Source organism: Oculina patagonica, chromosome 13 (genome assembly GCF_052425735.1).
Source record: "Oculina patagonica isolate OP01 chromosome 13, crgOcupat, whole genome shotgun sequence".
Taxonomy (NCBI): Eukaryota; Metazoa; Cnidaria; class Anthozoa; order Scleractinia; family Oculinidae; genus Oculina; species Oculina patagonica.
The window spans coordinates 6887001-6959089 of record NC_135770.1 but is presented as its reverse complement, the minus strand read 5'-3'; the positions used below and the strand labels follow the sequence as shown (position 1 = coordinate 6959089).

General features: G+C 39.4%; 4 protein-coding genes across 4 annotated transcripts; 3 read left to right on the top strand and 1 right to left on the bottom strand.

Moving 5' to 3' along the window:
* Window positions 1-5003: 5003 nt before the first annotated feature.
* LOC144635023 (uncharacterized) lies at window positions 5004-7052 on the bottom strand. Its single transcript, XM_078494092.1, has 2 exons — window positions 6538-7052; window positions 5004-6167 (listed from the first exon to the last, which is right to left on the bottom strand). Exons 1-2 carry the CDS (start codon window positions 6841-6843, stop codon window positions 5400-5402), a joined length of 1074 nt encoding a protein of 357 aa, XP_078350218.1. The 5' UTR covers window positions 6844-7052; the 3' UTR covers window positions 5004-5399.
* A 29494-nt stretch (window positions 7053-36546) lies between these two features.
* LOC144635081 (contactin-associated protein 1-like) lies at window positions 36547-37361 on the top strand. Its single transcript, XM_078494160.1, has one exon. The coding sequence runs from the start codon at window positions 36547-36549 to the stop codon at window positions 37105-37107; it is 561 nt and encodes a 186-aa protein (XP_078350286.1). The 3' UTR covers window positions 37108-37361.
* Window positions 37362-42829: 5468 nt separating this feature from the next.
* LOC144634933 (uncharacterized) lies at window positions 42830-50880 on the top strand. The gene is made up of 3 exons (XM_078493987.1): window positions 42830-43091; window positions 44213-44803; window positions 49725-50880. The coding sequence occupies exons 1-3, from the start codon at window positions 42863-42865 to the stop codon at window positions 50873-50875; spliced, it is 1971 nt and encodes a 656-aa protein (XP_078350113.1). The 5' UTR covers window positions 42830-42862; the 3' UTR covers window positions 50876-50880.
* A 2879-nt stretch (window positions 50881-53759) lies between these two features.
* On the top strand, window positions 53760-63153 carry LOC144634947 (uncharacterized). The gene is made up of 3 exons (XM_078493997.1): window positions 53760-53988; window positions 61087-61677; window positions 62006-63153. The coding sequence occupies exons 1-3, from the start codon at window positions 53760-53762 to the stop codon at window positions 63151-63153; spliced, it is 1968 nt and encodes a 655-aa protein (XP_078350123.1).
* Window positions 63154-72089: the final 8936 nt, after the last annotated feature.

The window sequence follows — 72089 nt, the reverse complement described above, 5'->3', positions numbered from 1 at the left end:
GTATTTTATAAACAACATTTAACTCGTTTTCCTGTCAAAGAAAACTTTAATTTTAGTGTATATATAAACAGCACATGTTGATAATCCTGACAAATAACCATAAACAAGACACAAAGCAAAGTTTGCAAGTCGTTAATGAATAATTTAATAAAACGTTCAGTATTCAATGTAACAGCAGAATATTCCACGTGAACCAAATTAAAAATAAGATTCTTTGGCTTTATCCCGGATTACACAGAGCCATGAAAAACCCCCAATAATGAATTCAATGTGAATGGAAGAACAATACTTAAATCAAATCACCCGTGAGAATATTCACTGATTCACAACTTCGTAGCTGGTAATAATAAGCGTTGATTGAAGTTTTTCTTTTTTTAGTTTTGAAAATAAAATGGGAATATTTGTGAAGCTAACTTTTTGTTTTGACCATAGCCATGAGTAAGGTTTACATACAAGCACGGCTAATTATGTCAGCTGTTTGTAAACTTGATCGGCAAGAGAAAGCTAAGAGAACGAATAGAGTACTGCACGACATTGTTTTAGTCCTTTGTCTTTAAGGGAACAGGTTATGTATTACAGTACGCGTAGAAAAAACTGAAAACAGCGTCCGCAAAAAGACTGACGCGATGAAGAGAATCTACCGGCAAAATAACTTTGGTAATGAAAAAACTGAAAAAAGAAAAAAAAAATGGCCCGTATTTTTTAATCTAGAAAAGCTACTGGATATAACAGGAAACCACTTCTTTGAATATGAACTTTGCCGGCTTGAGCACAGCTTCATTTATTTGCGACTTAATCCATTTTATGGATGTTAACATTAGTTAACGACTTTTCAGAGCAAAGAACATACGTGATAAGCAAAACAGTAAAACTGAATATGTAATCATAGCAGTTTTTTTAAAGAACATGGGGAACTGTGGTTGTAGCTGCTTGTATACTTTACAGTTTAAAGCAGCAATCAGTTTAAGTCTGCTAGTATAATCAGCAGTGTTCAACGTCGTTAATTAATCGCACGAAAGGCTATACTCTGGGTACAAAATATTAAGACTGATGTAAAAACCGCTATGGAATTAAATGAAATACTTTATAGTACAACTGAGGCGAAGAAGCACACTTGTTTAGACCGTGGTATCTCTGTTCTTTTCTTCCTTTACTGTACTTTAACCAGAAAGAAGGACACAAGAAGTTCCGTTTACTTCGTACGAACTCCTAAAGATTCCAAATTAATGTACCCGCTTGACTTGCAAGCTGAGCGAAAACAACAACTCAAATATTAAAACTTTACGATTATCACATATGCAAGTTGAGAAATTTTGCGACGAAATTTTTTTTAATTGGGTTCATTATTTGCTATGTCCCAATGTTTAACTAAACAATCGTGAAGTTCGTAATGAAGCCCCAAGATGCCATAAACTGGGCAACAAGATGAACAGCGAGGAAATTGTCTTCACTGTGTTGATTGTGAAATTTTCATCAAATGCATTTTAAATTTCTACATTTTGCCGACAAAAATAAAAAAACGAGAGAATATAGTTTGGGAAGAAACATATATGAGACAGTTCGCACGATTGAAGACCCGTTGAAATGGCCAGAACGGAATTAAGTGTTGCACGAATTACTTCTGGAAACAATTCAATGATTTCTTTTATTTGATCATCATGCAATTTTAGCACTTACGCACTCTTTACACGAAGGATTGTACTGACCGCAATTTAAATGGTCGAAATTAATTTTGTAATTACGTTTATCTTGGGACACTTTTTACTTGTAATTGCTAGTACATCGAAATTCAGGGAAATTCAAGGTCTCTTTCACCTCAACTCTTTAACTCCCCGCATTTGTTTTTTGCTTTAAAATTGGGGGAATAAAGATGCCTTTAACAAAAATCGAACTTCAAAGGTTTTCCTTACACAATTAAACGAATTTTAGCAGCAAATTTTTAAAATTCGTCGAATTAAAGCTATACAAAACAGTATTACGAGAATCAAAACTGCTCCTCAAACGAAGAGTGAAATAAATATTAGATTCAAGACAGTATTCAAGTTTATCTAGTACCTTAGACTTTTTTCTTTCCTTGAAAACATTAAAACCATTAAATGCATCATCTTTTACACCCATAACAGCTGTTTACCACGAGATAATTTATTTACCTGGTTAAAGCTCACAATTGTCACTAAAACTTAAAAAATGCGGGCACAAACAAGTTTTGCCTTAATTTACAAACGCCTTCTAAGCCAGCTGTGAAGAAAATTCTAGGGAAACTGCCAAATAGCTACCCCACAGTGACCTCAGCCGTGCTCGAAAACTACATAGTTTGAATAGTCAATCAGGACTTATTACACCCTATTTTAATTCTAGTTTTTTCATTTCAGCATCGCGCGTAGCGGATAGTTTGTTCGTTGCGTCATCCCTCGCTGTTGGCGGGCACCCACGTTAAGACTTCACTCGGCAGGTGCCTCCAAAGCATTTTATTTTTTATTTTTTCAATTTGAGTTAGTAAGTGTAATTCTCTAAAGCTCTTCAGGAGAAATTCGTAATAATTTAGTGCTAAAATATGTATTTTGTGGCAGAAATATATATTAAAAATAAATCATTTTGACCGGAAATTGGAGCCATGTCACTCGAACAACGTGCGATAACAAGGGTAACACGCAGCGCTGGTATGCCAGCACTATTGTTGTGTTTTCAAAACGCACGATGAGCAAGCTTGCTGTATATATAGCTTCTTCCCTGCCGCGATAACGTACTAACAGTGCAAACACGAACATTGTTAAAATCCGAATGTTTGAAGGAAACAGAAACGAAAATATTGAAAAGTGTTTAGAGCTGGTGGACAATTCTATTGATAACGCTTTACACCACTGAAGTGGCCGTGTAATCGTCGAAAAAAACGTTCCGTGATCTTTCAGATCGAAGCGTTTCAGCGGGACTCCAAGCTTTTGTATCATGTGCACAGTTTAAAAAACAATTGCGCTACGTTTGGCCAATTTATTTTCTAACGAATGCGGGAATGGGTGGGAACGTTCGCGCGGAGTGGAACGGTTTAATTAAGGCAAGGCAAGCCCATATATCACTTGGTTAAACAGTAATAGAGAAGTCAACATTGTTTGCCTCAGGGACGTGTCTAAATTGCGGTTAGCCGAGCTATGGTCGTTATCCGTGTACGATAATAATTACACAGAAATTACTGCCTTTAATAGAAACAAGTGTACTGTAGGAAAATGATATGGCGAGGGCGTGTGAGGCACCAACTCTTCTACCTGCTCGGTGACAAAAAGCTAGCGGCAGTGCAGGGAGCGATACGTATATTGCTTATGTATATCTAATAGGTGGTTTGAAAGGAAGAAAGAAAATATGATGTAAGAATTAAACATCAAACACTTTCTTTGATCGCCTAGTGTACTGTCAAACCAAACGTTTTTGTTGATCGGGGAGTGCTTTGGGTAACAATTTTTGAACTTCAGCTTTCAAAACAAGCATCATTTTATTGGCAGAAAAGATAACGGAACTTGGCACTTATCGGTCGATATGTTAACTTGTTGCTCAGTTAAATTTACGCCTGATAATGCAAACGTTATACGATTCATCAATTTCTTTTACTACCACTTTCCAAAGATGTTCAGCCCAATTGGCCCTTTTGTTTAGTTTTGGATTATTGACTCCTAATTGCTGCCATATGCTTGATTGATCGAGTGTTGACCAGAAAATAACTTTAAAGCAGTAATGCTTAGACGTTCGCAAAAGTTATTGACCTATGCGCTTTATCGCGCGGGTATTGAAATCATTGTTGATGGTCAGTAAGGCGAAAATTAACAACCTTCGTCAGTTCAAGATTGACCTGTTTAAGTGCGAGTTGTTTACCTCGATGTGAGTTTGCCATTTATACAAAAACCGATAACACAAAACATTACGGCAGGCATTATAGATGGGGGACGTCTTAATTAAGAAAATTACTCTGTAGTTGGGCTCATACATGTTGTAAATAGGCCTCCCCAATGTTACACAACACACGACGAAGAGCTCGGTAAACAAAGGACAGCCCACAGTGCCCAAACAATGGAAGACTAACTAAATAATGAACTCTGCGAACTAAAAGACACTACAGGACTCCAACCATTATCTTATTTGTTTTAGCCATTGAAGTGTGTGCAAAAACGCTCTTACGGTAAATTAGCATATGAATGCGCCTAAATCGCAGCTCATATGTTTTCCACGCTGGGCTATTGTCAAGTTCCCAAACAAATAACTCCACGGGGTTATCCAGAAAAAAAGTGAAGTCGTTTACACTTGACCTCTTGAAACTTATAGCAAAGTTATTTAAAAAGACGGTTTGATATCAACAAGAGTTTGCAGTGGTAGAAAGATACTGTGATTTAATGCAGGCGGACTTCGCCTAGTAATCATTAAAATAAAGAGTTGATAAGATGCAACTGAAGGTGCTAATTACGCGAAGCAAAGCTTTACAGACTACTTTTTCTGCTAATTGCTTAAAGCAATTAACAGAGTCTTGTAGAATAGAGGCAGAGAAAAATACATTGAGCCCCACTGAATGAAAAACCAACAAAACGATTTTTCGACTAATTCAACATGTTTTCCAACCACCAGTTTCCTTCATTAAAGAGGTTATTTTATCACTTATAAAAAAAGTTTGGTTTTATAAGGAGAGAAAATTCATTGCTGAGGGTAGCACCCCGAAAAGTATTGTACCACGAAATGTATAATTGCTTCTTGGAGTAGGAGGGTTTAGTGAGACAGACTGGTAGACAAAATTCAATAATTATTTTAAAGCTCCCATTTTTGGTAAAGTTTACGACGTGTGATTGCTTCAATTTAACCGACTAATTTTACCAGAAGAGTCTTGAATGATGATCCAAAGCGCACCGTCTTAGAGCAGTGACTTTAGCAAACTCGTCGGCAAACAGTTTAATCTCGGTCTACAAACAAATAAAATATCGCTAAATTTTAATGCGGTTATTGAATTAGGAGACAGACACATTGCCACCATAAATATTTATTTGTTATTTGCTTGCATTCACGGAATGAGGTGTCAACAGACAGACAAAATTACTGAAAATCTGCACGGTCTGCTGTTTAAGTTTTCTCTTTACATTAATGTGTAAAATACTTTCCTCTAACGGGTGTTTAGCTCGTGTTCGTCAACGTGGTATTAATGATAACGTAAAGTTGCACTCAATTAGCGAAAACTGAGTGAACAAAGTGGACTAATAATAAAATCAATTGACATCAAGTCAGTTAATTAAAATTAATTTTGACTGTTGCTAGCAATTCCAGCATCAAATATATATTTACACAAGATGATTTATTTCTTCTCTCGTTTGATTCCTATACTTCTCTCTATATTTAAATATACATTTGTATTTCAGTGAAATTTCCAACGTTCATTTGCAGTCTGAAAGAAAAGGCATTCGCGAAGCCTGAGAAGAGTTCTCTTTTAAGAAAGGGAAGTTAGATCTTAATGTGGGAGAACTGAACGGTAACTTAGGTACCGTACTGAACGCTGACTGAAACATCGAGTCATTGTTCACCATAAATCTGTCTGGTAGGAAAGAAGACGATGAAATCGAAGCCGGCCATTGAGTTTCCATAGGGGACCGTGGATGACTAAGAGGGAAGAGGCCTGTTTGCGGATAGGAGGGCTGCAGAGATCCAAAGCCGTGGCAATGGCTTGGGAGTGTCATTTCTGGTGATGAAGGGACGAGGCATCTGGCACTTGAAGAAGGGTGTGGGAGAACTGGAGTCGGATGTGGGAGTGACGAATTGCAGTTCATCGTGCAAGGCATTCCCATTAAGTTGTGTCTTCGCATCTGAGGTGACAAAGGCGCTGGGAAAATCGACGATGGATGAGGCCAGAAACCTGAGCAGAACCCGACTTGTGAGGGATCAAGCGAATAGCCCGGGATTGGAGAGATTCTCTGCTGGCGTTTGAGCGCCACGCGACTTCTAGAAGAAGGAGGATTTCGCCGTTTTAGTTTCCCTGTCGTTCCACCGATAACCACATCGTCTGCGCTTGGATCTAACATCCAGTAGTTTCCTTTGCCAGGGTCATCATAATGGCGAGGAATCTTGACGAAGCATTTATTCAGGGACAGGTTGTGCCTGATAGAGTTCTGCCAGCCTTGCTTGTTGTTTCGGTAATAGGGAAAATTCTGTATAAAAAGACAAAAGTAAAATTTTAGTATTAATATTTTAAGCTGTCTATTTAATTATAAGGTGCAAATTCAGCGTCTTGAAATGTGGCCACTGAGAAATAAACACAATGAAACGCGTTTAAAAATCTAATAAAGTTAAAATAAACTACAGTTTCCACTGTGCTAAAGTCACTTCACTAAAGTGGTGCGCTTAAGACCATCTGCAGCAAATTACTTGGCTTTTTGGTCATTTCGTGCCAGAGTTTTACCCAATTAGTGGTTAACCATGAATAAGTTTAACACATAAAAGTTGCTATTAACAACTGCGTGGAGAAAAATTGTCGTTCATGTAACATGTAGGTGCTAAAGGCTCATCAAGTATACCAACCTTCATAATAAAGTCATAGATGCCACTCAGGGTTAGCCTCTTCTCGGGCGACCCACGAATCGCCATCATTATAAGGGCATTATACGAAAATGGTGGCTTCTCGTATTTCTTCTCTTCACCATCTTTGCCCTCGTTCTTTGCCGATTTGTCGTCTTCCTTCAAGTACTCTTCTTTGTCTTCTTCGATGTCCTTCGCAGGACTACCAGCGGCATTGACATCTTGGTAGCTAAATACCTTTTCCTCCGAGGCGCTCAGCGCTTCTTTAGAGCTGGGTTCTTGATAATCTTGTTCACTGTTATCCTTCATTTTAATTCGATGTGAGTCGTACTTGTACCAATGGAAGCTCGCTGTACAAATTCTTACAGTCAATGGTCGACTATGGTTTTTACACTACTGATGCTACAGCACACCGTGCCACTGAATGACTGACGTCCACACTAGCGGCGCTCTTAATTTGTTGTCAGTATTCATGGTCTACTGTTAACCAAGCACGGTAATTGATACGGTGTTGTACCATTTTTTCCTCGCCAGCCAATCAGAACGTCCGCTTGCAAACAAAGTGCTGCGAAATGAAAGAGCCGTCAGGGTTGGCCGTGCGGTTACTTATTGTGTTTCGTGTTTCTGTTAATAATCTATGTTTTATTGTTGGCTTCAAAGAGGTGCTAAATTCGCAACCAATAACTTGGTCCAAAAGCCCATTGTGGCTCCGCCTTTTAAGCGGTCGTACACGCGGGGGACACAATCGAACAATGTCCTCAATGCACAAGTAACCCATACTGTCTTCAAAAGAACTATAATTCATGATTAGTAAGGAGTTAGCTTTTTGTTCTTGCTAGTCCACTTTTGAATTTCTTATGTTAACGTTCCTAGATATATTTCCTGCTTCGCTGTTGGTGGCGCCTGAATTAAAAAATCCTGTCATGGTCGATATTTCATCAAAGCATGTCTGATTTATTTTTTTATGGCGAAAAATAATCGACAGATCGGTGTTAATATTCAGTTCCCTTTCAAATGCATTTGCTTCAATAGAAGAAGCGGATTTGTGTAATACATAATGGACCGTTAATGGTGCTTGCAAACAAACAAACATTAGTCAGTTGAACTGTGTGGTTTATAGGTAATGAATGGCTGACCTCTAATAATTCGCCATACAGTTCTAGAACTTTACAGAAAAATAGAGAACAACATCATGCCCTTTTACTTCTGTGATAATTAAGTTATGTATCGACTTCAGAGAGTCCACTTAATTTTATGAGGTAATTATGATTTAAACTAACAAACAGAACAGTTATAACTAAGAAGTTAACGTGATGTGTTTCACGGAAAAACCGTTCCGTGTGGGTACGATTAGCTCAAACAGCCGAGCTCGCAAAATGATCACTGCTTTGCTTTGAGTTTAATCAAAATAAGGATAAAAATAAAGATAAGATACGGAGCTTTGTATTCAAAACCCTAAGATACATGCTACGAATGGCGTGATACATCGGAGCATTTCTTTTGTTTAGCGGTTCATTGTTCGGGTAAATAAACTGACTCCATGTGTTTTGCGAGTTGGCCACTTCTTTTGGGTTGTAAAGATTTCCTACTGGGAACTGCTGATCGCGACTACAAGGAAGCCTGATGGGAACCAAGGAATTAAAGGAGTATTGAGCGTGGGAAAAGCATAAAATCACGACATCGAACTCACAGCGTATAAAGTAATTAAAAAGAAGGTCTCAGTTTGATATTGAAGAAAACGAAACTTAGAGATGTATAGAGGCAAGTTTTATGTCTCGAATCGGGACTATAATCCATATTAAAAACTCAAACGAAGAAAACTTTTTACAATGAAAGTTTGAACATGAAACGTATTAACAGGAAAAACGTGCAAGTAGCCTTGTTCAATTCATGAACGGCGTTTGCATGTTAACTTTATAATTAGTCTTTTATTTGATAACAAGGTTAAAAATTCACCTACAAGTGTTACATTCTAGTAAACGACCATAAATTTCTAACTTTTAAAAAGAAAATACGCTCACGGGTTAATTGAATTTCGGAGGTTTTTTGTAAAATTATAATTTCTAGTTACAGAAACTTCAAAACAAGTTGGGCAATTCTTTTATGTTACTGATTAATTTTTATTCAGTTCTTAACAAACTAAGAACGGGTGACAAGAATTTACACAAAGAAAGAAACCAGACAAATCATTTTTTGTTCTTTACTAGTACTACTTTTAATGAAATTATTACGGAACGAACACATGTATAACCAACAAACTGTAAACATTTAAGATAAATTTACGATTTAAGACACATCGGATTAAAAGACTAGTTTACCACTAATGCTGAAGAGCCCTATGGGGTTTTAGAACAAAAATACAGCTTTGTAGAGCAGTGGATATTTTCCTATACAACGTGCAAAGAGAAAGCTAAAAAAGATATACAGTTTAAGACAGTATTGCTTTTAAACTGTTAGTTTTTTTCTCTAGCTGAATCAGCTGTGATGCACAGATCTACTCGACCAACGCCTACATTGACTGCTATTTTGAGTCGCGTCGCTTATAAACATATCTCCTCTTGTTGTCAAAACACCGGACCCGGCGTTAAGAAACCAAACGGAACTTCTACTTAAAGAAGTGAAAAATAAAGAGGGACTACACTGAGATCACAAAGGAAGAGACCCCCACAATACACAGCTTGGCTTAAGAACGAAAGCAAAAGATGACTGGGAACTTAACACTGCCCGTCACAGTGGGAGCTGATCAAAGGAGAGCACGGTGCTGAGATTGACAGCTGTTCATGCTCCTACATGATACTCCAACTTCGATAAACTTTTTAGCGCAGTCACGAACAATTTATTAGGTTGTTAGAAAACGCTCAGAACACCAGTTGTCGATAGAAACTGTTTAAATGAGTTCGATTTGGTAGATGTGCTTAAGAATAATTTATTAGTAAGCGGAAACGGTCGGAAATTGATATCCACTCTCTGAGCCTTGTCGATGAGAAAAAGTTGATCCTTACTGACAGCGTGAATGTAAACACATGAATACCGATTGAATGGAACATTTTATTATGTTTTATTTGTAAAACACGTACACTCGTCCTCCATTGCTTAATTTCTAATTGAAAAGGGAATTAAATAGACTAGTGCTTAACGTTAACTTTGCAACAACGGAAATTTATTATTAATTGTACGTCTAGCCAGAAAAAAAAGAAAAGATTGTTTACCTCTGTCAGTACTGATTTAAAAGTTTATTTACTGACAGAATACAAAACAAAAGAAAAAGTTAAATAAACAGCCTGGTTTTTCTTTGGAACAAGCTACAATCCGAAAATATCGGTGACCTTATTGGTAAGAATTTGGTCTATTTCCCATATGCGCATGCGTTGAAACACACATTAAAGCAGGTGGCACGAGGGTTTCACTTAGCTAACATAGGTACGCAATGGGTGCATAAAGTGATCTGTAATTTGGTCGCAACTGTTACATTACGAATAAGCACTAGTTTAGAGGGATGGTTAGTGTGCAAAATTTCGCGCTTTATAAAAATGGAGACTCAAAAAACAGATGTAAGATAAAGGTCAAAATACTAGTACTGGCCCACAAACTTTGCCGTAATTATTTTTTACTTCATAAGCCGCCTTTAAATGCAGTGAGGAACACAAGAAAACTCACACTTCCATAATTGTCACGAAGCAGATACCTTATTATAGGAATAACGCGTCAGCGCGACCCGATGCGCGTGTCGCCCCCGTTGGGCGTCCCCTCCTGCCCCTTTCTCGTCGTCCGCGTTCCCCTTTCGTGGTCTCCCCTCCCTCGTCGGGCCTCAGTGCGTGCGCCCGTGTGCTGTTCCAGTGTGTCGTCCTTCCTTCTGCCCTCCGCGTTTGGGGTATTCCTTCTCGCGTTGTCGCTTTCCATCCTTACACAAGCGTTATTCCTATAATAAGGTATTTAATCCCAACCCCAACTCAATAGCAAGAAGAAGAGCGCACCACTGCTCACGCGAAGATACATAATACGGCGCTCTTGTTACCTAATAAATTTGTTAACAGAAACGTGAAACTGAAAAGATTATAAACATAACATCACGCACAAACATCGCAACCAAAAACTGATACCGAATACCATCGAATTCGTGACGAACAAAACACGCGCGTAATGTCCCGACGGATTAAAGGATAATATCAGTTCAGTTTCCGACAATGCAAAGCGAGGTTCTTTCCTTGCTTTGGTAGCGTCGGGGAACGGTTTTGTCTTTAAAATGATTGAACAGGTGAGTGCTGTGCTGCTTCCGAATATATCGACCTTAGGCCACATTTATTAACCATTATGTATTGCAAAACAGTTCCTGTCTGAATTTCATAGCAAAGCACGTGACCTAAAAACGAAGATCTAAAAAAATTACGCCAAAAAACGCACGAGCATTACCCACACCTCGTTCCCAGCAAACGGGGTTAGCATTTCCCGCGATGCTAAACTTGGCAATTTGCGCATTGGGCATATAAATCTTATTTCATTTTTTTTTTTTTTTTTTCATTTTATTTATTTATTCTATTTCATAATTACAAAGATAGATATAAACCAAAACAAGTAAAAGAAGGGATATGGAAAAGGGCAAAATATAGCTAGCTAATTAGATGTCCTTAAAGAGGCCCTTAAATCTTAAGGGAACAATAGACTGTGTTTCATTCTAGTCTTTATATTAGGTATGTTTTTGGCAGCCATAAAAAAGCAATCATTAATTTGATCAAAGAATAAAATCTACAGCCGTGCTCTACATTGCATTCCATACTAAAAAAATACTTTAAACAGAAACCCCGAGGCGTAGACGTTCCGGCAGATTCTCTAAAGTTGAAGTCAGTACAGTGGAAATCAGATAAAACGGGCATGTTTATAACGAAGTACACGGTTTAGCGGGCGATATTGACGGTTATCTCCTCACCTTTGCTGGGACAGTTTCATTTAGAGAAGCTGCATGAATTTGTTATTAAAATAACGGCCACCTCGGTGGCCAAGATGGCAGAATGTGTCAATCATCTCTCCCCAGCCCGAGCTCAACAAGCAATGAGCACGCGCGGAATGGACTATTTTCGCCGGGTAACGCATGAGGCAGCATTTATATTCTTCAGCCAATTCAAAGTTACATACAGCAAAAATGAACTAGAACAGAACTTCCGCTTTATAACAAGCACTTTATACAACAAACATACTTTTCTAGTCCTTTCGGCGATCTTACTGTACTATATCGAAGAGGCCGTTTTTTCATCTGTATCCCCACCCCACACCCCCGGAACATGTACATGGCACAGTGACAGGAGAAAAGACAGAGCTCTAGACTGAAGGTTTGAAACTGATCCAATGCATGAAGCTGAAACCGAAAAAAAGGTCAAAGAAAGGCTAGAACTCAGTGCCAACAAACAGAACAAACATTGTGTTATTGTCTGTCTTTGAACACACAGGCACAAATTTCGCTCTACATCGAAGACTTTTGTCAAAACCTGATAGTTCTCGTAGCCTCTCCAGACGGTATTATGGAGATATCAAAAGCACGCCCTGTTTCCAACACGGTGATGTTTTCATCGATATTTCTCTCCCTTATTTGCTTCGCAGGATTGATTCACGTCGAGATCGAACTTCAAGTTCATCGACAAATGCTTCAAGTCTTGAATCAACAAAGAGAAGAAAAGCTCGAGCTACGAAACACAGCAAACGACGAAAATGAGTCTGTGGTGAAAATGCTACACAGTGATTCAAACAAAGGTGAGTAATACAGTTATCGAGAAAATAGTTATGGACGAGGAATTTTTATTTATCTAAAGAAGCTGCAGCTGAAACTAAGGAAGTTGAAACATGACTCCTGTGAATCGCCATGCCATGTTCTTATTTTGGGGAAATGATTCCGAGCATTCTAGCACCCTTATATTCTAGTACTAAATAACTATTGAACAACAAATTTGAAGTTTATAACTGAGTAAAAAAATTTGCGATTTACATCTAAACTAGGAATCATCAGAGATTAGGGGAGTGCGTTCGACCAAAGATAGGTACCGAGGCAACACAGCAAATTTTGGAAAGATGTTTCTAAAAAGTTATCCTTATTCAGCATTAATGAATATTACCTACGATTTCCTTAAAGATAAAACCGAGTGAGAAAATTCGATGTCGCTATGACTGAAGGCCTACCCAAGGAAGCCAACTCAGTACTACTTAAGTAAGGCAACAACATTAAGAATAGCATTCAGTGACATTTTTGCGTGACACTTAAAAATGAGAAAAGAGGCAGGCATTTAATGAGTGATTGTTATTCGTTTTTTCAACCTCTGTGGACTTGTTTTTAGAGAAACTAAAACACATGGTGCAATTCAAGCATTTTAGTGAAGAATAAAAAGCAAGAGCCTAGTTTAGAAGTATGTTTACTAGCCAGAAGTCTATTTTATATACACTCATTTTTATTTTATAATTAAAAATCTAGTTTATAAGAATATTGAGGCTGAAATTTGCGAATTGTTAAGACTATTTTAAGAATAAACCCGAGGCTAAGATTTTGGAAAGAATATAGTTTTTATTTGAAACAAAATCAGGTACATGTAGGACTTGTACTACTCGCACTTTTGTTCAGTACAAGCAATAAGTTGAATTTGATTAATTATATATTAATTATATTCTCTGCCAATTTCGAGTTCCGATCTCGATTTAACGATAAGATCTTATTAACCTTTTTTATGTTGTAAGTCACTTTTCACCTCTTTAACTCATAGAATCCTTTTCTGCACTGCGTTCGTAACCGTTTACAACGGTTTACAGAGGCAATAAAATATGATCATCAGAGTTTTTTTCAATAGATGTAAACCGTGTAAACCGTGTGTAAACCGTTTGTAAACCGTTAAAATAAGCTCAAATCCTCTTGTAAACCGTTCAAAATCACAGTATTTACAATTATTTAACGTTATAGCAAGTAACTTGGCAGCACGGATTCCATTTGGAACAAAAAACTTCGATTTAGTATAGGAAAACTGTCGTTTGCAATAGTTTTATATTAACCACCAGTCCGTCACGAGTCATTTGATTTGACACGCTTGGGACGAAATCGCGTGACGTTATTGTATACTTTAATCCACAAAAATCATTGTTTTTTTCTTTACAATCTGAATTTGCGTCATCTCATTTTATCACGCTTGAGACGTAATCGCGCGAGAGAACTTTCGTTCCATTCCTTTCAAATGCTAAATTTGTTCAATTTCTTTTCGTTCTCTGCACTGAACGCTTCTCGGTTTTATTACGAAATTCGGGTTCAATTTAATATACTCATTCTATACTCTATTCTTTTGTAAATCAAAAACGCTATTGGAGAAAGTGGTACAAATTGGTCTAATTACAACAAGTTACATGCATGAAAATCTCATTTTTTTGTTCATCTGAAGTTTTAGAGGCAGATTCTTCACTTAAAACTCGTTCAAATCAATATAGCATCAGTATGCCTTTATAAACACACCTATTCTACCTGCAAAAGCATCTAGGGCAGCCTTGAAATGCTACATGTCTGCAACAGTCACTTTTAAGATATTCTTAGAATAATTCATTTTTACAGCCCCCCTCCCCCATTTCAATGTTGTAAAATGAAGGATTATTTGCGCAGTATGTTGGGGAGCTCAACATTGAAAAGGGGAGTGGGGAGAAAAGGAATGAGTTTGGATATCGTGGCAACACGTTCGACGAGGGCTGTATAAGGCACTGCAAATACGATATACCCAAGTAGGAGCTCCTGACTCAAGCAATGACCGATAAAACAATGTATTCTACGCCGCCCCCCCACCCCCCCCCCCCAAAAAAAAATACTAGAATATCTGAATAATAAACCTTTTCATGATTCACCAGCGTTTGAAAAGTGATGATGTCCGAAAAAGGAAAAGTTGAGAACAGTAATATAGGAAAAAATAAATTAAAAAAATTTTAATAGAAAAAAAAAAAAACAGAGCAATTCCTGGAGCCGTAGGGTCGAATCTTCACGCGGGGAGGAATTTACACAGCCCCCAAGCCGTTTAGTGTAAACCCTATACTGGAAGATTCGAACCCGCGACTTTGAGGTGATGAAGCTACATCAGCCGCCGGCAGCGATGCCACTTCGCCACCTCCGAAATCCCTTGAGTTGCAAGCAAAAGTTTTGCCTCTGTATAGTTGGTTATAATTATTTAGCTTCCGCCGGAAGTCGGCTGAAATCGAGTGCACACCAAGTTATAGAAAATGGGCTAAGATTATTTCGCGGCAGTGAAACTTATTTCAAGCCTGGCGAAACATTTTTGGACCAGGCGGTCTGATGTCGGTCATTATCCTGCGCATTTCGATGGCGTAGTTTATGACCTTTTTCCGAATTCGGTTAAGCAACAACAAACATCACATCATTTCCAACAAGCTGTTGTCTTTACTTATAGTTTTGTTCAGTTGAGTTTCACATATTAAGAACGAAAGTGCCAAGCGAAAAAAATGAGTGTTTACGTTTCGTCTACAAGAAGCCAAATGTACTGCGAAGTTTCATCCAAATTTGAATACAAGCTAGTACACAGACTAATGAATAAGTGCCAAACCATTTGTTAAACGTATTGTTATATGTGTATTTCACAGTTTGATCTATTGTTCATTTTCAGCACTTGAACACTTCCATTTTATAGCCGACATTGACTTGAGAACGACATTAAGCCAACGTCGAAAAGTACGTTGTCGGTTAAACATTTTGTTTTACTGTAATTATAACTTTATGGCGATAACTGGTGACATAGATTATACACACACTCTTCGAGGAGAAACAGTTTTAAAAATTCAAAAGCCGGTGAAAAACGCTTGAAGCGCTGGTGCTGTGCTCAAAGCCCTCAAAAGTGTTTTCTTTCTCTCAACTGTTTTGAAATAATTTTAAGCGGAGCACAGTTGTTCAAAAGATGGATAACGCTTTCCACCGAATAAATCGCTATCCAGTGGATAAATGTTAACAAAACATACTGCGCCACTAACGGGATAGTGATTTATTGGCAAGAGCGAACAAATCTCTTTGGACAATTTTCTAATTTTCACTAATTTTTGCTGTGGGAGATAACATTGCAATTTGAGAAGTTTGCGGAAAATCTGTGAAATGCGTTTGTCTCAACAGGTTTCGTCCAAGATTGTAGTTGATTTTGAATTTAATTTTTAGCTCTTTTTTAACGTTGTAAAGCACAATTGACAATTTTTACTTGCAATATAAATAAATAAATAAATCATTATTTATTATTATTGTTTGTGTAGCGCGCGGATATTTTAAAGCAAGCGCGCGCTTTCTTTTCAAAGGAATTAAACAACACGATTGTTGCGTCACTTGCAACAACGGACAAAGACTAGAAAGCTTTCCGAGAGCAACGTAGCTCTTTCTTGCAATAGAAAACCTTGATTCGGTAGTGAAACTAGAGAAAACTGGATTGGACTGCTACTGAAAGGATTTGTTAGAATAAGATGATGAAAGGTCTATTGCATTGGAAGATTACAAAGAGCGCTCCGAGAACTTGAGAAAAGAGTTGACAAGTATTTTGAAGACTTTGGTGATATTCGGAAAAAATGTGCAAGCAAGCACATGCGGATGTAAAGAGGTTCCAGCTGAAAGCTAAAGCGGAGAAGAAGATAGTGAAGAGAGATGCTGAGATACAAGCTGCTATGTGGATGGATGTTGTGTTTCAAGGCGGCTAAATATGCTCTTGTAGGGAGAATATATATAAGCGTGTTTGATAATGGATGCTGATGCTATATTGATTTTAAAGTAATTTTACCGAAGAATCTACTCGAAAAGAAAAGTTAAAAAGTAAGTGTGCAATAATTGATCACCTAAGAGAGCTTAAAAGAGGCAGACTGCATGTGTCGATATCCCGCGTTACCCGCGGGAAGTGAACACTGAAGATCCCGAAATTTCAGAATATTCTCGACTCGTTTTTAAATCGAAAAGAGATGAATGAATCTTAGTAACAGTCGGTTTACAGTCGGTTTACTTTGTATGTTGAACACAACCGAAGCGAAAAGTAACGGTTTACAACGGTTTACAACGGTTTACAGAGGCAATAAAATATGATCATCAGAGTTTTTTTCAATAGATGTAAACCGTGTAAACCGTGTGTAAACCGTTTGTAAACCGTTAAAATAAGCTCAAATCCTCTTGTAAACCGTTCAAAATCAGAGTATTTACAATTATTTAACGTTATAGCAAGTAACTTGGCAGCACGGATTCCATTTGGAACAAAAAACTTCGATTTAGTATAGGAAAACTGTCGCTTGCAATAGTTTTATATTAACCACCAGTCCGTCACGAGTCATTTGATTTGACACGCTTGGGACGAAATCGCGTGACGTTATTGTACACTTTAATCCACAAAAATCATTGTTTTTTCTTTACAATCTGAATTTGCGTCATCTCATTTTATCACGCTTGAGACGTAATCGCGCGAGAGAACTTTCGTTCCATTCCTTTCAAATGCTAAATTTGTTCAATTTCTTTTCGTTCTCTGCACTGAACGCTTCTCGGTTTTATTACGAAATTCGGGTTCAATTTAATATACTCATTCTATACTCTATTCTTTTGTAAATCAAAAACGCTATTGGAGAAAGTGGTACAAATTGGTCTAATTACAACAAGTTACATGCATGAAAATCTCATTTTTTTGTTCATCTGAAGTTTTAGAGGCAGATTCTTCACTTAAAACTCGTTCAAATCAATATAGCATCAGTATGCCTTTATAAACACACCTATTCTACCTGCAAAAGCATCTAGGGCAGCCTTGAAATGCTACATGTCTGCAACAGTCACTTTTAAGATATTCTTAGAATAATTCATTTTTACAGCCCCCCTCCCCCATTTCAATGTTGTAAAATGAAGGATTATTTGCGCGGTATGTTGGGGAGGAGCTCAACATTGAAAAGGGGAGTGGGGAGAAAAGGAATGAGTTTGGATATCGTGGCAACACGTTCGACGAGGGCTGTATAAGGCACTGCAAATACGATATACCCAAGTAGGAGCTCCTGACTCAAGCAATGACCGATAAAACAATGTATTCTACGCCGCCCCCCCACCCCCCCCAAAAAAAAAAAATACTAGAATATCTGAATAATAAACCTTTTCATGATTCACCAGCGTTTGAAAAGTGATGATGTCCGAAAAAGGAAAAGTTGAGAACAGTAATATAGGAAAAAATAAATTAAAAAAATTTTAATAGAAAAAAAAAAAAACAGAGCAATTCCTGGAGCCGTAGGGTCGAATCTTCACGCGGGGAGGAATTTACACAGCCCCCAAGCCGTTTAGTGTAAACCCTATACTGGAAGATTCGAACCCGCGACTTTGAGGTGATGAAGCTACATCAGCCGCCGGCAGCGATGCCACTTCGCCACCTCCGAAATCCCTTGAGTTGCAAGCAAAAGTTTTGCCTCTGTATAGTTGGTTATAATTATTTAGCTTCCGCCGGAAGTCGGCTGAAATCGAGTGCACACCAAGTTATAGAAAATGGGCTAAGATTATTTCGCGGCAGTGAAACTTATTTCAAGCCTGGCGAAACATTTTTGGACCAGGCGGTCTGATGTCGGTCATTATCCTGCGCATTTCGATGGCGTAGTTTATGACCTTTTTCCGAATTCGGTTAAGCAACAACAAACATCACATCATTTCCAACAAGCTGTTGTCTTTACTTATAGTTTTGTTCAGTTGAGTTTCACATATTAAGAACGAAAGTGCCAAGCGAAAAAAATGAGTGTTTACGTTTCGTCTACAAGAAGCCAAATGTACTGCGAAGTTTCATCCAAATTTGAATACAAGCTAGTACACAGACTAATGAATAAGTGCCAAACCATTTGTTAAACGTATTGTTATATGTGTATTTCACAGTTTGATCTATTGTTCATTTTCAGCACTTGAACACTTCCATTTTATAGCCGACATTGACTTGAGAACGACATTAAGCCAACGTCGAAAAGTACGTTGTCGGTTAAACATTTTGTTTTACTGTAATTATAACTTTATGGCGATAACTGGTGACATAGATTATACACACACTCTTCGAGGAGAAACAGTTTTAAAAATTCAAAAGCCGGTGAAAAACGCTTGAAGCGCTGGTGCTGTGCTCAAAGCCCTCAAAAGTGTTTTCTTTCTCTCAACTGTTTTGAAATAATTTTAAGCGGAGCACAGTTGTTCAAAAGATGGATAACGCTTTCCACCGAATAAATCGCTATCCAGTGGATAAATGTTAACAAAACATACTGCGCCACTAACGGGATAGTGATTTATTGGCAAGAGCGAACAAATCTCTTTGGACAATTTTCTAATTTTCACTAATTTTTGCTGTGGGAGATAACATTGCAATTTGAGAAGTTTGCGGAAAATCTGTGAAATGCGTTTGTCTCAACAGGTTTCGTCCAAGATTGTAGTTGATTTTGAATTTAATTTTTAGCTCTTTTTTAACGTTGTAAAGCACAATTGACAATTTTTACCTGCAATATAAATAAATAAATAAATCATTATTTATTATTATTGTTTGTGTAGCGCGCGGATATTTTAAAGCAAGCGCGCGCTTTCTTTTCAAAGGAAACAACACGATTGTTGCGTCACTTGCAACAACGGACAAAGACTAGAAAGCTTTCCGAGAGCAACGTAGCTCTTTCTTGCAATAGAAAACCTTGATTCGGTAGTGAAACTAGAGAAAACTGGATTGGACTGCTACTGAAAGGATTTGTTAGAATAAGATGATGAAAGGTCTATTGCATTGGAAGATTACAAAGAGCGCTCCGAGAACTTGAGAAAAGAGTTGACAAGTATTTTGAAGACTTTGGTGATATTCGGAAAAAATGTGCAAGCAAGCACATGCGGATGTAAAGAGGTTCCAGCTGAAAGCTAAAGCGGAGAAGAAGATAGTGAAGAGAGATGCTGAGATACAAGCTGCTATGTGGATGGATGTTGTGTTTCAAGGCGGCTAAATATGCTCTTGTAGGGAGAATATATATAAGCGTGTTTGATAATGGATGCTGATGCTATATTGATTTTAAAGTAATTTTACCGAAGAATCTACTCGAAAAGAAAAGTTAAAAAGTAAGTGTGCAATAATTGATCACCTAAGAGAGCTTAAAAGAGGCAGACTGCATGTGTCGATATCCCGCGTTACCCGCGGGAAGTGAACACTGAAGATCCCGAAATTTCAGAATATTCTCGACTCCTTTTTAAATGGAAAAGAGATGAATGAATCTTAGTAACAGTCGGTTTACAGTCGGTTTACTTTGTATGTTGAACACAACCGAAGCGAAAAGTAACGGTTTACAACGGTTTACAACGGTTTACAGAGGCAATAAAATATGATCATCAGAGTTTTTTTCAATAGATGTAAACCGTGTAAACCGTGTGTAAACCGTTTGTAAACCGTTAAAATAAGCTCAAATCCTCTTGTAAACCGTTCAAAATCACAGTATTTACAATTATTTAACGTTATAGCAAGTAACTTGGCAGCACGGATTCCATTTGGAACAAAAAACTTCGATTTAGTATAGGAAAACTGTCGTTTGCAATAGTTTTATATTAACCACCAGTCCGTCACGAGTCATTTGATTTGACACGCTTGGGACGAAATCGCGTGACGTTATTGTACACTTTAATCCACAAAAATCATTGTTTTTTCTTTACAATCTGAATTTGCGTCATCTCATTTTATCACGCTTGAGACGTAATCGCGCGAGAGAACTTTCGTTCCATTCCTTTCAAATGCTAAATTTGTTCAATTTCTTTTCGTTCTCTGCACTGAACGCTTCTCGGTTTTATTACGAAATTCGGGTTCAATTTAATATACTCATTCTATACTCTATTCTTTTGTAAATCAAAAACGCTATTGGAGAAAGTGGTACAAATTGGTCTTATTACAACAAGTTACATGCATGAAAATCTCATTTTTTTGTTCATCTGAAGTTTTAGAGGCAGATTCTTCACTTAAAACTCGTTCAAATCAATATAGCATCAGTATGCCTTTATAAACACACCTATTCTACCTGCAAAAGCATCTAGGGCAGCCTTGAAATGCTACATGTCTGCAACAGTCACTTTTAAGATATTCTTAGAATAATTCATTTTTACAGCCCCCCTCCCCCATTTCAATGTTGTAAAATGAAGGATTATTTGCGCGGTATGTTGGGGAGCTCAACATTGAAAAGGGGAGTGGGGAGAAAAGGAATGAGTTTGGATATCGTGGCAACACGTTCGACGAGGGCTGTATAAGGCACTGCAAATACGATATACCCAAGTAGGAGCTCCTGACTCAAGCAATGACCGATAAAACAATGTATTCTACGCACCTCCCCCCCCCCCCAAAAAAAAAAAAAAAAAAAAAATACTAGAATATCTGAATAATAAACCTTTTCATGATTCACCAGCGTTTGAAAAGTGATGATTTCCGAAAAAGGAAAAGTTGAGAACAGTAATATAGGAAAAAATAAATTAAAAAATAATAATAGAAAAAAAAAAACAGAGCAATTCCTGGAGCCGTAGGGTCGAATCTTCACGCGGGGAGGAATTTACACAGCCCCCAAGCCGTTTAGTGTAAACCCTATACTGGAAGATTCGAACCCGCGACTTTGAGGTGATGAAGCTACATCAGCCGCCGGCAGCGATGCCACTTCGCCACCTCCGAAATCCCTTGAGTTGCAAGCAAAAGTTTTGCCTCTGTATAGTTGGTTATAATTAATTAGCTTCCGCCGGAAGTCGGCTGAAATCGAGTGCACACCAAGTTATAGAAAATGGGCTAAGATTATTTCGCGGCAGTGAAACTTATTTCAAGCCTGGCGAAACATTTTTGGACCAGGCGGTCTGATGTCGGTCATTATCCTGCGCATTTCGATGGCATAGTTTATGACCTTTTTCTTAATTCGGTTAAGCAACAACAAACATCACATCATTTCCAACAAGCTGTTGTCTTTACTTATAGTTTTGTTCAGTTGAGTTTCACATATTAAGAACGAAAGTGCCAAGCGAAAAAAATGAGTGTTTACGTTTCGTCTACAAGAAGCCAAATGTACTGCGAAGTTTCATCCAAATTTGAATACAAGCTAGTACACAGACTAATGAATAAGTGCCAAACCATTTGTTAAACGTATTGTTATATGTGTATTTCACAGTTTGATCTATTGTTCATTTTCAGCACTTGAACACTTCCATTTTATAGCCGACATTGACTTGAGAACGACATTAAGCCAACGTCGAAAAGTACGTTGTCGGTTAAACATTTTGTTTTACTGTAATTATAACTTTATGGCGATAACTGGTGACATAGATTATACACACACTCTTCGAGGAGAAACAGTTTTAAAAATTCAAAAGCCGGTGAAAAACGCTTGAAGCGCTGGTACTGTGCTCAAAGCCCTCAAAAGTGTTTTCTTTTTCTCAACTGTTTTGAAATAATTTTAGGCGGAGCACAGTTGTTCAAAAGATGGATAACGCTTTCCACCGAATAAATCGCTATCCAGTGGATAAATGTTAACAAAACATACTGCGCTACTAACGGGATAGTGATTTATCGGCAATTTGAGAAGTTTGCGGAAAATCTGTGAAATGCGTTTGTCTCAACAGGTTTCGTCCAAGATTGTAGTTGATTTTGAATTTAATTTTTAGCTCTTTTTTAACGTTGTAAAGCACAATTGACAATTTTTACCTGCAATATAAATAAATAAATAAATCATTATTTATTATTATTGTTTGTGTAGCGCGCGGATATTTTAAAGCAAGCGCGCGCTTTCTTTTCAAAGGAAACAACACGATTGTTGCGTCACTTGCAACAACGGACAAAGACTAGAAAGCTTTCCGAGAGCAACGTAGCTCTTTCTTGCAATAGAAAACCTTGATTCGGTAGTGAAACTAGAGAAAACTGGATTGGACTGCTACTGAAAGGATTTGTTAGAATAAGATGATGAAAGGTCTATTGCATTGGAAGATTACAAAGAGCGCTCCGAGAACTTGAGAAAAGAGTTGACAAGTATTTTGAAGACTTTGGTGATATTCGGAAAAAATGTGCAAGCAAGCACATGCAAATGTAAAGAGGTTCCAGCTGAAAGCTAAAGTGGAGAAGAAGATAGTGAAGAGAGATGCTGAGATACAAGCTGCTATGTGGATGGATGTTGTGTTTCAAGGCGGCTAAATATGCTCTTGTAGGGAGAATATATATAAGCGTGTTTGATAATGGATGCTGATGCTATATTGATTTTAAAGTAATTTTACCGAAGAATCTACTCGAAAAGAAAAGTTAAAAAGTAAGTGTGCAATAATTGATCACCTAAGAGAGCTTAAAAGAGGCAGACTGCATGTGTCGATATCCCGCGTTACCCGCGGGAAGTGAACACTGAAGATCCCGAAATTTCAGAATATTCTCGACTCCTTTTTAAATGGAAAAGAGATGAATGAATCTTAGTAACAGTCGGTTTACAGCCGGTTTACTTTGTATGTTGAACACAACCGAAGCGAAAAGTAACGGTTTACAACGGTTTACAACGGTTTACAGAGGCAATAAAATATGATCATCAGAGTTTTTTTCAATAGATGTAAACCGTGTAAACCGTGTGTAAACCGTTTGTAAACCGTTAAAATAAGCTCAAATCCTCTTGTAAACCGTTCAAAATCACAGTATTTACAATTATTTAACGTTATAGCAAGTAACTTGGCAGCACGGATTCCATTTGGAACAAAAAACTTCGATTTAGTATAGGAAAACTGTCGTTTGCAATAGTTTTATATTAACCACCAGTCCGTCACGAGTCATTTGATTTGACACGCTTGGGACGAAATCGCGTGACGTTATTGTACACTTTAATCCACAAAAATCATTGTTTTTTCTTTACAATCTGAATTTGCGTCATCTCATTTTATCACGCTTGAGACGTAATCGCGCGAGAGAACTTTCGTTCCATTCCTTTCAAATGCTAAATTTGTTCAATTTCTTTTCGTTCTCTGCACTGAACGCTTCTCGGTTTTATTACGAAATTCGGGTTCAATTTAATATACTCATTCTATACTCTATTCTTTTGTAAATCAAAAACGCTATTGGAGAAAGTGGTACAAATTGGTCTAATTACAACAAGTTACATGCATGAAAATCTCATTTTTTTGTTCATCTGAAGTTTTAGAGGCAGATTCTTCACTTAAAACTCGTTCAAATCAATATAGCATCAGTATGCCTTTATAAACACACCTATTCTACCTGCAATTAAAGCATCTAGGGCAGCCTTGAAATGCTACATGTCTGCAACAGTCACTTTTAAGATATTCTTAGAATAATTCATTTTTACAGCCCCCCTCCCCCATTTCAATGTTGTAAAATGAAGGATTATTTGCGCGGTATGTTGGGGACTTTTATATGTTGCAGTATGTTGGGAAGCTCAGTGTTGAAAATGAAGATTATTTGCGCAGTATGTTGGGGCTCAACATTGAAAAGGGGAGTGGGGAGAAAAGGAATGAGTTTGGATATCGTGGCAACACGTTCGACGAGGGCTGTATAAGGCACTGCAAATACGATATACCCAAGTAGGAGCTCCTGACTCAAGCAATGACCGATAAAACAATGTATTCTACGCCCCCCCCCCCCCCCAAAAAAAAAAAAAAAAAAAAAAATACTAGAATATCTGAATAATAAACCTTTTCATGATTCACCAGCGTTTGAAAAGTGATGATGTCCGAAAAAGGAAAAGTTGAGAACAGTAATATAGGAAAAAATAAATTAAAAAATAATAATAGAAAAAAAAAAACAGAGCAATTCCTGGAGCCGTAGGGTCGAATCTTCACGCGGGGAGGAATTTACACAGCCCCCAAGCCGTTTAGTGTAAACCCTATACTGGAAGATTCGAACCCGCGACTTTGAGGTGATGAAGCTACATCAGCCGCCGGCAGCGATGCCACTTCGCCACCTCCGAAATCCCTTGAGTTGCAAGCAAAAGTTTTGCCTCTGTATAGTTGGTTATAATTAATTAGCTTCCGCCGGAAGTCGGCTGAAATCGAGTGCACACCAAGTTATAGAAAATGGGCTAAGATTATTTCGCGGCAGTGAAACTTATTTCAAGCCTGGCGAAACATTTTTGGACCAGGCGGTCTGATGTCGGTCATTATCCTGCGCATTTCGATGGCATAGTTTATGACCTTTTTCCTAATTCGGTTAAGCAACAACAAACATCACATCATTTCCAACAAGCTGTTGTCTTTACTTATAGTTTTGTTCAGTTGAGTTTCACATATTAAGAACGAAAGTGCCAAGCGAAAAAAATGAGTGTTTACGTTTCGTCTACAAGAAGCCAAATGTACTGCGAAGTTTCATCCAAATTTGAATACAAGCTAGTACACAGACTAATGAATAAGTGCCAAACCATTTGTTAAACGTATTGTTATATGTGTATTTCACAGTTTGATCAATTGTTCATTTTCAGCACTTGAACACTTCCATTTTATAGCCGACATTGACTTGAGAACGACATTAAGCCAACGTCGAAAAGTACGTTGTCGGTTAAACATTTTGTTTTACTGTAATTATAACTTTATGGCGATAACTGGTGACATAGATTATACACACACACTCTTCGAGGAGAAACAGTTTTAAAAATTCAAAAGCCGGTGAAAAACGCTTGAAGCGCTGGTACTGTGCTCAAAGCCCTCAAAAGTGTTTTCTTTTTCTCAACTGTTTTGAGATAATTTTAGGCGGAGCATAGTTGTTCAAAAGATGGATAACGCTTTCCACCGAATAAATCGCTATCCAGTGGATAAATGTTAACAAAACATACTGCGCTACTAACGGGATAGTGATTTATCGGCAATTTGAGAAGTTTGCGGAAAATCTGTGAAATGCGTTTGTCTCAACAGGTTTCGTCCAAGATTGTAGTTGATTTTGAATTTAATTTTTAGCTCTTTTTTAACGTTGTAAAGCACAATTGACAATTTTTACCTGCAATATAAATAAATAAATAAATCATTATTTATTATTATTGTTTGTGTAGCGCGCGGATATTTTAAAGCAAGCGCGCGCTTTCTTTTCAAAGGAAACAACACGATTGTTGCGTCACTTGCAACAACGGACAAAGACTAGAAAGCTTTCCGAGAGCAACGTAGCTCTTTCTTGCAATAGAAAACCTTGATTCGGTAGTGAAACTAGAGACAACTGGATTGGACTGCTACTGAAAGGATTTGTTAGAATAAGATGATGAAAGGTCTATTGCATTGGAAGATTACAAAGAGCGCTCCGAGAACTTGAGAAAAGAGTTGACAAGTATTTTGAAGACTTTGGTGATATTCGGAAAAAATGTGCAAGCAAGCACATGCGGATGTAAAGAGGTTCCAGCTGAAAGCTAAAGTGGAGAAGAAGATAGTGAAGAGAGATGCTGAGATACAAGCTGCTATGTGGATGGATGTTGTGTTTCAAGGCGGCTAAATATGCTCTTGTAGGGAGAATATATATAAGCGTGTTTGATAATGGATGCTGATGCTATATTGATTTTACAGTAATTTTACCGAAGAATCTACTCGAAAAGAAAAGTTAAAAAGTAAGTGTGCAATAATTGATCACCTAAGAGAGCTTAAAAGAGGCAGACTGCATGTGTCGATATCCCGCGTTACCCGCGGGAAGTGAACACTGAAGATCCCGAAATTTCAGAATATTCTCGACTCCTTTTTAAATGGAAAAGAGATGAATGAATCTTAGTAACAGTCGGTTTACAGTCGGTTTACTTTGTATGTTGAACACAACCGAAGCGAAAAGTAACGGTTTACAACGGTTTACAACGGTTTACAGAGGCAATAAAATATGATCATCAGAGTTTTTTTCAATAGATGTAAACCGTGTAAACCGTGTGTAAACCGTTTGTAAACCGTTAAAATAAGCTCAAATCCTCTTGTAAACCGTTCAAAATCACAGTATTTACAATTATTTAACGTTATAGCAAGTAACTTGGCAGCACGGATTCCATTTGGAACAAAAAACTTCGATTTAGTATAGGAAAACTGTCGTTTGCAATAGTTTTATATTAACCACCAGTCCGTCACGAGTCATTTGATTTGACACGCTTGGGACGAAATCGCGTGACGTTATTGTACACTTTAATCCACAAAAATCATTGTTTTTTCTTTACAATCTGAATTTGCGTCATCTCATTTTATCACGCTTGAGACGTAATCGCGCGAGAGAACTTTCGTTCCATTCCTTTCAAATGCTAAATTTGTTCAATTTCTTTTCGTTCTCTGCACTGAACGCTTCTCGGTTTTATTACGAAATTCGGGTTCAATTTAATATACTCATTCTATACTCTATTCTTTTGTAAATCAAAAACGCTATTGGAGAAAGTGGTACAAATTGGTCTAATTACAACAAGTTACATGCATGAAAATCTCATTTTTTTGTTCATCTGAAGTTTTAGAGGCAGATTCTTCACTTAAAACTCGTTCAAATCAATATAGCATCAGTATGCCTTTATAAACACACCTATTCTACCTGCAAAAGCATCTAGGGCAGCCTTGAAATGCTACATGTCTGCAACAGTCACTTTTAAGATATTCTTAGAATAATTCATTTTTACAGCCCCCCTCCCCCATTTCAATGTTGTAAAATGAAGGATTATTTGCGCGGTATGTTGGGGAGCTCAACATTGAAAAGGGGAGTGGGGAGAAAAGGAATGAGTTTGGATATCGTGGCAACACGTTCGACGAGGGCTGTATAAGGCACTGCAAATACGATATACCCAAGTAGGAGCTCCTGACTCAAGCAATGACCGATAAAACAATGTATTCTACGCCCCCCCCCCCCCCCCCAAAAAAAAAAAAAAAAAAAAATACTAGAATATCTGAATAATAAACCTTTTCTTGATTCACCAGCGTTTGAAAAGTGATGATGTCCGAAAAAGGAAAAGTTGAGAACAGTAATATAGGAAAAAATAAATTAAAAAATAATAATAGAAAAAAAAAACAGAGCAATTCCTGGAGCCGTAGGGTCGAATCTTCACGCGGGGAGGAATTTACACAGCCCCCAAGCCGTTTAGTGTAAACCCTATACTGGAAGATTCGAACCCGCGACTTTGAGGTGATGAAGCTACATCAGCCGCCGGCAGCGATGCCACTTCGCCACCTCCGAAATCCCTTGAGTTGCAAGCAAAAGTTTTGCCTCTGTATAGTTGGTTATAATTAATTAGCTTCCGCCGGAAGTCGGCTGAAATCGAGTGCACACCAAGTTATAGAAAATGGGCTAAGATTATTTCGCGGCAGTGAAACTTATTTCAAGCCTGGCGAAACATTTTTGGACCAGGCGGTCTGATGTCGGTCATTATCCTGCGCATTTCGATGGCATAGTTTATGACCTTTTTCCTAATTCGGTTAAGCAACAACAAACATCACATCATTTCCAACAAGCTGTTGTCTTTACTTATAGTTTTGTTCAGTTGAGTTTCACATATTAAGAACGAAAGTGCCAAGCGAAAAAAATGAGTGTTTACGTTTCGTCTACAAGAAGCCAAATGTACTGCGAAGTTTCATCCAAATTTGAATACAAGCTAGTACACAGACTAATGAATAAGTGCCAAACCATTTGTTAAACGTATTGTTATATGTGTATTTTACAGTTTGATCTATTGTTCATTTTCAGCACTTGAACACTTCCATTTTACAAACCTTAGCCGACATTGACTTGAGAACGACATTAAGCCAACGTCGAAAAGTACGTTGTCGGTTAAACATTTTGTTTTACTGTAATTATAACTTTATGGCGATAACTGGTGACATAGATTATACACACAAACTGTTTCGAGGAGAAACAGTTTTAAAAATTCAAAAGCCGGTGAAAAACGCTTGAAGCGCTGGTACTGTGCTCAAAGCCCTCAAAAGTGTTTTCTTTTTCTCAACTGTTTTGAAATAATTTTAGGCGGAGCACAGTTGTTCAAAAGATGGATAACGCTTTCCACCGAATAAATCGCTATCCAGTGGATAAATGTTAACAAAACATACTGCGCTACTAACGGGATTGTGATTTATCGGTCTAATTTTTCTTGGAATACATCAATTTGAGAAGTTTGCGGAAAATCTGTGAAATGCGTTTGTCTCAACAGGTTTCGTCCAAGATTGTAGTTGATTTTGAATTTAATTTTTAGCTCTTTTTTTAACGTTGTAAAGCACAATTGACAATTTTTACCTGCAATATAAATAAATAAATAAATCATTATTTATTATTATTGTTTGTGTAGCGCGCGGATATTTTAAAGCAAGCGCGCGCTTTCTTTTCAAAGGAAACAACACGATTGTTGCGTCACTTGCAACAACGGACAAAGACTAGAAAGCTTTCCGAGAGCAACGTAGCTCTTTCTTGCAATAGAAAACCTTGATTCGGTAGTGAAACTAGAGAAAACTGGATTGGACTGCTACTGAAAGGATTTGTTAGAATAAGATGATGAAAGGTCTATTGCATTGGAAGATTACAAAGAGCGCTCCGAGAACTTGAGAAAAGAGTTGACAAGTATTTTGAAGACTTTGGTGATATTCGGAAAAAATGTGCAAGCAAGCACATGCGGATGTAAAGAGGTTCCAGCTGAAAGCTAAAGTGGAGAAGAAGATAGTGAAGAGAGATGCTGAGATACAAGCTGCTATGTGGATGGATGTTGTGTTTCAAGGCGGCTAAATATGCTCTTGTAGGGAGAATATATATAAGCGTGTTTGATAATGGATGCTGATGCTATATTGATTTTAAAGTAATTTTACCGAAGAATCTACTCGAAAAGAAAAGTTAAAAAGTAAGTGTGCAATAATTGATCACCTAAGAGAGCTTAAAAGAGGCAGACTGCATGTGTCGATATCCCGCGTTACCCGCGGGAAGTGAACACTGAAGATCCCGAAATTTCAGAATATTCTCGACTCCTTTTTAAATCGAAAAGAGATGAATGAATCTTAGTAACAGTCGGTTTACAGTCGGTTTACTTTGTATGTTGAACACAACCGAAGCGAAAAGTAACGGTTTACAACGGTTTACAACGGTTTACAGAGGCAATAAAATATGATCATCAGAGTTTTTTTCAATAGATGTAAACCGTGTAAACCGTGTGTAAACCGTTTGTAAACCGTTAAAATAAGCTCAAATCCTCTTGTAAACCGTTCAAAATCAGAGTATTTACAATTATTTAACGTTATAGCAAGTAACTTGGCAGCACGGATTCCATTTGGAACAAAAAACTTCGATTTAGTATAGGAAAACTGTCGTTTGCAATAGTTTTATATTAACCACCAGTCCGTCACGAGTCATTTGATTTGACACGCTTGGGACGAAATCGCGTGACGTTATTGTACACTTTAATCCACAAAAATCATTGTTTTTTCTTTACAATCTGAATTTGCGTCATCTCATTTTATCACGCTTGAGACGTAATCGCGCGAGAGAACTTTCGTTCCATTCCTTTCAAATGCTAAATTTGTTCAATTTCTTTTCGTTCTCTGCACTGAACGCTTCTCGGTTTTATTACGAAATTCGGGTTCAATTTAATATACTCATTCTATACTCTATTCTTTTGTAAATCAAAAACGCTATTGGAGAAAGTGGTACAAATTGGTCTAATTACAACAAGTTACATGCATGGAAATCTCATTTTTTTGTTCATCTGAAGTTTTAGAGGCAGATTCTTCACTTAAAACTCGTTCAAATCAATATAGCATCAGTATGCCTTTATAAACACACCTATTCTACCTGCAAAAGCATCTAGGGCAGCCTTGAAATGCTACATGTCTGCAACAGTCACTTTTAAGATATTCTTAGAATAATTCATTTTTACAGCCCCCCTCCCCCATTTCAATGTTGTAAAATGAAGGATTATTTGCGCGGTATGTTGGGGAGCTCAACATTGAAAAGGGGAGTGGGGAGAAAAGGAATGAGTTTGGATATCGTGGCAACACGTTCGACGAGGGCTGTATAAGGCACTGCAAATACGATATACCCAAGTAGGAGCTCCTGACTCAAGCAATGACCGATAAAACAATGTATTCTACGCCCCTCCCCCCCCCCCCAAAAAAAAAAAAAAAAAAAAAAAATACTAGAATATCTGAATAATAAACCTTTTCATGATTCACCAGCGTTTGAAAAGTGATGATGTCCGAAAAAGGAAAAGTTGAGAACAGTAATATAGGAAAAAATAAATTAAAAAATAATAATAGAAAAAAAAAACAGAGCAATTCCTGGAGCCGTAGGGTCGAATCTTCACGCGGGGAGGAATTTACACAGCCCCCAAGCCGTTTAGTGTAAACCCTATACTGGAAGATTCGAACCCGCGACTTTGAGGTGATGAAGCTACATCAGCCGCCGGCAGCGATGCCACTTCGCCACCTCCGAAATCCCTTGAGTTGCAAGCAAAAGTTTTGCCTCTGTATAGTTGGTTATAATTAATTAGCTTCCGCCGGAAGTCGGCTGAAATCGAGTGCACACCAAGTTATAGAAAATGGGCTAAGATTATTTCGCGGCAGTGAAACTTATTTCAAGCCTGGCGAAACATTTTTGGACCAGGCGGTCTGATGTCGGTCATTATCCTGCGCATTTCGATGGCATAGTTTATGACCTTTTTCCTAATTCGGTTAAGCAACAACAAACATCGCATCATTTCCAACAAGCTGTTGTCTTTACTTATAGTTTTGTTCAGTTGAGTTTCACATATTAAGAACGAAAGTGCCAAGCGAAAAAAATGAGTGTTTACGTTTCGTCTACAAGAAGCCAAATGTACTGCGAAGTTTCATCCAAATTTGAATACAAGCTAGTACACAGACTAATGAATAAGTGCCAAACCATTTGTTAAACGTATTGTTATATGTGTATTTCACAGTTTGATCTATTGTTCATTTTCAGCACTTGAACACTTCCATTTTATAGCCGACATTGACTTGAGAACGACATTAAGCCAACGTCGAAAAGTACGTTGTCGGTTAAACATTTTGTTTTACTGTAATTATAACTTTATGGCGATAACTGGTGACATAGATTATACACACACTCTTCGAGGAGAAACAGTTTTAAAAATTCAAAAGCCGGTGAAAAACGCTTGAAGCGCTGGTACTGTGCTCAAAGCCCTCAAAAGTGTTTTCTTTTTCTCAACTGTTTTAAAATAATTTTAAGCGGAGCACAGTCGTTCAAAAGATGGATAACGCTTTCCACCGAATAAATCGCTATCCAGTGGATAAATGTTAACAAAACATACTGCGCTACTAACGGGATAGTGATTTATCGGCAAGCGCGAACAAATCTGTTTGGACAATTTTCTAATTTTCACTAATTTTTGCTGTGGGAGATAACATTGCAATTTGAGAAGTTTGCGGAAAATCTGTGAAATGCGTTTGTCTCAACAGGTTTCGTCCAAGATTGTAGTTGATTTTGAATTTAATTTTTAGCTCTTTTTTAACGTTGTAAAGCACAATTGACAATTTTTACCTGCAATATAAATAAATAAATAAATCATTATTTATTATTATTAACATTGCGTGCAGCCACGCATGTTTTGGCTCTGGAAATTTCTGCTTTTTGTGCCTTACTGAGACCTAATTAAGCTGGCCCATCTATTAAGCAGCTATTGTAACGTGACACTTGACACAGTGGGCTGAACTAACGAGCTTTCAGCGACGTTTCGTGACGAATTGAGAGGCTTTTTCTGGGCACTTATCGGAAAGCTTGGATATAACGGAACAGTTTTCTGTTGATCGCGTAACCACATCTGATCTACGCGAGTTGTAACGGCTTTGTACGCGAAGGCTAACGACTGACGCTACTGTCAACGCGTTGGAGGAACGGGCGCTGCGCGCGCAAAAAAATAACGAACTTAGAGCGCGCTTTGAAGAACTTTCTATCTGCTCTATTACTCGCACCAGCGCGCGCACCAGGTGAAAACGCTTTTTGTGATACAAACTACGTGCGCATGGGTGCGATAAAACAGTAAAAGCTGTCATAAAACAACGGTCGGTGGTGATTGTGATGATACACCTTGCAAGAAGAATATATGAATGCCGGAGCACATTGGTAGTACTACTTATTCTGTGGGCAGCGACAGGAAGTGAGAGAAGTGTCCCGCGATTGATAGATAATGCGGCTGTAGTACAAATTAACTATTCTAAATGCGGATGGCGGAAAGATTTACGTCAACACACCAAGTTATCCACAAAACCTGTGGCGTATTATGCTAACTCTACCGCAGCACGCCGAATCTTACTACTTAGTGGCGACATCAGCACAAATCCTGGACCAAGTAAGGATGGTGTGAGAGTCAGTAAGGATTACCTGGAACAGTTTGCAAAAGCTATTAATCCGCGATCAAGAAACCTAAACATTGCTCATATTAACATCCGCAGCCTGAGAAACAAACTGGAAGAGGTTAAACTTCTATTGTATTTGTGTCGCTTTGATGTGTTGTCAATAACCGAGACCCATTTGGATGACACGATATCAGACCGTCAGTTAGAAGTCAAAGAATATAAGATAATAAGAAGGGACCGAGGCGTTGGCACAGCTGGTGGGGGTTGCGTGGTATATGTGGCCAGGTACATATGTTCATCCCGGCTGAGAGTCTTGGAAACACAAGAAGTCGAGGGGATGTGGCTGAAGCTGTTAATCGACTCTAACGCTTTTGTAGTTGGAACAATCTATAGACCTCCATCGGATGGAGCATTTTATGAACGGTTTCACGAGATTCTGGAGAAGGTATGGATGAAATACAAGAACGTTGTCATTGTGGGTGATTTCAATTGCGATTACGCGCAACGAAATGGTGACATTGTGTTGTCAACCACCGGTAGTAAGTTACAGACATCACTTCTTCAATTTGACTATACCGTGGTTAATAACGAGCCAACAAGAGTGACACGTGACACCTCTACACTTATAGACCTAGTCATCGCAAGCAGAGCAGGGCTTATCAGCAACACACGTAATCTGGAGCTTGGTATCTCGGATCACATGTTAGTGTATGCTTGTGTTCAAACAAGAGTCCGAAGACCACCTCCGAAAATAGTCAAAGGCCGCACCTTTAAGAACTTCAATCGGTGTGAATTCATCAGGGATTTAGAGGACGCCCCCTGGTCTGTGTGTTCTGCGTTTGATGATCCTGATGACTGTTACTGGGCGTGGTCAAACATCTTTAACGACATCTGCAACAGACACGCACCTTACAGGGAAGTGAAGATCAGAAGTCAGTCTCTCCCGTGGATAACACCGCAGATACGCCATACAATGAACCAGAGGTTTAAAATCCTACTGATGGCCAGAAGAACAAACAATGAGGAACTCTGGAAAATATACCGCGAGCTGCAAAACAAAGTAACGTTAGACGTCAGAAAGGCAAAGTGCAAATATTACACAGAGCTATTTGCTGAGGTAAAAGATTGCAAGTCCTACTGGAGGCTGATAAAGGAATCTGCTTGCTATAAAACATCCTTACCAATTATGGCGATGACAGGACCTGGCGGAGAAACCGAAACATCAGATCTGGCTATTGCGAACATTTTGAACGAACATTTCGCTACAATAGGAGAGAAACTAGCCAGCGGCCTTCCTCAAGCAGAGCGACGGCACCCCTTAGCAAACCTATCCCGTGTCACACCCACGGTAATGACAATTGATCTAACAACAGATATTCTCAAGAAGGCGCTTTTTAAGTTGAAACCAGACAAAGCAAGTGGCCCGGACCACGTTTCCTCCAAACTTCTAAAGTATGCTGGTAATGTCATCATACCGTCACTGATGTCTGTCTTCACTGCAAGTACTGCATCCAATTCTGTCCCTGCTACTTGGAAATTAGCTCATGTGTCGACATTGTATAAAAGTGGTGACGAGACAGACAAGCATAACTATCGTCCGATATCCCTTTTGTCCGTTCCTGGGAAGCTGATGGAGTCATGTATAGGCTCCATCATCACCACGCATATAACAAATCACGACTTAAGAAGCAGGAACCAGTGGGCATATAGAAAGGGCTACTCGACAGAACTACTGCTGGTGAAGATGACTGAAGACTGGAGAACGGCGCTGGACAGTAACCTGGTGGTGGGAATAGTGTTTGTGGACTTCCGCAAAGCCTTTGATTCTATATCCCACTCGCTGCTGCTACAAAAACTCCAAGGGCTTGGCATTTCAGGAGACCTTTGGTCTTGGATCAAGGACTACCTTTCAGAAAGACACCAGGTCACGGTAATTAACGGCAGTCGATCCAGCCTACAGACAGTGAAATTTGGCGTACCACAAGGATCTGTCCTTGGTCCGCTACTTTTTGCATTGTTCTGCAACGATCTGCCAAATATAACCGATGGTAGTGAAGGAGAGCTTCACATGTATGCTGATGACACAACCATCTACGTCGCGGCCACAAGTCCGGACATGGTAGCCACCGTGCTAAATTACATCTTACGGAAATTATATCGCTGGTTTTGTCAAAATTTGCTGACGCCACACCCGGGAAAAACAGAATATATGCTGCTATACCGAGGATCATTTACTGGCCCTTTACAAAGCATTAAGCTTGGGGAAAATAACATCAGGCAAGTCACTTCAGCAAGGTGTCTAGGTGTCCAAATAGACAGTGCACTCAAATGGAACATTCATGTCAAAGAACTGTGTAAACGTTTCACCCAGAAACTGAACCTTTTAAGATCATTGTATTTTTTGCCAATTCCTGCGAGAGTAGACTTTTATTTTAAAGTAATTTTACCGTCTGTAATGTACGGTGTGATAGTCTGGGGGTCGTGTGGCTCAACACTTTTTAGTGACTTAGAAAAAATCCATGTGCGTGCCGCCAAGATAATTTTCGGCTTAGACTGGTTCACCCCTTCAGAAGACGTACTGCGTCAAGCAAAGTGGATACCATTGAGGCAAATGTACATCCGCAGGGTACTTTGTTTTGTCTTCAAATGTGTATCTGGAGGTGCTCCGGTCCAATTACAACACTTGTGGATGGAGCAGAAGACTAATTACAATCTTAGAAGGAAAAATTGCTTGTCAGTACCAAGACCAAAGACTGACTTTCTCAAAAAGTCGATTACTTATGAAGGGGCCACATTATGGAATTCTTTGAATAACGAGGCCCGCCTTAAAGAATCGTTGGCAAGTTTCAAGGGTGCTTTGCAAGTATTAGGGATTTAGAGGTTGTGTATTTTTGTTTGTTTGGAATGCTTAGTTTGTAGTGATTAATTTGTTATTTAAGGGTTTAGTTAGCTTCAATAGTAATTTGTAAACACGACCACATCAGCTATGCTGCAAAACATTTATCGTGTATAAATAAAAGCTTTTATTATTATTATTATTATTTATTATTATTATCCATTAAAATTTAGTATTTCAGGCCAACATGTAGATTTGAAGAGAGTCCCCAATCTGTCAAGTTCACTAAATTGCTTCTTCCTTTTAGTTCAATGATTATCGTTTTATCAGTGTTGTTTGTTCTTTTTCTAATGTAGTTGCCGCCTTGATCACTCGAAAGCCCTCATCTGTCATCGTTGAAGAAGGACAGAACGTGAGCCTGATCTGTCAAGCTACGGGTCAGCCGACACCAACAGTCACGTGGCGAAAAGCGTTCAGTCAAATGCCAAAAGGGAAGACTTCAGTTGTTGATGGAAATTTGACCATACACAATATAGCAAAAGCAGATAGTGGAGCTTTCGCATGCACAGTTAAGAATCTCCTTGGAGAAGACTCTGCTGCTGCCCAAATAATGGTTCTTGGCAAACTTAAATTTACGTTAACTCCTCCGGTGAAAGTTGTTGCATCCCTTTACAATTGTGTAACATTGCCTTGCACAGCTAAAGGCTCAGTGGGTATCAGTTGGAAAAGAGCTGGCCAAAGTCTCCCTCAGAATCATGTTCTTTATCCAAACGGAACTTTGCTTCTTCAAAGCGTTTCCACAAGTGATGCCGGGACCTATTCATGCGCGGCAAAAAATTCTCAGCGTTCAATCGAGGCAACTTCTGTTCTTGAAGTGTTCAATACACCCATGTCCTGCAGCAGTATAAAATCGGGCCGCAGTGGAAGCTCTTCAGGTAATTATATGATTGACCCTGATGGTAAAGGAGGCGTGACTCCCTTCAGTGTGTACTGTGACATGAGGGGCAAGAGCGGTGTCGGCGTGACTGTCATCAGTCACGACAGTGAGAGTAGAACCCATGTTGGTAACATTCCTGGATGTAGTGGTCGAGGTTGTTACAGTAAAGATGTGCGATACACTGGAGTCAGCAACGCGCAGCTAGCAGCACTCACTCGAGTCTCACACAACTGCGAACAGTTTATCAAGTTTGAGTGTAATAATGACATCTTGTTTATTGAGAAAGGCTATGCTTGGTGGGTGTCACGTGATGGAACACAAATGAACTACTGGGGAGGAGCTGCAGGCCATGGCAAGATGTGCGCATGCGGAGTAACAAACTCTTGTGCTGGTGGTAGAAAGTGTAACTGTGATAACTATGGCAAGGCCGGTTGGTTTGAAGACAGCGGTCTGTTGACAGACAAGTCTGCTCTGCCTGTGACACAAATCAGACTGGGAGACTTGAATGGCTCAGACGAAGAAGGATACCATACATTAGGAAAACTCAAGTGTTATGGTCAGGCGTAAGATTAATAGCTTGACATAACTGACAGCTGCTTTACAACGCCAACAGACCTCATAAGTATGATAAAGAGAACTTATATGACTGCATTTATCATCATGCATACCTCAGTTTATTAATTAATTTAGCGAAAGTAAAAAGGAGTTCATGTGATCTTACTCAAATAGTATGAATGAATACCACTTTATGCTTTAGCTTTAAGGTGTCACGGAAGGAAAATTGGCGTTTTCGTTCCTAGTCAAATTGAATGCAAACCATCAATGGTAACCCCAATAAAGTATGTATTTTCTGAAACCTTATTGAATAAAGATTGTAATTTTGGATTTTTTTTACATCATATAGACCATAATAAGCAACGTTAGCATTTGTTTGCAATTATGATGTTGCACAACTGAAATTTGATCTACATATATTGGTCTAAAAAAACGGTGGCTCAGATTTTTCTTTTCTTGTCCCATTAATTTTTTTATGAATGATTTATCCCAAAGAAGCCCTAAAATGAAATTTTAAAGTTTAAAAATTCATAAAAAAATTAATGGAGCAAGAAAGGAAAAATCTGCGCCATTGTTTTCTAGATCAATATATGTAGATCAAATTCCACATAAAAGTTTTGGCTATCGTGTAAATGTGTTCTCAAATAAAGTTAACCTAAAGTTGCGCAACATTATAATTGCAAACAAAATGCTGATGTTGCTTATAATGGTCTATATGATCAAAACAAAATCCAAAATTACAATCTTTATTCAATAAGCTTTCAGAATATATATTCTTTATTGGGGTTATTACCATTGATGGTTTGCACACAATTTCACTTGGAAGGAAAAGGCCAATTTTCCTTCCGTGATATCTTAACATCATTTAAAGAAACAAAAGACAATTGAATTTACCAGTTAACTTAATATGATAGCATTTTAGAAGAATATTCCTTTAGTTTTAATGTAGATGAAACTAATACCGACCCAACAGCCGGTAGCTTCCTAATTATAAGTGTTAATAAACTCTTATTTCAGTACAATTGCTGTAACGAAGACAAGCACATATACAACATTTGACAAGAAAGAACGTTCCGAGACCAAAGTTATATAACTAAGCCCGGATTTCGTTTTCATTTTTCTCTCAATGTCCCAATAAAGAACTTGAATAACTCCAAGGCTCCGAGGCTAAAAAGTTGATTTTTTTTTTCTGACATTTTTCTGACAGCCCAAGGAACCTTGTGTAAAAGAAATGGGAAAAGGGAATTTCAGATCCCCTGCTGCCACGCCCACCCCCCCCCCCCCCTCTTCCCCCTCTCCATATATACTTATTTGACTATGTGGTCCCCGCCTCTTTGTGTTCTTTCTTATGCAGAAATATTACGTAAAAACTCCAATATTGTAAAAATAAATTTCCATTTCCCTTCACTTTGTGTGCCCCCCTCTTTTCACCCTCCCGTCTTCCGCGCCTCCCATAAGGTCCCCACTCGCTTCACTATAGCTACCAGGTTCACGCTCCTTCTCCTTGGACGCCTATACACTAAAAACGTGTGTGTGAGTTTGGTAGGCGAATCACGCCACAGACGCGAAGATATGGAACCTGCGCGAAAATCGCGCGCCAAGCACTGTTCCACACTTATTGGCAGGCACGACGTTGATCCCTGAAAAATAATCGGAAATTACACGTCGACCAAGACGATAGATTTTTTTTAGTCCAGATATGTACGACAGGTGCGTTTTCCCTTAAAAATTCACACATATTCCTAAACAAAGGGCAAAATAGGTCCAGTTCTGGCCCTCTCCTTCTCTGTCACACAAGGTCGTTACGTGAGCCGAACAGGACTAAAGGGAAAATCGCAGCTCTACTTCGTGATATTGTTATTCACACTGACAAATACTATAAAGCAATATACCGCTAGGTGTATAGACTCCGACCCATTCTCTTACATTTTTGTAGACAATTGAACCCGATGTAACGAATCCCTTTATAAGAAAGCCCCAGCTGGTATAAAACAAACGGCCAACGTTACCCTAACAGTGAAATGTTTTGAGACAACACACAGGTATAACAAACCCGTAAAAAACGAGCACAATTTCCTAGGACCTTGGTAAGTCGTTATATTGCGATCTTACTTTACTATCGAGGAGGGACTCAAGGAGGCCATTCCCTCGCCCAATACCCCTACCCCACACCTCAGAAACATAGCACAGCAAAGGTTTGAAACTGATCCAATGCAAACTGAAGCCGGAAAAAGGTCAAAGAAGGGTCAGAACTCAGTGCCAACATTGCGTTTTGTCTGCCTTTGAGCGCACAAGCACAAGTTTCGCTCTATATCAAAGACTTTTGTCAAAGATTGATCATTCCCCCAGCCTCTCCAGACGGTGTTATGGAGATATCAAAGACACTGCCGGTCTCCAACACGGTGATGTTTTCATCGATATTTCTCTCCGTTATTTGCTTCGCGGAATTGATTCACGTCGAGATCGAACTTCACGTTCATCGACAAATGCTTCAAGTCTTGAATCAACAAATCTTTACAACAAGGTTGTAAAGATTTCCTACTGGGAACTGCTGATCGCGACTACAAGGAAGCCTGATGGGAACCCAGGAATTGAAGGTATATTGAGCGTGGGAAAAGCATAAAATCACGGCATCGAACTCACAGCGTATAAAGTAATTTAAAAGAAGGTCTCAGTTTGATATTGAAGAAAGAGAAACTTAGAGATGTATAGACGCAAGTGCCTTCATGTTTCTAATCGGGACTATAATCTATAAACGAAAATGAAGAAAACTTTTTTACAATAAAGTTATGAACAGAGAAAGTTTTGACAGGGAAAACGTGCAAGAAACTTTGTTCAATTTATGAACGGCGTTTGCATGCATACAAACTTTATAATTAGGCTTTTATTTGATAACAAGATGAAAAAATCACCTACAAGTGTTATATTCTGGCAATTGCAAACGACCATAAAATTCAAACCTTTAAAAAGAAAAATTCTCGCGGGTTAATTGAATTTCGGAGGTTTTTTTTGTAAAATTATAATTTCTAGTTACAGAAACTTCAAAACAAGTTGGGAAACCTTTTATGTTACTGATTAATTTTTATTCAGTTCTTAACAAACTAAGAACGGGTGACAAGAATTTACACAAAGAAAGAAACCAGACAAATCATTTTTTTGTTCTTAACTAGTACTGCTTTTAATGAAATTATTACGGAACGGACACATGTATAACCAACAAACTGTAAACATTTAAGATAAATTTACGATTTAAAACACATCGGATTAAAACACTAGTTTACCATTAATGCTGCCCTATGGGGTTTTAGAACAAAAATACAGCTTTGTAACACAGTGGATATTTTCATATAAAAGGTGCCAAAGAAAGCTTAAAAAGATATACAGTTTAAGACAGTATTGCTTTTAACTGTTAGTTTTTTCGCTAGCTGAATCAGCTGTGATACACAGATCTACTCGACCAACGCCTACATTGATTGCTTTTTTGAGTCGCGTCGCTTATAAACACATCTCCTCTTGTTGTCAAAACACCGGACCCGGCGTTAAGAAACCAAACAGAATTTCTACTTAAAGAAGTGGAAAATAAAGAGGGACTACACTGAGATCACAAAGGAAGAGACCCCCACAAAACACAGCTTGGCTTAAAAACGAAAGCAAAAGATGACTGGGAACTCAACACTGACCGGCACAGTGGGAGCTGATCAAAGGAGAGCACGGTGCTGAGATTGACAGCTGTTCATGCTCCTACATGATACTCCAACTTCGATAAACTATTTAGCGCAGTCACGAACAGTTTATTAGGCTGTTAGAAAACGCTCAGAACACCAGTTGTTGATAGAAACTGTTTAGAGGAGTTTGATTTGGTGGATGTGCTTAAGAATAATTTATTCGTAAGCGGAAACGATCGGAACTTGATATCCACTCTCTGAGCCTTGTTGATGAGAAAGAGTTGATCTCTACTGACAGCGTGAACGTAAACACATGAATACCGATTGAATGGAACATTTTATTATCTTTTATTTGTCAAACACGTACACTCGTCTTCCATTGCTAAATTTCTAATTGAAAAGGGAAGTTAATAGGCTGGTGCTTAACGTTAACATTGCAACAACGGAAATTTATTATTAATTGTACGTCTAGCCAGACAAAAAAATGATTGTTTACCTCTGTCAGTACTGATTAAAAAGTTAATTTACTGACAGAATACAAAACAAAAGAAAGAGTTAAATAAACAGCCTGGTTATTCTTTGAAACAAGCTACAATCCGAAAATATCGGTGACCTTATTGGTAAGAATTTTGTCTATTTCCCATACGCGCATGCGTTGAAACACACATTAAAGCGGGTGGCACGAAGATTTCAATAAACACACATAGGTAAGCAATGGATGCATAAAGGTATATGTAATTTGGTCGCAACTGTTACGTTACAAATAAGTACTTTAGTAATGCCAGAGGGACATTTAAACAAATGCTTACTCAGGCAAAGATTCGCGTTTTTCTTTAAGCAAAACGGAGACTAACAGATGTAAGGTTAAGGTAAAAATTCTGCGTTGGGCCCAAAAACTTTGCCAAAATGGGTGAAAATGCAAACAGCATTTACTTTGCTGGGTAGGGTGGGGGAACGGTTTTGTCTTTTAAATGATTGAGCAGTTTTGTGTTATGCTGCTTTCAAACATTTCGGCCTTAGATCGTTCTTTATTAAAGTTCATTAACTTTTTTCGTTGAACCATTATATACGGCAAAACAGTTCCTGTCTGAATTCGATGGTAAAACACGTGACCTAAAAAACGAAGATCTAGAAAAAAGCGCAAAAAAGCGCACGCGTATAACCCCACCTCATTCCCAGGAAACGAGATAAGCTTTTCACGCGATGCTAAAATTGGCAATTTGCGCATTGGGCTGTAAAACTTTAGAAAACAATAGACTGTGTTTTAGTCTTGACAATTACTAAAGGTACGTATGTCTTGGTCGCCATAAATAAAGTCATCATTGATGTGATCAGAGAGTAACATCTACAACCGTGCTCTACACTGTATTCAATACTAAAAAATACTTAAAACCGATGCCCCGAGGCGTAAACGTTCCGGTGAATTCTTCAAAAGCTTTCAAAGTTGAAGTCAGTACAGTGACAACACGATAAAACGAACATGTTTATAACGAAGTACACCGTTAAGCGAGTGATATTGACGGGTATCCCCTCACCTTTGCTGGGAACAGTTTCATTAAGAGAAAGCTTCAATTGAATTTTGTTACTAAGAATTAACGGCCACCTCGGTGGCCAAAAGATGGCAGAATGTGTCACGTCATATCTCTTCCCAGCAAACCGAGCTCAACCAAGGCAACGAGCGCAGAATAGGATTATTTTCGCCGGATAACGCATAAGGGAGCATAAATATTCTTCGGCCAATTCAAAGATACATACAGCAAAAATGAATTAGAACAGAACTTTCGCTTTATACAACAAACAGAATTTCCCAGTTCTTTCGGCAATCTTACTGTACTTTTTCGAGGAGGCCTCTTCACCTATATCCCCACCCCACACCCCAAAAACATGGCACAATGACAAGACAAATGACACAGCTCTAGCCTAAAGATTTGAAACTGTTCCAATGCAAGCTGAAGCCGGAAAAAGGTCAAAGAAAGGTTAGAACTCAATGCCGACAAACACTTTGTTATTGTCTGCCTTTGAACACACAGGCACAAGTTTCGCTCTACATCGAAGACTTTTGTCAAAGATTGCTAATTCTCGCAGCATCTCCGAACGATCACATGGAGACATCAAAGAAACATCCCGTCTACAACACGGTGATGTTTTCATCGATATTTCTCTCCGTTATTTGCTTCGCGGGATTGATTCACGTCGAGATCGAACTTCACGTTCATCGACAAATGCTTCAAGTCTTGAATCAACAAAGAGAAGAAAATCTCAGGCCACTGAACACAGCAAACGACGAAAATGAGTCTGTGCTGAAAATGTTACACAGTAATTCAAACAAAGGTGAGTTACTCAAGATAGTCATAGACGAGGAATTTTATTTATCGAAAGAAGCTACAGCTGAAACTAAGGAAGTTGAAACAAGACTCCTGTAAATCGCCATCCCGTGTTCTTATTTTCGTAAACAATTCCGAGCATTCTAAAGTAGTCTTTAGTCTAGTATTAACTCATGCACTCAAAAAATGAAGTTTTTAACTGAGTAGCAAGTTGCGTTTTACATCTAAAAAAAATTCACTTCCATTGTAAGACGGTATCGGAAACATATACAGTTGAATCCCGATAACTCGTATCCTCAGTAACTCGAACCTCCCGCTAGCTCGAACCTTTATCGATTCCCCTTCAGGTCGTTTTCTTACTAATTTTATCCTCAATAACTCGAACTCCCGATATCTCGAACCTTTTTCAATTATCCTTGAAAGGTTCAAGTGTATTAGTATTCGATTAGTAAAAGGTAATCCATTCAGTACCTTATTGTTATTTATTTTCGCGGGAACTTAATTTCGCGAAAATAAAACGTTCGTATTTCGCGGGACTACGCGATTAGGCTAAAAAATACGTTAAAACAATTAAAATTACGTCACAAACGTCAAGAATGAATTTTCGCCGGTCTTTAATTTCGTGATAGTTTGAAAATCGCAAAATCGCGAAAATTTAGTCCCGCAAAAATAAGTAGCAATAAGGTACTTATAAAGAATTTAACTTCCTTTAAAGATGATACTGCAAAAAATTCCATGTCGTGCTGGCTGAAGGCCTATTCTGGGAGGCTGATGTGCATTATTCCATATAGCTTACACGTATATCTTCGAGTAATTTAGTGGAGCAAAATCAGCATTTTAGAAATATTTTGCCCAATAGTTGAAGTCAGCCTACAGACATGGCAGAAGATTGAGAAGAGATGAGCAGTTTTATATTCCGGAATTGTTCCCAACAGGAACGCAAACAAACTGTTTCAGTATTTTAGTGACCTTTTTGTCCAACCGCGAGCATTTTAACAAAAGTTAGATTGAAAGTCTTCTGTGTGCTCTAGATTTAGACTTTTGGCAACTGAAGATCTGAAAAATGCTTTTAATCGACTAAGTGATCGAATATAAACTCAAAAAGTCATCCTGTGATTTTTCTTGTAGAGCCATACATCCGCTACAAACGACACGTGGAATTACCAGACAAGAAAGCAAACTCTAGCGAAATTATTAATCGCGATGACATAAAAAGAGAAGTGCGACTTGCTCTAAGTAGCCTGGTCTGTAATGCTCAATGCCCCAAAGGCATTAGAGGAAGACGAGGCAGGCCTGGTCCCAGAGGCTCTCCAGGTAAACATGGACCTCCCGGGCCGCAAGGACCACAGGGACCTAAAGGAAACCAAGGTACTCAGGGAATTCAGGGAACTCCTGGACCTAAAGGCGACCAAGGCCCACTAGGACCCAAGGGCGATCCTGGTAAATCTATCTCAGCCCCTTCAATTGTGGCTCCTCCCATGTCCATGGTGGTAAACGAAACTAATACAGCCTCGTTTCAGTGCGAGGCTGAAGGAAACCCGGAACCTAAAGTCACGTGGCTGAAACAGAATTCCAGTCTTGTCGCGGACAAACGAGTTGTGCCGACACGTGGTGGCCTGATGATTACAGATGTGACTTCACAAGATGAAGGAATGTACACTTGTGTGGCAAGAAATATTCTTGGAGAAATGACATCATCGGCTGCGTTATCTGTTCAAGGTTGGTAATAAGTATTACATTTATCAACTGTATTGAGGTTGAGTTGTTTGTTAAGCAGGGACCAGCGTAAGCACCGGATCCTAATGGAGAATCTAATCAGCTATGAAATTTTAAATAAACGAAAAAAAAGCAAGGTTTAATAAACAGTAAAGGAAATCTTGGCATTCAAAATATATTCCTTCACTGTTTAACCACAGGCAGACCACCCTATGTGTTCGTGGTTAACAATTGTTGACATAAGGTTATAATAAAATTTGGTTTGTATCTGATCTTAAAAAAGTTGGTAAAAAACGTATAAAACTGAATTTTCGGTAACTCTCTGTTACCTTCATCAGAGATAAAATTGGTTCAGTTTTTGCATAATAAGTATTTTATACACCGCCGGTCTCTAGGGATGTTCCCAATGTTAAATAAACTTGTGGGAAATGCACATGCTCATTCACACAGTTAATGTCCTGGATAGAATGTAGCGCTTCTAGGAATAGGCGTTGTTGCCTATTGTTGACATTTCTTTCTAAAATTTCTACATAATCCGGATGAATGTCATGGTCTGTTGTTTCCGCGTGAAATTTTAATTGCGCTTTCGATATTAGATCTTGTGCCAGGCTTGTGCTCTGCGCCGCGCGAATTCCATGATCTTTTTTTCTCTCCCACATAGGCAAAATCACATGTTTTGCATTTGACTTTGTACACAATTCCCTTGATCTGATTTGTGGCGGGGCGGTCTTTTGGTTTCTTAAAGATACTGCCCAGTGTTTTAACCGGGCTTGAAAGTGGTTCTTATGTTTTCTCTGCTAAGCACACGTCGAACTCTCTCGGAAACACCCTTTATGTAAGGGATTGAAGCGTAACCCCTTGGACTCTCTTGACTTTCTTGGTTTTCTGGCTGTATGGTTTCTTGAGCCGAAACAAGGCAACGATCGATGAAACTTTGGGGGTATCCGTTGACTTTAAGGTCACCGATTACTTGTTGTTTTTCGCTCTGTTTCCGCTCAGAGGTCGAGGGAAGATATTTGGCACGATCCATTAGTGTCTTTACTACAGCTCGTTTGCTTTGCGCGGGACTATGTGACTCGAAGGCGAGATATTTGTTTGTGTGCGTGGGTTTCTTGTACACGCGCACTTCCACTTGACCACTCGCAGATACCGTGTTACTTGTATCAAGGAAAGCTATGGTTTGGCCTTCCGAGCCTGTAGTTGGCATTTCTATCGCGAATTGGATATGAGGGTTAATGGAATTCAGATGGCGGTGAAAAACTCTGATGCTTTCACTCTTTAGGCACGCATTAGAGTCGTCAACGTAGCGGCGCCACCAGCGCGGTTTTACTGGTGCAGAGGCTAAGGCCTTTTCCTCAATTTCTTCCATGACTAATTCGGCGATCACTGCGCTGACAGGCGATCCCATCGCACAGCCAAATACTTGGTGGTACTGAGTTCCTTCAGAAGAGAAATAGCTGTTGTTAAGTACGAAGGAGAGTAGATCGAGAACTTGAGCTTGTGTCAAGCTTGTAAGGGCTTTCCATTCAGTTGTCTCACCAAGTTTGCGTTGAACAATATTTATCGCCAAATCTACTGGGATTGAAGTGAAGAGAGACACAACATCGAAGGACACAATTTGTTCGTCTTCGGCTACTACTTGGCTGCTTATAAAGTTTGTAAATTCTTTAGCGTTCTTGACAGGGAAGCCACTTTCGCTCTGGAGGGATTTTAAGATGGACGCTAAATACTTGGAAAGCTGGTATGTCGGACTGCCAATACAGCTGTTAATTGGTCTTAACGGAACTTGAGGCGTTGCTTCTTTTGGCAGAGTAAAGTGGTCTTCTTTGGGTTCCAGCTTTACCTTGTGTATCTTGGGAAGTCCGTAAAAGGCTGCTGGTGTAGACTCGGATGGCCTGAGTCTCCAGTACTCTGATTCTGTCAAATTGCCCTGCCTTTTGAGATCCAGAAGCTTCTTCTGAAGGGCTGACTCTGTTTTGGAGGTTGGATTTCGCCTTTTATCCGTGATCGGCTGGTATACATCCCTGTCTTGAAGCATTGCACGGATTTGGTTGTCATAATCCGTCTTGTTCATAACAACAGTACAGTTTCCTTTGTCGGCTTTTATAACCAAAACGCTCTTGTCCTCTTTAACCCTATTCAGACCGGGGGGGGGGGGGGCTGTTGAGGCCCGCGCTGACTTTGAACTTTTATAACTTTTTTAAGATTTAACCAAACGCTGCCAAACTTTCTGAGTTTTCCTAAAATTAATCTGGCAACAATTTGGTAGGGTTGGATGATGTGTCAGGAACTTGACATCACCATGGCAAAAGCATTTTGACAGGCATGTTTTCCCAAATTTATAATTTTGCGTGTTTCTGTTAATAAAAATCAACTTAAATGGAATTATTTTTACATTTTTACGGGTTTAAAGTACATTTTTATTTATTTTGAGTACTTTGCAGTGATTTTGGGTGGTTTTCTGGCATTTTGGAAAAATTTTGAAATCCAAGATGGCGGATCCAAGATGGCGGCTGTTTTGACATCATTATGTAATTGTCACGTGATGTGACGTCACCATCCCACGTGACGTATACCAAAAGAAAGAGTTTCGGACATACAATACATCCTATAAGTTTCATGGTGATTGCTTAAATATTCTGGAAGTTACATAGGGGGGCTTCCGAAGCCCCCCCCCCCCGGTCTGAGAAGGTCCAAAAAAGCCCGGTCTGAATAGGGTTAAGAGCCTTGCAAGCATTTCGTTCTTCTCTTGTTAAATTTTGTTGTCTCGGGGGGTGTGCTTGTTTTAGAGTGCTACAGATTTCACTTCGGATGATATTCTGACGTTGTTTTGGCAGACCATTCGAAGTGGGCGTGTACAGGAAACCCACGCACACAAACAAATATCTCGCCTTCGAGTCACATAGTCCCGCGCAAAGCAATCGAGCTGTAGTAAAGACACTAATGGATCGTGCCAAATATCTTCTCTCGACCTCTGAGCGGAAACAGAGCGAAAAACAACAAGTAATCGGTGACCTTAAAGTCAACGGATACCCCCAAAGTTTCATCGATCGTTGCCTTGTTTCGGCTCAAGAAACCATACAGCCAGAAAACCAAGAAAGTCAAGAGAGTCCAAGGGGTTACGCTTCAATCCCTTACATAAAGGGTGTTTCCGAGAGAGTTCGACGTGTGCTTAGCAGAGAAAACATAAGAACCACTTTCAAGCCCGGTTAAAACACTGGGCAGTATCTTTAAGAAACCAAAAGACCGCCCCGCCACAAATCAGATCAAGGGAATTGTGTACAAAGTCAAATGCAAAACATGTGATTTTGCCTATGTGGGAGAGAGCAAAAGATCATGGAATTCGCGTGGCGCAGAGCACAAGCCTGGCACAAGATCTAATAACGAAAGCGCAATTAAAATTTCACGCGGAAACAACAGACCATGACATTCATCCGGATTATGTAGAAATTTTAGAAAGAAATGTCAACAATAGGCAACAACGCCTATTCCTAGAAGCGCTACATTCTATCCAGGACATTAACTGTGTGAATGAGCATGTGCATTTCCCACAAGTTTATTTAACATTGGGAACATCCTTAGAGACCGGCGGTGTATAAAATACTTATTATGCAAAAACTGAACCAATTTTAACTCTGATGAAGGTAACAGAGAGTTACCGAAAATTCAGTTTTATACGTTTTTTACCAACTTTTTTAAGATCAGATACAAACCAAATTTTATTATGTCAAACACTGATCGCCCTAATAACACATAAGGTTATGTTGAAATCAATGGCGCATATAGAAGATTTATAGAGAAACATTACGTCGGCTTCAATTTACCACAAAATATAAAATTTACTCTAAATGACTGAGTCTTGTGTCCTGTTTGTTTTTCCCGCCCCGAGCCCTTTAAGGCGTTATTTTGCAAGATCATTTAGCGACCATTTTATGTAATGTTTCTCTATAAATCTTCTATATGCGCCATTGATTACAGCATAACCTTATGTCAACAATTTTTAACCACGAACATATAGGGTGGTTTGCCTGTGGTTTAACCGGCCTTTGCTTTCCTCGTATAACTAGGTTTTATTTGCAGTTAGTTACATGACTGTACAGCTATTACCTTTAAAAGAAAGCTATTATCTGGGTGAAAGTAAAAACAACTCCAGTAATTAAATTATCATTCAAGACAGTCCTGGATTCTGGATTCCTGGCTGTGGATTCCAAAATCGAGCGATTGGATTCCGGATTCCACCGCAGTGGATTCCGTATTTCAAAAATGGCTGGATTCCAGATTTAAGTGCTGGTTTCCTGCGTTTTTCTTTGCATTTCGTTTCCTAAAATTTCGTTATTAAACAACGATGTTAAAAAAGAACAACATGAAAAAAAAGAAGCGTGAACCTGAAATGAACTGAGAACACTGATTTTCGTGTTTACTGTTTGCTAATGTAATGACCACATTAAAACAACCAGGCTAAGAGAAAATTTTATCTTGAAAAACAATCGATTTACTGCATTATTGTGAACATGGGAAAGTCAGTTATAGAAAAAGTTCTAAAAAGTTGCGCAGCAGAAATGAACGATAAGCAATCAGCGAGTAATCCTTCAGTAAAAAGTCGGTAATCGATAAATAATTAGCATTGACAGGGGTATCCATAAAGTGATTATCATCTACCTGTTTTTTTTTTTTTTTTTTTTTTTTATCTTGGCCTTGCGTTTTGGAGTGGATTTCAGTCTTGGATTCCGAAATGCGATGGTTGGGAGAATTCTGGATTCCACGAGCTGGATTCCGGATTCCGCAAGCAACAATTTCTTGGATTCCGGAATCCGGATTACCTTACATGGGGAAAATCGTCCTTTAGAATTTTGTATTTCTGGTCAACATAAAGCTATGAAGAGAGTCATTTTGACAATGATTTTTGTTCGTTTCTTTAATCTAGTTGGCGCCGTGATCACTCAGAAGCCCTCATCTGTCATCGTTGAAGAAGGACAGAACGTGAACCTGATCTGCCAAACTACTGGTCAGCCGACACCAACGGTCACGTGGCGAAAAGCGTTCAGTCAATTGCCAAAAGAGAAGACTTCAGTTGTTGAGGGAAAATTGACCATACGCAATATAGCAAAAGCAGATGATGGGGCTTACGCATGCAGGGCAAAGAATCTTCTTGGAGAGGATTCCGCTACTGCATTAGTGACAGTGATAGATGAACTCAAATTTACCTTAACCCCTCCAGTGAAAACTGTTGCATCCCTTTACAGTAATTTAATGATGCATTGTACAGCTCAGGGCTCAGTGGACATTGATTGGAAAAGAGCGGGCCAAAATCTCCCTCAGAATCATGTTATTTATCCAAACGGAACTTTACTTCTTCGAGGCGTTTCCACAAGTGATGCAGGGACCTATTCATGCGTGGCAAAAAATTCTCAGCGTTCTATCGAGGCAACATCTGTTCTTGAAGTGTTCAATACACCCATGTCCTGCAGCAGTATAAAATCGGGCCGCAGTGGAAGCTCTTCAGGTAATTATATGATTGACCCTGATGGCAAAGGAGGCGTGACTCCCTTCAGTGTGTACTGTGACATGAGTGACAAGAGCGGTGTTGGCGTGACGGTCATTAGTCACGACAGTGAGAGTAGAACCCATGTTGGTAACATTCCTGGATGTGGTGGTCGAGGATGTTACAGTAAAGATGTGCGATACACTGAAGTCAGCACCGCTCAGCTAGCAGCACTCACTCGAGTCTCACAGAACTGTGAACAGTTTATCAAGTTTGAGTGCAATAATGACCCAGGGTCCATTGCTGACGGTTATGCTTGGTGGGTGTCACGTGATGGAACACGGATGAACTACTGGGGTGGAGCTACAGGCCATGACAAGATGTGCGCATGCGGGGTAACAAGTTCTTGTTCCAGTGGCGAAAAGTGTAACTGTGGTAACTGGGACACGAAAAGTGGTTGGAAAGAGGACAGCGGTCTGTTGACAGACAAGTCTGTTCTGCCTGTGACACAAATCAGACTGGGAGACTTGAATGAGTCACGCGAAGAAGGATATCATACATTAGGAAAACTCAAGTGTTATGGTCAGGCGTAAAAATAAAAGCTTGACATCACAGGCAGTTGCTTTACAAAACTAACAGACCTCAGCATGAGTATGATAAATAGAACTTATATCATTGCATTTATCATCATGTATACCTCAGTTTAATTTAGCGATCGCGAAAGTAATCAAAAATCTCTTCGAGATATCGACTTTTTTTGCATGAAGTTAGTATGAGTAGAAGGTTTATCCTGGGCATTGTTGTTCGAACATATCATGGAAGAATTCAAACGTCTTTCAGTTCAAGCATTTTTTTTTTATTTTCGCGGAGGAAATGCTGTATTTGTCAGTCGCGACGGCTGGGTGCTTTGCGACTCATATACTTTGGCTTGGTTAAAAATGGTAAACTTTGACGTTTGCCTTTAATCGAAATAGTTGTTTCCTTTCGAGTTAGAAAGATTTCTACTCGGCTTAATGCAGGGTTCCCGATAAAGGTTACGCACGACAGAGTTACCTTTTGTCTCGTCACGCAATCTTAACCCCACATTGAGAAGTAAATTTTCGTTTGGATATTACCAAAAGCCGCTTCTCCTCGCGTTTTTCTTTACCTTACGGCTACACATGCCATTTCTAACGACTACATTTCCAGTAAAACAGTTGCTGTTTATTTTTCTAATGGCGATGCATTAACTTCTGAACAGAAGCAAAAAGGTTTAGCGTTTACTGCTTCCACCGGAAGTAATTTCACAACAGGCTACAAAAACACTTGTAAATATCACTTAACACATTTAATGATGTTGCAATTCTAAATTGTGCAACTCAGCAGAAATAATCAATTGTCACGAAATGAGTTCCCTTTGGTTAACTATTAGCAACGTTTTAGTGTGTGAAAGACTTGTTCCAGTACAAATTTGCGTTGTTAATCGTTTTAGGTTAAATTAATATTAGCGCCTAAAGACTTGTACCAGTACGAATTGCGTTCTTAATCGTTTTAAACTTCGCTGCCTTCGAGCGCTGAACCCCTTACATTCTTAATTGGTTATGTGACGTAAGATTTGGGCTACTCACGTTTTTGATTGTTATATAACGTTTGCAAATTTTGACAAGTCACGTTTTTTCTACAAGAACGAAAGTGCTGAAGCACAACTATAGAGTGACACTTTACAAGTCACGCGCTTTGATCACCCACAGCGGAAAGTATTCCCTTGAGAAATTAAAACAGTCCCTTGAGAGTTAACAAGAATGTGATTCCTTCCGGTTCCAGATATATACCCCACATAACTGCTATTCTCCTTCTTTTTGCTTGTAAACAAGCAAAAAAAGTCGAAAAAAGGGGTGCATGTGATCTTAGTAGTAACACTAAAACGTGACAAACAGTATGGAATGAATATTACTTTATGCTTTAGCTTTCAGCTTTAACAGCATTTGAACAAACTATAACCAGTTATAAGAGCATTTGAGAAAAATATTCCTTAAGATTTATTGGTAGATGAAACTATATAGCTAAGACCGAGCCAGCAGTGTAGTTTCCTGTGTGTCAATAACCTCTCCTTTTATTACAATCGCTGTAACGTAGTCAAGCACATATACAACACCATGCTTATTCCTTTTCATGTTATTTGACAAAGAAGAAAAAGTCTCCGAGACCAAAGTAATATAATTCCGCCTGGATTCAGATATTATTCTTCTTAAAGCGTTTTTTTCTCTTAAGGTCCTAATAAAGAACTCATATAACTCCAAGGCTAAAAAGTTGAATTTTTACTGACATTATTCAGTGCAGGGAACCTTGAGTAAAAGATATGGGAAAAGGGGGGAATTTCAGATCATCTGCTGCCACTCACCCCCCCCCCCCCCTCCCCGTATACTTAGGTGACTAGGTGGTTCCCGCTTCTATCTGTTCTTTCTAATGCAAAAATATTTCGCAAAAAGGCCAATATTGCAAAAATAAATTTCCTGTTTTTCCATTTTACCTCACCATGGGAAACCTTCTTTTCACCCTCCCGTCTCCCGCCTCCCATAAGGTTCCCACCCGCTTTATTATCGCCACCGGGTCCCGCTTCTGTCTTCTTAAACGCTTAAACACTACAAAAGTGTGTGTGAGTTCGGCAAGCGAAGATCTCGAGCCTGCGCGAGAACCGCGCGCCAAGCATTGCCCCACCCTTAGTTAGCAGACACGACGTTGATCCCTGAAAAATAATCGGAAAATTACACGTCGACCAAAACGATAGATTACTTCTAGTTTTGACGTACTGAAGGTGCAATTTTCCCCCTAAAAAATTCTTACATATTCCTAAACAAAAGGGCAAAATTAGTCCAGTTCTGGCCCTCTCTCTCTATGTCACCCAACGTTGTTGCGTGAACCGAATTGGACTAAGGGCAAAATCTGCATTTAAATTAAACGCTACATTGTTATTCATACCGTAAAAACTTCAAAGCAATATGCCGCTGAGTAGGTGTATAGACTCCGACCGATCCTCTTACATTTTAGTAAACAATTGAACCCGATGTAACGAATCCCTTTATAAGGAAGCCCCAGCTGGTATAAAAAAAGGTAAATTCGGGCCAACGTTATACTAACAGTGAAATGCATTGGGACAACACTCCGGTATAACGAACTCGTAATTTACCGAGCACAATTTCCCAGTTTCTTGGTAAGTCGTTATATTGCGATCGAGGAGTCGATCTCTTCACCCATACCCCTACCCCACACCTCATGAGCATGACAAAGTGACAGAAAAAATGAAACAGCACTTGCATGAAGGTTTGATACTGATCCAAAACAAGCTGAAACCGGAAAAAGGGTCAAAGAAGGGTTAGAGCTCAGTGCCAACAAACATTGTGTTTTTGTCTGCCTTTGAGCACACAGGAATAAGTTTCGCTCTCTATTGAAGACTTTTTTCAAACCTAGATAATTCTGGTAGCCTCGCCGGACGGTGTTATGGAGATATCAAAGACACGCCCGGTCTCCAACACGGTGATGTTTTCATCGATATTTCTCTCCGTTATTTGCTTCACGGGATTAATTCACGTGGAGTTCGAACTTCACGTTCATCGACAAATGCTTAAAGTCTTGAATCAACAAAGAGAAGAAAAGATCGAGCAACGAAACACGGCAAACGACAAAAATGAGTCTGTGATGAAAATGTTACACAGTGATTCAAACAAAGGTGAGTAATACAGTTATCGAGAAAATAGTTATAGACGAGGAATTTTATTTATCTGAAAAAGCTACAGCTGAAACTAAGGAAGTTGAAACATGACTGCTGCGAATTGCCATCCCATGTTCTTATTTTGGAGAAACAATTCCCAGCAATTTAGCGCCCCTGTATTCTAGTAAAAAGTTTTGCACAACAAATTGTAAGTTTATAACTGAGTAAAAAATTGCGTTTTACATCTAAAACGTGCGCCTTTTCTTGTAAGACGGTATCAAGAAAAAATGTTATAAGAAAGTAATCCTTTCAGCATTAATAAATATTACATTAATGACTTCCTTTAAAGATAATACCGAGTGACGAAAATTCGATGTCGCTACGGCTGAAGGCCTATTCACTAAGAATAGCATTCAGTGACATTTTTGCGTGACGCTTAAAGTTAGCCTATACAAAAATAAGAGTAGAGACAGGCATTTAATTAGCTCAATTAATGATTGTTTTTTTTTTCCAACAACTTTGGGCTTTATTTTTAGTACTGAAACACTGAGCACAAACACTTCAGTGAAGAATGAAAACCAAAGCCTTGTTTAAAAGTATGTTTACCCCCAGAAACCTATTTTTACCTTTTGTACTACTCACACTGCTTTTCAGTGCAAGCCATACGGTTTTTTGTGTTTTCCCGACAATTTCAGAACAAATCAAATCAGCGGTAATAATTTGAATAAGTTCCGATCTCGATTTATCTTGAAGGTCTTGTTAACCTTTTCAAGTTGTAATTCACTGTCTTTTAACAACAATAATATTTATAATGCGCAAATTCCGATGAAATGTTCAAATGCGCATGACAAGATTAAAAACGGAAAAAAGGATAAAGAGCTAAAATTAAAATTACAAGTAAATAAACTTACAATAATTTAAAAAGAACCAGGATAAAAATGCTTGATTTAAAAGGTGGGTTTTTAGCTTGGCTTTAAAAACACTAACGGTGCTGGCACTTCTTATGTCAAATGGTAGCACATTCCATAGTTTCGTTGCAGCACAGGTATAAGAACAGTGCAGCACAGGTAAAAGAATTTGACAGTGCACAAAAGGATAAACTCATGTAATTCTTTTGTGCATTGTCAACTTAAACCATTTGGTACGTAACCCAAGCTTTGAAAAGTCCGTTTAGTAGACTGAGTGAAACATCAACTAAGTCATTCTGTGATGGGACTGGGACGAGCATGGCGGCGGAGTGAACATGTTTCGCCGAGCTCCTTCTCTTTGGTCATGTTTTAAATCCTTAAATGAAGAATTTTGATGTCTCCAAAGCGAAAGGACAGACCAATAACTTCTTCGTCATCATCTCCAGAGTCTAATAACTCCCCGGACGAAAAAAGATCGAAATCCGGGGCTGACGAAGTATTCGAAGCAATCAACATGGTGGACGCCCTAGGCGTTAAAATTGAGGCAATTTTGAAGAAGCTAGAAAAGCTTGATGTTATTGAAGTTCAACTCAACGACGTCCATACACGAATGGCGAATATCGAAGAGACAATAAGTAGATTGGACTCAGAGGTTAAAGTCGTAAAAAACCAACAGAAGAAGCTGAAAAAGAATGTTGAGGAGCTACAGGAAGGTATGGAATATGCCGAGGATGATATAAGCGATTCACAACGCGACAACAAGAAACTTGAGAACGACGTATACGAGTTGAAGAAACAACTGATGTACATGGAGAACTACTAATAATAATAATAATTTGCTAATTTATATAGCGCATATTTTCATGTTCTGATCAATAGCGCTTTACATCTTATGAAAATAAAAATAAAGTTATAGATTATAAAAATACTTCTTAAAAAGATAAGTTTTAAGTTGAGATTTGAAACAGTCAAGTGATGTCGCTTGACGAAGCTCCACAGGTAGAACATTCCAAAGTTTCGGAGCTGCCACTGAAAATGATCTAGCTCCCAATGTTGACAGCATCTTTCCCTTGGGATGGTCCAATAAGGGCATGCCAGGGAGAATCTCAAATTTTTTGGCATCCCAGAAAACATCGATGCAACAATAAACGATGCACCAGAGAACACAAAGGATATTATTTATAAATTCCTCGAAGACCAGCTTAAAATTGATCGCCCACGCGAAAAAATCGAGTTTCAGAGAGTGCACCGTTTAGGAAAGCCAAACCCTCCAAAGTCTCGCCCAATCATCGCGAGGTTTCTCCGATACTCCGACCGAGAACTCGTCATGGAACAGGCTCGAAAACACCTCAAAGATAGCGAGACCCTCCGTGTTTTTGACGACATCCCGAAGGAACTGTACGATCTCAGGAAAGAGCAAATGCAGAAATTTAAAGAAGCTCGACAGAGAGGCCACACGGCTTATTTCAGCAAAGCACATCCGGATAGGCTATTTGTCAACGGCAAATACATCGCCCCAGGACGGCCTTTGGAGTAACCAAGACTCAACTTTATTAACTTTATTCATACTCATATATCCTTTTGCAACAACTTTATTTAATATTTAACTTTATATATTTTGCTACCATTGATAAGGAGCTAGAAACTGGTGATATTAGCATCGGCATATATCGGTTGTGATTGAAAGATCGACTTTCAATGCTTCTTCCCAGACCGATTTTCGTTATTTTAAGCTTTTGTGTGTGTATATATTCGTGTATGATTCAATGTTTTCCTTTCCTCTCGTTGCGTCCAAATTTACATATCTCTACCTTTTATGTTAATCACCAAATCAGTTTATTGAATAGCTGTTCTCTCGACACCTCCTGCGAAGGGACTGACATTCCTTTTTGGGTATATAATGCAAACGTTAATGCGAGGTGATGATATGATAATTTGCTCCCTAAATGTAAGGGGTTTGTCCAACGATAAGTAGCGAAGAGAAACCTTCTTATGGTTGAAGAAAAAGCAATTCTCTATCAACTTCTTACAGGAAGTGCACAGCACAAAAAAATCCGGAATTTATTGGCGCTCCGAATGGGGGTACTCAACCATATTTACGGAATTTTCCAGCTCTAAGGCAGGTGTTGGCATCTTATTCAATAACAACTTTCAATTCAAAATACAGAAATGCTTAACGGACCCTGGAGGAAGATTCATTATCGCTGATATAGAAACCGAAGAAAGAACATTAACACTTGTGAACATCTACGCGCCAAACAACGACGACCCTTCTTTCTTCAGGGTAGTCGGTGAAAAAATGTCTTCTTTCGAATGTGACTTAATAGTTTTCGGTGGTGACTTCAATCTAGTTTGCGACATCCAAAAAGATAAAAAAGGCGGTGCTCCCACAACGCACTGGAAATCAAGAGAGGAAGTGTTATCTCTTAATGAAAAATTCGAGCTTGCAGATATCTGGCGAATCCATAATCCAGACATTATGCGCTTTACATTTATGGAAAAGGACAAATCCTGAAATTCAATGCCGCTTGGATTATTTTTTGATAAGCGACTCTCTCTGTCCAAACGTTTTGGAAGCTGAGATCCTTCCCGGGTACCGAACTGACCACTGTATGATTACTGTTAGAATCAGTGCCGCTACTAACCCCAGAGGACCAGGCTTCTGGAAACTAAATACCCATTTTCTAACAGAAAACGAGTACATAGAATTAATTAAGAAAACCATAGGAGATATCTCAAAGGAATATAAAGGTCACCATGAAGTTGACAAAATACTATTGTGGGATGTAATTAAGATGGAAATTAGAGCCGCTACTATTAAATATGCCAAGGTGAAAAAAGCACGCTCACGACAAAAAGAATGTAATTTAGAAAAAGAAATTTCAGCACTCGAAAAAGAAATTGATCAGCAAAATCTCTCAGAGGCAGATAAAAATCCCTTCACGCAGAATTAAGAATAAAGAGACAATATATGGAAGATATAATCCGCTACCAAACTGAAGGGGCCTTATTGAGATCCAAAATAAAATGGTATAATGAGGGTGAAAGAAATACCAAATACTTTCATAGTTTGGAAAAGCGGCACTTCAACTGTAAAACTATAAGAAATCTTAAAACCGAAGGCAACGTAAGAGTATCTAAAGACACAGAAATACTCGACGAAGCCAAAAAATTTTATGAGTCCCTCTATTCTTCAAGAATAGACCAAAATGTCTGCAACACCATAGAAGATACTTTTTTCCCAGAGCACAATGAGATAAAGCTAAATTACAACCAAAAACTGTCCTGCGAAGGTATGCTATCCGCAGAAGAGTGCTTAGAAAGCCTAAAAACAATGGATTCAGGTAAATCTCCTGGGACTGATGGCCTACCCGCAGAATTTTATAAAGTCTTTTGGGAAGACGTGTCAACTTTTTTAATAGATGCCCTAAACCTATCATTTTCCAAAGGTTATCTTTCAATCTCGCAGAAAAGAGGATTAATAACTCTGTTACCAAAGAAAAACAAACCTCGACAGTATTTGAAAAACTGGAGACCAATTACCCTGCTAAATTGTGATTACAAAATTGCTGCCAAATCAATTGCGACAAGGTTGAAAAAGGTTCTACCGCATCTAATCAACAACGACCAAACAGGTTTCCTCAAGGGTAGATTTATTGGAGAAAATATCAGGCTGATCAACAGCGTTATCGACTACGCCGAGAAACAAAACATCCCAGGTTTGTTACTTTTTGTTGATTTCGAAAAAGCCTTCGATACTCTGGAATGGACTTTCATTGAGAAAACACTCTCCTACTACAACTTCGGAGTCTCTATTAAAAGTTGGATCAAACTATTCTACAGCGGTATCACAAGCTGCATACAAAACAACGGCTGGTCCTCCGACTTCTTTCATCTCGGTAGAGGAGTTCGACAAGGCTGCTTTCTATCGCCATACCTCTTTATTCTATGTGTAGAGATACTAGCTAACGCAATTAGGAACAATGACGGGATCAAGGGTATTTGTATATCAGATTCCGAATGTAAATCAAGTCAATACGCAGATGACACCACCCTTATTTTAGACGGTTCAGACAATTCCCTGAATACCTCCCTAAAATTGTTGGACTCATTTGCAGAGCTCTCAGGACTAAATGTAAATTATGAAAAAACTGGAGCACTTTGGATTGGCTCATTTCGCCTTCAAACTCGAACAATAGAAACAAATAAAAATATATTGTGGTCTTTCCACAAAGTCTTCGCTCTGGGCGTCTGGTTTTCCACAATCAAGGAAGAGTTGGAAACTTTAAATCTCCAAGAGAAGAAAGAAAAAATAAATAAAATAATAGATAATTGGCAATTCAGAAGACTTACACTTCTCGGAAAAATAATAGTTATCAAGAGTCTGCTTGCTTCACAATTAGTTTACATTTTATCTCCACTTCCCACGCCAAGTGAATATCTTAAGGAAATAAACAGTTTGTTATACAAATTTTTATGGGATGGCAAAGGGGACAAGATCAAAAGAACACTAATGATTAATGACTATTCCAAAGGGGGACTGAAAATGCTAGACATTAAAAGTTTTAATGACGCCTTAAAGGCAAAGTGGGTTCAAAGATATCTAGACCCTAACAACAAAGGAAAATGGAAACTGTTTCTTGATTTTTTCTTAGGAAACCGCGTTACAACAGCACTTTTCTCCGGTAATCTTGATTAAAAGGATGTTGCCTCTCTAGAAATTGAGGATCCCTTTACTAAGGAACTTATTGAGGTTTGGTGCCGTCTCAACTTCAACCGCAGCCCACCATCTCTCTCTCACATGCCAATATGGTACAATTCGCTTGTACGTATAGAGGGTAAGCCGCTTTTTTTTATAAAAGTTGGTATTTGGCAGGAATTAAAAAAGTAAGCAATCTTCTTGACGAGACTTCGTCAAAGTTTTTGAGCTTCCAGGCTTTCAGAGAGAAATATTCTCTGAAAGCCAACTTTCTTCAATACCGCAGCGTTGTGACAGCAATTTTGGGCGTGAAGCACAACTCTGATTGTTTTCAAATGTTAAATATTGAATCACTACTGGGGTCAAAGGATTTTTGCAAATTAGCCTACACTACACTCATTGAGCGACATGTATCCCTGCCGCAAATAAAACAAAGTAAATGGATATCTGATTTCCAAGCACATGCTGCTGAAATGATTGATTGGAGCAAGTCGTACAGTCTGCCTTTTCTATGCACTCGCGAATCCAAACTGCAAATTTTTCAGTTTAAACTACTCCATCGACGAATTTCCACAAACAGATACCTTTTCAAAATTGGGCTGATATCAAGCGAGCTGTGTTCTTTCTGTGAAAGTTCAACGGAAACCCTACTACATCTCTTTTGGGAATGCCCTCAAGTCAAAATTTTTTGGAACGAAGTTAAAGACTGGCTGGGTACCTTCTCCTGTTTTTCGACAAAAAGTTTCACCCTCCAGTCATGCTTGGGATTTGTGGAAGACGCTTCCGATCTCCTCTTCCACCACGCCCTTTTAATAAGCAGATATCACATTTTTGGGGCAAAATCAATGCACCACTGCCCCTCACGTGACCTTTTTGTTAAGAACTTTTTCACTTGCTTGGAAGTAGAAAGACGCTTTTCACTTAAACATGGGCTTTTGGCAAAATTTAACAAAAAATGGGGAGCTTTCGTCGCTGAACAAGAACAATAGCTCTTCTTTATTTTTTTTCTCAGTCGTCTCCCTTTGCGCCTGGATGTAGAGAGAACAGCGAAATTTCTAATACCTATTTTTTCCTATGTTAGCCGCCATCTAGTTTGTTCTTACCGCTCTCAAAACTAATAATATGAAAAAAAAAAAAAAAAAAAATATCTTTTTTCGTCAATTAACTTTCCACAACTAAATTAATGAAATAAAAATAATGCATGCTGTAAGAATGAAACAAAATGTTTAATTAGTAAATAGGTGATTATTTTTCTTATCTTTTTTTTTCCTGTAACTAAGTGTAAGGAAGTATTTAATTTTTCCATGTAATAGTAGCGTTAGTGTAAGTATATGTAAATGAGTGTGTAAATATAGTACTTATGTGTAAGTAAAGTAAATGTGTGGAACTGTAAGTAAGGAAAAGTATGTAACAGTAAGTGTAAGTGTATCTAATAGCATTCAATAAAAAAATAAAAAAATAAAAAAATAAAAAAATAAAAAAAAAGTCATTCTGTGATGTTCCTTGCAGGACTACACATTCGTAACAAACGCAACGTGCCGGAAACAACAGGCAGGAAAACGAACGCCAGCGAAACCATCGGTCGGGATGACATCAGAAGACTGCAACTTGCCTTGAGTAGCCTGGCCTGCAATGTCAACTGCCCCAAAAGCTTCAGGGGAAGACGAGGCAGGCCTGGTCCCAGAGGCTCTTCAGGTAAACATGGACCGCCCGGGCCGCAAGGACCACAGGGACCTAAAGGAAACCAAGGTACTCAAGGAAATCAGGGAACTCCGGGACCTAAAGGCGACCAAGGCCCCCAAGGACCAAAAGGCGATCCTGGTAAATCTATCTCAGCCCCTTCAATTGTGGCACCGCCATTGTCCATGGTTGCTAACGACACTGGTACAGCCTCGTTTCAGTGTGAGGCTAAAGGAAACCCGGAACCTAAAGTCACGTGGTTGAAGCAGAATTCCAGTCTTGTCGCGGACAAACGAGTTGTGTCATCACGTGGTGGTCTGATGATTACAGATGTGACGTCACAAGATGAAGGAGAGTACACTTGTGTAGCAAGAAATATTCTTGGAGAAATGACGTCATCGGCTTCGTTATCTGTTCAAGGTGGGTTATAAACATATTTATCAACTGTATCAAGATTTGTTTTCAAAAATTTACATTTTTCGCTTCACGCTCGACGGACTCTGTGAAAAAATATTGACTGCTCGTAGTCTATAAGTTACGTGATTGTGCAGCTATTAGCTATAAAAGGAAGCTGTTGTCTGGGTAAAAAAAAAAAACAGTAAATTTATTATCCATTAAAATTTAGTATTTCAGGCCAACATGTAGATTTGAAGAGAGTCCCCAATCTGTCAAGTTCACTCAATTGCTTCTTCCTTTTAGTTCAATGATTATCGTTTTATCAGTGTTGTTTATTCTTTTTCTAATGTAGTTGCCGCCTTGATCACTCAGAAGCCCTCATCTGGCATCGTTGAAGAAGGACAGAACGTGAGCCTGATCTGCCAAGCTACTGGTCAGCCGACACCAACAGTCACGTGGCGAAAAGCGTTCGGTCAAATGCCAAAAGGGAAGACTTCAGTTGTTGATGGAAATTTGACCATACACAATATAGCAAAAGCAGATAGTGGAGCTTTCGCATGCACAGTTAAGAATCTCCTTGGAGAAGACTCTGCTGCCGCCCAAATAATGGTTCTTGGCAAACTTAAATTTACGTTAACTCCTCCGGTGAAAGTTGTTGCATCCCTTTACAATTGCGTAACATTGCCTTGCACAGCTGAAGGCTCAGTTGATATCGATTGGAAAAGAGCTGGCCAAAGTCTCCCTCAGAATCATGTTCTTTATCCAAACGGAACTTTGCTTCTTCAAAGCGTTTCCACAAGTGATGCCGGGACCTATTCATGCGTGGCAAAAAATTCTCAGCGTTCAATCGAGGCAACTTCTGTTCTTGAAGTGTTCAATACACCCATGTCCTGCAGCAGTATAAAATCGGGCCGCAGTGGAAGCTCATCCGGTACTTACATGATTGACCCTGATGGTAAAGGAGGCGTGACTCCTTTCAGTGTGTACTGTGATCTGAGTGACAAGGGCGGTGTCGGCGTGACTGTCGTCAGTCACGACAGTGAGAGTAGAACCTATGCTGGTAACATTCCTGGATGTAGTGGTCGAGGTTGTTACAGTAAAGATGTGCGATACCCTGGAGTCAGCACCCCTCAGCTAGAAGCACTCACTCGAGTCTCACAAAACTGTGAACAGTTTATCAAGTTTGAGTGCAATAATGACATCTTGTTTATTGAGAAAGGCTATGCTTGGTGGGTGTCACGTGATGGAACACGGATGAACTACTGGGGCGGAGCTACAGGGCATGACAACATGTGCGCATGCGGAGTAACAAACTCTTGTGCTGGTGGTAAAAAGTGTAACTGTGATAACTATGGCAAGGCCGGTTGGTTTGAAGACAGCGGTCTATTGACAGACAAGTCTGCTCTGCCTGTGACACAAATCAGACTGGGAGACTTGAATGGCTCAGACGAAGAAGGATACCATACATTAGGAAAACTCAAGTGTTATGGTCAGGCGTAAAAATAAAAGCTTGAGATTCCCCCAGTTGCTTTACAAAACTAAGAGACCTCAGCGAGTTTGATAAATAGAACTCATATCATTGCATTTATCATCATCTATGCCTCAATTTATTAATTAATTTAGCGAACGTAAAGAGGAACACGTGATCATTTTCTTATAACTTTAAAAGTGGTATGGATTGAATAACACTTTATGCTTTAGCTTTAACAGTATTTAAGCAAAGGAAAGACAATTAAATTTACCAGTTATGATAGTTTTTGAGAAAAATATTCCTTTAGATTTAATGGTATATGAAACTAAGACCGACACAGTTTATTGTCCCAACACTGTAATTTCCTATGTGTCAATAAACTCTTATTTCAGTGCAATTGGTGTAACATTGTCAAGCACATATACAATACCCTGCTAATTGTTTTTCATGTTATTTGACAAAGAAGAAAAATAAAATGTCTCCTAGACCAAGGCAATATATTTCCTTCCAGATTCAGAAATTCTTTCTCCTAAAGTTTTTTTTCTGAATGTCCCAATAAAGAAGTTGAATACTCCAAAAGTTTTGCTAAAAGATAATTTCAAATCCCCTGCTGCCACTCCCCCTCCCCGTCTCGAAATACTTAGTTAACTCGGTTGTCCCCGCCTCTTTGTGTTCTTTCTAATGCAAAAATATTATTACGCAAAAACTCCGATATTGCGAAAATGAATTTCATGTTTTTCTATTTCCCTTCACCTTGGGAACCTCTGTTTTTACCCTCTCGTCTCACATAAGGTTCCCACACGCTTTACTATGACAACCAGGTTTCCGCTACTGTCTGGAACGCTTATACACTACAAACGTGTGTGTGAGTTCGATAGGCGAATCACGCTCCAGAAGTGAAGATATGGAACATGCACGAAAATCGCGCGCCGAGCATTGCCCCACCCTTATTCGCAAGCACGACGTTGTTCCCTTCCTTGCAACACTCATCGGAAAATTGCGCGTCGATCAAGACGAAAGATTATTTTTCAGTCCAGACATGTACTGAAGGTACGTTTTCCCTTTAAAACTATTGCGGGCATGTCGATGCAGGAATATTGAGTAAAATAATAAATGGGAAGCACTTATTAGCTTTTTGGGGGGAAAAAGAAAGAAAAAACACGTCGGAGGGAAAAAATACCACGTGCTTGCCCGCCTGGGTGTTGAACTTTCGCCCTCCCTGCCGACCGCATGGAACACATAGGTCCGCAACGCGTACATGTGTCTAGAGCGTTATATCGGGAGTCAGTGCAGCGATTTGGCAATAGTTTTAAGAAGTTTAAAGAAGAGATAGCAGAAACAGCAATTTTTAACGTTTGGTTAGTCAAACCACATACTATTTTCAACCTTGAGAAGTACCAGATACTGGAGAAAATTAATGTAAACAGTGCATTTATGGGGGGTTTGGGAGCGGGAGAGAGGTGCAGGTGCAGGGCATGCCCTAGAAAATAATTCACACCCTTATAAGTACTGAGCATTCCTTGCTGACTATACCTTGGACAATATAAACCTTTTTTACCCCAAAACACCACGTATCGTCCTCGTCCGCACTTTCTAGCCATTGGCTATTACTAGAATTCATACATATTCCTAAACAAAGGGCAAAATATGTCCAGTTCTGGCCCTCTCTCTCTCTCGGTCACGCAATGACGTTGCGTGAGTCGAACTGGACTAAGGGCAAAATATGTCAATCTACATTGTATATTCACACTACAAATATTTTAAAGCAACGTTCCGCTGGGTTGGTGTATAGACTCCGACCGATCCTCTTAAATTTTAGCAAACAATTTAAGTAACCCGATGTAACGAATCCCTTTATAACGAAGCCCCAGCCAACGTTATACTAACAGTGAAATGTACTGGGACATCACTCCGGTAAAACGAACCCGTAACATAACAAGCTCAATTTCCCAGTCCCTTGGTAAGTCGTTATATTGCGCGATCTTACTGTACTGTAGAATACAACTTTTCACCGATGCCCCCACCCCACACCTACAGGAACATGACACATGGACAGGAGAAATGACAAGGCGCTCAAGGCAGACAGAGTGCGACATCGCATTACATTTAACCCGAATAAAGCGTCTCCAGAAGAAATTCTGAGAGTTGCTGTGCCAAAGCTTGAAGAAGGCGTCGTTCTCGTTCCAGGCTCCCTGGCTCTTGTGTTCAACTTGACGGTGAGCGGCGAGCCCAACAACTTTCTCGTAAACAACGTCACCCGGGCGCTTGTCTCAAGGATGGTGGTCAAGTTTGCTGGAGAAACGCTGCAGGATACGAACGCTTACGACGTCTACAAACTTTTCGAGGACCTTTTTCTGCCGGTAGAAAAGCGCAGCAACATGTTTCTTGAAGGTATCCAGTCCGAGGATTTATGCAAAATCCGTTCAAACGCTGGTGACAAAAAAAAATCAGGAGTTGACGCGGAAAAGAAGCTGGCAGAAGTTTATGGAAGCAAGTATCGTATCCCGCTTAATCACGAGATTTTGAGAGACCATGGCGTGTTCTATCCGCGCGCACTCGCAGACGAGCTTGTCTTCGAGATAAAACTGAACAGTCCAAATGTGGTTGTAAGAGGAACAGATCCATCAAAACTTGGGTATGAGCTAACTGACATCCAACTCGAATACGAGGCTATTTATCACAAAGAACTTGCAAGAGAAGTAGAAAGCACTTACATTAACGGCAAAAGTTTCTTTTACGAGCATGTGCATAATTACAAAACGATCACAGTAAAAAAAGCTACTGACACGATAATAAACGAAAGCATTAACGTCCCAAAGCGCTCCTTGAAGGGACTTCTACTTCTTTTTCCTGAACCCCACGCCGCAGGTGCAAGAGATACAGAATCTTTCTTTAACCCTGACATAACAAATGTAAAAATCAGCGTGAATGGCGTTCCAAATAAGGTGTACAGTCAGGGCGTTGAAGGAAGAGACATGTGGGAGGAAGTTCTCAGGTTCTTTGGCAAAAACGCAGACCAAAAAATGTTTAATAACGCCACAAAGTTTTATGCAGAAAAAAAGTTCGGGCTTTTCATTGACCTTCGCTCCATGAGCGACAACAACATGCACGGCAGCGGGCTCCGCTTGGTGAACACAAAGGATGGCGTTAATTTAGAGATACAGAGAACAGCCTCAGGATCAGGGAATGTCAAATGCTACATATTCGCTATCGCTGATGCACAATTTTCTATTGTAAATAAAGAATTAGAAGGTGTTGAGTATTGATATAGCTTTCGCAAAGCGAAGCATGGATCCTGCCAATATACCCTTCAACGCTCTCATTGTTGGACCAACGAACTCAGGAAAAACAAGATACGTGGTCAATCAGCTTTGTGGCCCTTTCCGAGGCAAGTTTGACTACATCGTGCTCATCTGCCCGACTTTCGAGCACAACAAGACTTATTATCGCTTTGCTGAGGAAGATATTCGATTTTTTGTTTTCATTTGCGAGCAGCACGAGGTGGAATCTTGGTTAAGGCTTTCAAGATTTCTTTTTGAGGGTACGAACACGCTTATCATCCTCGACGACTGTGCTGCTTCGAAAGATGTAAAAGGAAGAACAGGGGAGTTGGTGAATCTTGCTTTCTCTGCTCGCCACGCAGGCTTGAGCATATGGGTGTTAACTCAAAAATTGACAAGCATAACATCCTCATTCCGCGAAAATGTTGCGGCAATCGTTTTCTTTTACACCCCCTCTGCCAAGACCACGAAGGCAATCTTTGAGGATTACGCTGGCGAACTTGCCCATGAGGATTACAAAGAAATCATTTTAAAGCTAAAAAAAAATAAGTTTTCGCATCTTGTCATTTCTCATCGCCACCCTTACGGCACAAAATTTTCTTATTGAACATATTTTTTAGAGTAATAAATGGCTGACCCGTTCGCAACTTCTCCTCCCGAGAGCGTCAAGGGCTCTGCAAGTGAACAAGAATTAGCTTCCGTAATGGAACTGCTAGGAGCTGAACCAGAAAGTACAGAAAGCGCTATGGCACTCATTCAAGGCCCTGACATTCCTGCTTTGCGTGAACAGCTTGCAATCCTTGTTTCAACAGGAAAAGCCAAAGAAGCAATCGGTGTGCAACTGACACACGAGCAGGTGAAGCGCTTGACAGATAAAGAAGTTGAAAAGTACTTAAAGAGATATGAGGCATACGTTGGATCCAAAACAACCGACAGCTTGATTGACAGCTTTATTTTTCTTGTTACTAAAGTCGTTGGTATGGCCGTAAATATCAAGGACGTCAATGATTATCAGAAGGAACTCAAAAACGACTACATCATCAGCAAAGAGCTGTCCACTTTGGCAGGCGGTCTGGCTTTGAAATGCGGCCGCTTTCTTGCCGTTGCAAATGCTGCGCTCATCACAACAAAGCACATTGATTTAAACGAAGCTACAAAGTCGCACACTTCGCTGTGCGAAACCAAAGGTGCTTCCAAAGATGCGGACACAAACACTACTGAAGATTTTTCTGAGCAATGCTAAGAAAATGCTAAGTAATTACTGAACAATGCTTAGCAATTGCTTAGCAAAAAATCTTGCTGAGCAATTTTCTATTTAAATATTATTTTTTTTTATTATAAATGGCCGAGCTCGAACCAACTCCGATCGCTCAAGAAGAACAGAAACAAGTTACTTCAACAACTCCAGCAACAAAGCCTGCCAAAAATCCAAAGCGAGTTGCTGCTGGCAAGCTTGCAGCTGAAAAAACAAAACAGGCTCGTGAAGCACAGAAAAAAGCTGCTGTCGAGGCTGCTGCAATAATTGCAAAAGAAAAGGAAAAGAAATCTGCTGCTGCAAAGCTGTCCGGAGGACGGGGACCACAAGGGTCCCGAAATGCAACACCACCGGACGTAACGGAACCAGCTCCGCCCGAGGCTCAGCCGCAATCAAGCGGTCTCACCACAAATCAATGGATATCTTTGCTTGGTATCGGCGGTGCAATCGTTACAACTTATGTGAAACGCGAAGACATAAAAGGCTTTATAAACGAAAAAAGAAGTCCAACATTTAAAGCTCCGCCAACTCTTATAACTGATGACACACCAGGGGTCCCAGAGGAACCCCGCGCTTTGCGCGTTACAGCAGAAAGTATTGGAAGGGTTGCAACGCGTTCTTCAGACACGCCTTCGACAATCCAAAATGCCATTAGACCTCGCAAACAAAGAGGAATCCGTCCGATGGATTAAAAAATTTCTTTTGAACATTTATTTTTCATTTATTATACCGACAATGTCCCTTGGTTTTATTCTTGACAACCTTGTTAAAGGTGCAGCTATGGCTGGTATTGCATTACTTTGGTTTGAATTTTCCAAAACTTGCGTTAAAACCGCTATTCGGGTGCAAAAGGATGAGGATACAATTTTTAAAAGAGGTATAAAAAAAACAAAAGAAGTTGAATCTGGTGAAGAAGTTGCAAACTTTGCTTCGCAAAACGGTGAAGAATAAACAAAAAAATTTTTCAATTGAATATTTTTTATTATTTTATACTGAACCGCCATGTCCGACAACAAGCTCGTGAAAACGCTCATGGATGCCGCCACCATTACAGGTCTCGCCGCCGGAATCGGCTGGGCTGCCAAAAAAGTTGTAAAAGAAAACTTCACATCCGACCCAAGCAGCAGTTTTATGAACTATGTAAAGTTCACAGCCGTCATGGCTGGCAGCGTTGCACTTAAACAGTATCTCGAGGACCAGAAAATTCTCCCCACCAATTAAAAAAAAATATCTTAATATAAGAACAAAAACACACAATGGCAAGCGTAGCGATTATGGCTGGCGGAGCTATCTTGAACGCTGCTGCTTTCATTGGCGGCAACTATCTTGCTCGAGCTTTGGGTGGCGGAGATGACGCCGCTTTGAAAGAAAAAGAAAGACACGACAAAGCTCTCGAGGCTTACCAGGCAGCTTACGCGAAGTACTCTCGCGACCGCACGAAGCTTCTCGACTGGATCGAAACCAACAATGAGATCAAACAGCAAGCGAAACAAAACTTTACGAACACAGACTACGCTTTCAAACTCTACAACCAGGCACATCCTGACAAACAAATGATTCCTCCGAAAGAACCCAAGTTCGCTGATTTTTATCAGCCAAGCGAGCAGCAGAAACAAGGTGAACTGATGTTTGTTGGCGCAGGCGCTCTTGCTCTTGGGTACGCTGCCTTTCGGTTTCTTTAAACGTTTCTTTTTTTTCTTGTATACGCATGGATGCAAAGATCTCAAAAGTCTACTATAGCCCCCAGGGCTATTGGAAGGGAATTGCTGCGATAAAAAAATTAGCCGAGGCTGCCAAGGTTTCCGAAGATGCCGCAAAAAAGTGGCTAGTTAAGCAGGCCCTTTGGCAGATCTACCTTCCGGCACCACGATACGTTCCTCGCCCAAAATTCGATGTTTCTTCTCCAAACGCGGTCCACCAGGCGGACCTTCTTTTTCTGCCACACGACAAACTGCCGCGAGGGCGAAAAGTTTACAAATACGCGCTGACTGTTGTTGACGTTGCCAGCCGTTTCAAAGAGGCCGAGCCTTTGACCTCCAAAGATTCAACTGAGGTTGCAAAAGGTTTTCAGACAATTTACAGGCGAAGTGCACTAAAATGGCCACAGATGCTTCAAGTTGACCCTGGTCGCGAATTCATGGGAGCTGTTACCAAAGAAATGGAAAATCACAAAACCTATATTAGACGCGGGCGTGTTAATATCCACAGAGATCAAGCTATTGTTGAACGTTTTAATCAAACACTGGCAGGGCGCCTGTTTGGTTATCAGTACGGTGTCGAGATGAACCTGCCATCTGGCCAGCGGTCGACAGCGTGGGTAAAAAGGCTTCCCGAAGTTGTTGCCGCTCTGAACAACGAAGTAACCAGTCTTACTGGTAAGAAACCTGCTGCTGCAATTAAAGAAAAGGCTGTTTCGTCAAAACCGTCCTCAAAATATACAAGACCTGTTGGCAAGAAAGAAAAAAAACTCCCCTCTCTCGTTAATGTGCGCTTTCTCTACCAACCTGGCGAGCTGGAAGGCGGCGTAAAAAGGGCAACAGATCCGATTTGGTCATTAAAAGTCTACAGCATTGAAAGGTCTGTTACTAAACCTAATCAGCCAGTTCTTTATTACTTGCACGATGGTCCAAAGCGCGGCTTCGTGCGTGAAGAATTGCTTGTTATTCCTCCAAATACACAGTTACCACCAAGCACTTAGTGCTTGAGCCCCTTGGGCTCAGAAAAGCTATAAACGTTCTGTTTATGTAGGCTTTGTTTCGCAAAACTTATACCCGTAAGCATTTGTATGTATCCCATCATCCGCTATCCATCGCTTTGAGTCAAAGGGGGACAGCGATTTTTTGTTTACCACTATTGAATACATCTCGTGGGCATAGCTTCTTAGCATGTGCATTTCGTGAAAGCTTTCCTTGTTTTGAAAAAGTGTATCTTTGAAGTTTTCATGATCTATCTTATTCTTTGTCACACACTCTTTTACCCCCTTTGCTTTTTTTATATTTTTTTTGTCTTCTGTCATTATTGAATACATTTTTGGCCTCAAACAAACACACTCTGATATTAGTTTTCCTGCGCATTCGTCTTTCATTTTTCCCAACACCTTTTTGTTTTCGTTTGAATGAAGTGAATGCTCTTCTGGGTAGTCGCTTGTGTCGTACTTGTCAATGTTTTTTGCCATGTCCGCGTAAACGTCTTCTGTTTCTATCTCAAGCAAAAGGCTGTCTGTGTCTGTATACAAAAGCTCGCAACGCTCTCCGTACTCCTTTTTCAGATGGTTGTAAAAGAAGTCATACATGCATAGCTTGCTTACGTCAAGGATGGTCATGCCTGTGTAGACCGGTTTATTAAGAAAAAGCTTACTTTTTCGCATGCCTATTCCAACCAGATCGTTTGAAAACATCACATGCCTTGAATACAATGGGCTTGCAACTAATTTTCTTATTTTCTTTTTTTCGTCGCTGCGCACTATTCTTATGTCTACACGGTTTCTCAAGTTTTCCATTGTTTTTCCAAAAACTGAGTTATTCATTAGCTTGTAAAAGTTCTTTTCAAAGACGCTTTTCGCTTCTTTTCGGAATTCTGTGTTCATCCGGATGTACGGCTCCATCCACGCCTCTTGTTCAAACTCTAAGACCCTGTGCACTTTTTTGAGTTTCATTCCCTGTTTTAGATAAAACTGCAAGTTTCGGTAATGCACGACGTAATTGGTTTTGTCTTCAAGAGTTAAAACAAGCTTTTCGGTGTCTGGCGGGTGCAAATCAAGATTTTTTATTGTTTTGTTTTGGTAAGGCGAAAACATTTCTTTGTTTATTTTCTTTTTCTCTGGTGCTAATGGATAGCTGTTGTGGGCGTCATGCAGCTCTTTCGGGTATTCCAAGTCCACCTCTAAAATCCATCCAGCTTTTGCATACTCTTTTTTTGTCGTTATTTCTTTTTCTGTTGGCATAACCTTTTTCCATCTAAATCCACTTTTTGGAAGCGGCTTGCTCATTGCCCACCCGTAAAGGTTATTCGCATCGAGGTACGTTATGTATTTTTTTGGCTGGCTCGGGTCAAATCCCTCAACATAAGGGTTGTTCGCCTTTGCATACCTCTTGCTTACCATCGAAATCCCGCCTCTTATTCCCCTTTCGACAAAAAGATGCATTTCATAGTCTGTAAGTAACTCAAGCTCCACGCCTGTCTTTTTCAAGAGTGCGTCCCAAGCAAGGCCTGGCGTCGTGTAATAATTCGCGGGATCCAACCCGTACTTCTCAAGACAGAGTTTTCGGAAGCTTTCAAAGACGTCGGCTAACAGGGTCACGTCAGTCTTAACGTACAAATCGTGGTAGTCGCCCAGGGTCTGGCAGCCAAAGGTTTCCCACACGTTTTGCGCGTGTTCGTACTCTTTATCCGTTATGTTCTCATCATTAAGTTTGCTGTAAAACTTTTC

Coding starts and splice junctions, on each gene's coding strand:
- LOC144634933 (XM_078493987.1), top strand. CDS start 42,863: ATGGAGACATCAAAGAAACATCCCGTCTACAACACGGTGATGTTTTCA. Junction 43,092..44,212: donor ACACAGTAATTCAAACAAAG/GTGAGTTACTCA, acceptor TTTTTCTTGTAG/AGCCATACATCCGCTACAAA. Junction 44,804..49,724: donor GGCTGCGTTATCTGTTCAAG/GTTGGTAATAAG, acceptor TCTTTAATCTAG/TTGGCGCCGTGATCACTCAG.
- LOC144635023 (XM_078494092.1), bottom strand. CDS start 6,843: ATGAAGGATAACAGTGAACAAGATTATCAAGAACCCAGCTCTAAAGAA. Junction 6,168..6,537: donor TCTATGACTTTATTATGAAG/GTTGGTATACTT, acceptor CTTTTTATACAG/AATTTTCCCTATTACCGAAA.
- LOC144635081 (XM_078494160.1), top strand. CDS start 36,547: ATGATTGACCCTGATGGTAAAGGAGGCGTGACTCCCTTCAGTGTGTAC.
- LOC144634947 (XM_078493997.1), top strand. CDS start 53,760: ATGGAGATATCAAAGACACGCCCGGTCTCCAACACGGTGATGTTTTCA. Junction 53,989..61,086: donor ACACAGTGATTCAAACAAAG/GTGAGTAATACA, acceptor TGTTCCTTGCAG/GACTACACATTCGTAACAAA. Junction 61,678..62,005: donor GGCTTCGTTATCTGTTCAAG/GTGGGTTATAAA, acceptor TTTCTAATGTAG/TTGCCGCCTTGATCACTCAG.